This window comes from Ostrea edulis, chromosome 1, assembly GCF_947568905.1.
Source record: "Ostrea edulis chromosome 1, xbOstEdul1.1, whole genome shotgun sequence".
Classification (NCBI taxonomy): Eukaryota; Metazoa; Mollusca; class Bivalvia; order Ostreida; family Ostreidae; genus Ostrea; species Ostrea edulis.
The window spans coordinates 41,986,304-42,057,050 of NC_079164.1; the positions used below are offsets into that span (position 1 = coordinate 41,986,304).

The window sequence follows — 70,747 nt, forward strand, 5'->3', positions numbered from 1 at the left end:
AAATCTGCTTCAACCCAGTCTGAAAATATTCAGGAAAACAGGTAGGGGTAACCCTAGAAGCCCATAGGGTTCCTCAGAAAATTAGAGTAAACTTGGTGCAGAAAACGTGTAAATAAGTTTTTAGCTGACACTGGTTCTCAGGCTTGTTTGATTGACAATGTTTGTATGCATTTAGAAAATAGACCCCCTATTAGACCTTGCTCTTTGTTTTTGTCCACTGCGGATGTTAGTGAAATGCGTGTTTTAGGGAATATTGCCTTAGAATTTCGGATAGGAGATATTATGTTTTTGTTATGAATTCATTGTTACTGAGTTGGGAAAATTGAGTTGGTATCGATTTCTCCGAGAGCAATGATGTGGCATTTCATATATCCAGAGGTCTCTTAGTGCTTGGAGGTCAGTCTGTTCTGTTAGGAAGAGAGACAGCTCTTGTCTGGCTAGAGTTAAAGTTGCCAAGAACATAGTTGTTTCCCCTGACTGCGAATTGGTATATTGTAATAGTTCCTACCTATTCATTTGACAGTGTTGACAAATCTGTACAAAGTTTGATTGAGCCCTATCAGCTTTTTAATCAAAAGGTTCTGCTAGTTTCTACATGTAGGACTTTAGGCAATCCAGAGAAGATTTTATCTTTAATTGTAAATATTTCCAACAGTCCTGTTAGGTTCAAGAAACACACAATTGTAGCTTCTGTACACGAGGTTTACATTTTGAATTCAGAGCCTGGGAGTGATCTTATTTCTCCAGAGCTCCCTCAACATTTACTGTCTACGTATGAGAGGCCTAGTTGCAATTTATCTGGAAAAGAAAATTCTCAGTTGGTAGAACCCTGATACAATTTTCCGGTTATTTCTGGCATGTGCAATGCTCCCAGTTGTTATGAGAGGTTAATTGAATTAGTTCTCAGAAGTCTGAGATGGGGAAAATGCCTTTGCCATTTAGATGACAGCATTGCCTTTGGAAAATGTTTTGATCAAGTTTTAGAAAATCATAAGATCGTGTTTACTAGACTTGGGCCATCGAATTTGACTTGGGGAAACCTTGCAAATGTGATCTGTTTCAAAATGTAGTACCATTTCTATGTCACATAGCGTCAGACAAAGCAATTCAGTATGATTCTAGTAAATGTTACAAAGTTAAAGAATGACCTGTGTCTAATAACATGTCTGATGTTAGAAGTTCTTTTAGGTCTAGCTGATTACGATAGGAGGTTTATTCCTGAGTTTTCAACCATTGCCGCTCCCTTAAATTATTTAACTAGAAAAGGGAAGAAATTTTGTTGGACTTCTAAATGTCAGACCTCCTTTGAGTCTTAAGGAACCTCTTTGTTGAGTTCCTATTCTAGCTTATCCAGATAGTACATCAGAATTTATTTTGGATACAGATGCTAGCATGTTAGGTATAGGTGCTGTTTTGTCTTAGATTCAGAATGGTGAAGAGAAGGTTATAGCTTATGCCAGTAGAACATTGAAAAGTCAGAAGTCAGTTATTGTACCATTTACAATGAAGTAGTTGGCAGTGGTTACATTTATCAGGCAGTATCAACATGTCTTGTGGGGGTAGACATTCCACGATCAAAACATATCATGCATCGTTTATCTGGCTTAAGAATTTCAGGAATCCAGAAGGAAGTTTGGCTGGATGGCGTTCAGTATTAGAGACGTATGATTTTTGCCATTCAGAATAGGCCAGGGAGGTTGCATTTTAATGCCGATGGTTTGTCCAGGCCTTTCAGTTACTGCAAACGCAAGGATTGTCCTGATTGTCATTTGGGGGAGTATGTAGATTCTGGTAGTCAAACAGATTAGTGCCCATGCAATTGGACAGAAATTCATTGTCCTCTCCCACTGGGATTGTTTCTGTGAGAACCGTAGATAGATTCAATTCGGCGGAGTCAGGGTCTCGCAATTCTGCTGATGACAATGGTGTAAGTTGTGATTATGAAATGGTGTCTAACTGGTTAGATACTTGGTCAGTTGATCAATTAAGAACTTGGTAGCATCAAGAGCCTGGAATTAGACAGTTTATCAATTTGAAAGAAAGCATCATAGTTAAGCCTCCTAGATGCGTCTCCTGACTTAAAAACTTATTATGTTTTATGAGAGTCTTTGAAAACAATATGTGGTATTACAAGTGGATTTTACCAAATGATAGGGAGTCTTTGTTGTTAGTTGCTTAAAGGCAAACCAGATCTCAGATATTTCATGATTTATATGATAACAGAAATGCTGGTCACTTGAGTATAGAGCGTACCACAAAATCTGTCAATCGTAGGGTGTATTGGCCTGTTATGTCTTCTGGCATTAAGCGTTAGTGTAAAGAGTGGGATGTTTGTGTGAAAGCTGGTCCAGGTTTAAGAAAATCTCCTCTTCACCAGTCAATCACAGGCGCTCCATTAGATAGGGTACACTGTAGGCATAGATAATCTAGCAATGACAATGAGTACATCATAATTTTCTGTGATTATTTTTACAAGTCGTCTGAAGCTTGGACAGTTTCTGTTCATACTGCATTGGCAGTTTTGAGACAAAGTAGTAGCTGAAAGTTTCTGTAGATTTGGTTTTCCTAAGTAGATTCACTCAGATCAAGGTCGTGAGTTTGAGTTAGAACTTTTGAACAGTGTCTTGTGTGAGAAATTAGACATCGATAAGACATGCACTAGTCCATATAGGCCACAGTCAGATGATTTAGTTGAGGATGAATGTGACTTTGTTACAAATGTTCAAACGAGAATAGGGATAATTGGGATGATAATATTCCTTATGTCCTTACCGTATGTAGATCTACTTTTCAAGAAAATACAAGTTGCTCTCCAAATCATATTTTGAACCCAGTAGATCATATAGGAAATCCTCCTTCTACTCCTAATTGCCCTGTAGAATATATAGAGTGGTTAAAGGCAGTTTTGGCTGGCACTTACAATTTTGTGTCTGAAACCCTTAGACAGGCAGCAGTCAAGCAAAACAATATTACGATAGGGGATTAAAGCCAAGAGAATAGTCTGAAAATGACTTTGTCTGGAGGTGGTATCTACCAGCTGCCGGTTTAAAGCTAAGTTTGGGCTGTACAGGGCCTATAAAGTGATAAAAAAGATTAATTACTGATGTCGTTTATCGAATTCAGTAAGATTCTAAAAGCCCTTTTCAAGTTGTTCATGTTGACCAACTTTAACCTTGTGAAGGTATCATTCCACTTGAAATTGGACATTTGTGGATAATCCTCTTGTTGAGTCAATAGAACTCCCTACATGTTTGAATCCAGAATTAACCGATGCAGTAACCGATACTGCGTCACCAATTTTTAATGTGCCAAGTCCTGAAACCATGAGACAATCAAGGTGGGGTAGAAAATTAAAACCTCCTGCTGTCTACTAGTTTTGAATAAGTTATTTAGGCATATTTTATTTTTAATGCCTGTGTACCAGTTCAATTTTCATTCTATTTTATATTAATAGGGTTGATTTTTGTTTTTGATGGTATATATCATCAGTATTACAGATTTCTTTCTTTGATATTAAAGTTGGGTTATTTTTGTTTCTTTGTGGTTTAGCTCTTGTTTTTGTTTTTAATTTAACCTTCAGGTTATGCTGTATCTGAACTTTAATAGATACAAGGTCAATGATCGATGTTTCAATTATTATTGAGACACAGTAGTTGACAATGCATTAAAGTTATCTAGAAGTCAGAGCAGTAGACTTAAGTTATTTCGATTTATCCAGTAACGATAACTATAGATACGAATCATGGAGAGTTTAACATTCTAAGATTAATGATTGTTGTTTATCTCCCTTGTATTGTTTTGGAATCAACCCTAATTTTTTCATATAGTTTATCTCTAGATGAAGATGCATTGAGTAATCTTTTTTTCAGATGTTTTCATATAGAGAAAACATATTATCAGATAGCTATTTGAATTAATCTATTACTATTATTACAGTTCATATTTTATTAAAATCTTACAATTTAAAATTTTGATTACAGATAATTGATTTCAAGGCCGAACATTAGCTATTGGGGAATACTTATGATTCAATCATTAATCCCCGCCATCCAATCTTGTCATAATTATAGATGGATGTCTGCAAGAGGTAGAAGGACTTCTGGAGGAATCTTCTACCAATTCCCCCAGTGTGCTTTGCGAGTGGCCCGCTCAAGGACAAAGCTTGTCTTATACTAGAATGGTCTTCGGAGAAACACAAACGATACATTTACTCAGATTTGATCCTACCGGGCTCATTATCTGAAGATTCACAAGGCATGTGCCAATTTACGATTGTGTTGCTGTTAACTACACGTTCAGGTCGTATAAGCAAAATCCTTTGTGTAAGCATCTCCTTCGTTATCATTCTGGACTTCAGGGATGTGTTTATCGGGAACATCGAGCCCATCCCAAATTCCGCTACCTGGGATTTCATGGGGTGCCTGTACCACTAGTCAATCGGGAGCAACGAGATGTAGCGGCTAGAGCAAGAAGACAGACATCGCGTCCGCTACTCCTTTATTCGAGCTTCTCACGGAATTCAATACCAGGGATCAGCAGCCCTTTTGTGATACACAAATGGGATAGATTAACGTTGGTGTAAACAAAATTGTAATTTTGTTTCTTTTTAAGGGGGAGGAATGTGACGGATCTGATTTTTGTTACACAGAGTTGCTTTTATTTCAGCCTTGATTGTTAAATCAGCTTCTTATTACATTTGAAGTTCATTTACTTACTGCCAGTCTTTTATTTCTGAGTATTTTGTTTGGATATGGTCAATACATTCCACATGTTTTTGTATTAAACAGGAAGTGCCATACCTTTTGTCAAGTTTTCCTAAGTGAATAACCTATCGGCTGTTTCCCGATTGGATACATCAGCATAGTTTCTTTGGTTTTGATTGGCTTAAGCTAGTGAATAAAATTCAGGGTATATAAGGCCATGATTGATCAGTTTTACTCACTTTGGTTAGGAACTGGCCTCAAGGTTAGACGTGTCTTCTCTTATTCTGAGCAAATAAATCTCGAGGTTTTAAAGCTCTGAATAGTTCTAGCATGAAATAAGCATGGTTTTTGTAGGGATTGGGACTGCTAAAAACGTCAATGTTAACAGCAGATATGTAGTATATTTTGATAGGATATTAGTAGATTTTATGATGCACTTTTGTAGTTTATTAGGTTTTCCTTACCAAGTCCTGTTTCAAGGTGTTGTAGACAGTAGTAATAGGTTATATACTTATAGTATATATGTTTTCAGGGTATTTTAGTATAGTTTCTCTTAAGGAATACTCTTGACAGGTTAAGGTGCAGCTGATTCCCTTTTTATGTGTAGAAGTTTTCAGTATTATGGAGGCACAGTAGGGACATATTTAAATATTTTTCACATTTGATTCCATCACAGTTCCTTACCTTTTCTTACAGAATTTTCTCACACTATTGAGTTTTTGGTTTGGTTAAATTACTCAGATAATGTATTCTCGAAACCCGGGATGTTCCATTATTGTTGATATATTTGATACTTCTTTACACTTTGCTATTTTTCTTTGTAAATTGTTATTTGTTATCAATTACAAGATAAATGAACCCTATATCATTAATAGATTTTAAACTCCTTACCGGTGTTTTCATTCCGATTTGATGACCATAGTTCAGGAATCACCTTACCTGGGTTGAACATTTTACTAGAGCCAATATACATATTTTATTTGGGTATTTGATCACCTATGTTACCGCCCCTGTTATACTAGTTCCGGTTATATATTTTGGTGTCGTGACCAGGTCAGCCGAGTTCGGTCGCCGGTGGCCGGATGGCGCAGTTGGTAGAGCACCTGACCAAAGATTCAGGGGTCCCAGGTTTCGAATCCCGGTCTGGTCCGTTGTATTTTCTCTCTTCCTGTTACATCTGGTGCCGTTGACCACTCCTGGACTTGCAGGTGAAAGTCCTGCCAGAATCTGGCTCGTGTGTCTTCAAGTGCGAAGACATTTAAGGAGGAAGGGGTGTAGCGGTCAGCTGTGTTCGATCGCCGGTGGCCAAATATTTCAGTTGGTAGAATACCTGACTACAGGGGGCCGGGTTCGGATCCCGGTCTTATCCGTTGCATTTTCTCCCTTTATATTACATAAACAAGGCACGTGTCATGTTTTTTGTATACATATAGATTGCATTATGATTAAAACAAAGTGAGATGTGAAAAGCATTAGAAACTGTTTACTTATATTCAGAATGAACTGGTAAATTGAAAGATCAAATACAATGATATTTAACGTACTTATATGTAAACAAAGTATGACACGGGCCTTAATATGTAGGGAAACATCTTTAAAGATCTTCTTTTCAAGACCAGCAGAGCCATGATTCCTCATATTATTATGTAAACATCCCCAGATAGTGCAGATTTAACTTTGTTCAAGCCAACTTCCCTTGGGGGAAGGTTGGGGCCACAATAGGATATCAAAGTTTTATATGGGAATATACATGAAATTGATTAAATCAAATTCTTATCAAGATTAGCAGGACCACATTAAATCATATCAAAATGCAAATATTCTTAAGTTATGTGTATTCATTTTATGCCTCTCCGTGACTAAAGTGGGGGGGGGGGGGGGGTAATGTTTTGCCCTGTCTGTCAGTCTGAATCACAACGTTTGAGTGATGAGTGAAAGGTTTTCATATTTTTGTGACACAAAATTTTTAACCTCGACCTTGGATTTTGATCTTCTTATAACTTATATACAATATCTCCTGAACTATATAAGGTAGGGCTTTCATATTTTGTATACTGATTCCTTGTGGCAAGAAATTTTATTAGATGCCATGAGGTTTGATTTTGTAACCTTCACCTTGGAGTTTGACTCAAATTTTCAATCTTTAACGAAACTTTTTGTTACCAAAGATTTGACCTTGTAATTTTAACCTTAGATTTTTTTTAATCTTTTATTTAATTCAATATCAACAAATATATCAATTATTCATCAACATTATTTCAATGTTCTACATATTCAAATATATGTTATACATTAATGAATTTGTAGTGCAATATATAATACAATTTTATGCAATGAAGTTTACAATAGTTAGATTGAATTGTCTAGTCATACCTATTCACAAATACACAAAAACAAAACTATTGTTTACCACATGAAAGGCTATCTTCGTTTACCTGTAAGGCACACTACCACATACACCAAGAGTCCAATTGCCTCCAGGTAAAGAAAATGTGAAGGAGCCGTCTCCCTCCACACCGGGCCTCTCATATACAAAATTCAAATCAAGCGGTATCAAAAGTTGTACAAACTTTCTTAAGGTAGGTAAATACTATTAGAAATTTCTGTCAATCAAATTTTTTTTTCATTTAAATAACTTTAATATTTCATAAACTAACTAAAAACCCATATTAAACATACCTTTGCGGGTTTATTTTTATACTATGTGCTACAGAGCACATATACCCCCAAATGCAAAAGCCAAATTTTAACACAAGAATGCATGATCTCATGTTTTATTAAAAATATGCACCAAAGCACATTATATTCAGCTATAATATATAAAGACCAATAGCTATTCATTTACCGAGAGAAATTTTAAAGATATTCAATTGCAAACATACACAATTGCTGTTTAATCTGCGCACATCCTTCAGAAAAAAATCACAGAATATCGCAATTTTGAAAAATTCTCAAAATCTAAATTGTTTACATGCCAGTTTTTCTTTAAAAATATTTAGATTTATATCTAAGGTTAACAATAAAACAAATTTTACCATAGTTGACCAGAGATATTTTGCAAAATGGTCTCTTGAATACGTAAACCCCCATTTTTAAATTTAAGTTTTACAATTATTCTTTGCACACTTTGAAAATAGTAAATTGTTACAGCAAATACAGTCTTAAAATCAAGATTAACAGAATATGACAATATATATATATGCAAAACATACTGAAAATGTTGTCCTACCAGACAATTAGAACACAAGGAGTGGGGGGGGGGGGGGGGGGGGGGGGGGGGGGGGGGGGGGGGGGGGGGGGGGGGAGGCACCCCTTCCTTTTTCTCACAATTTTTTTTGGTGTGTGCATTATTCATTTTTTGTTTGGCTATCAATCATATCATACATAACAATACCTACATGCTATCTCATACTTATATAAAAAATAAATATAGTGTAACATATGTGTAGATTCTAGCAACTACAGCTCATGTACAAATAATTTTGTTTCTTGAAAATACTTGTGAAGAAGAGTTCAAATATTCAACAACTTTACTGATAATGTTCTGAGGATTTATAATTTTGGTTTCTTTGAACCAAACACAAACTCACTAAAAACAGTTTGAATTCCACTGTGAGGGTCACGCCTATGTATGATTTTTAACTTGTTCAGGCTTAGATTGCAAGCTATGAGCCTTTTAAAGATCAGTGTAGATATTACATTGCTTTGTACCATTGGAGCTAGTGAGGACTTGACACTATAATAAATCATGGTAAATATATCTAAGATTAACATTTGAATGCTAAATTTGACTCGTACAGTTCTCGTAAACTACAAACATCAGACAAAGAAGTTATAACTGGAACTTTCTAGTCGGTGTTTAAAATTTAAAACCGGATACGTAAAAGCACGGACTTATCATATGAGATCTAAGATATTTAAATCTCTAAATACACCATTGTTATCATATAAGATCTAAGATATTTAAATCTCTAAATACACCATTGTTATCATATAAGATCTAAGATATTTAAATCTCTAAATACACCATTGTTATCATGTAAGATCTAAGGTTAAGAAATCTAATCTAATCTTAACCTTAGATTTTTACCTGATCAAGATATTGGGCTCACGGAGGGTGTGACCGGTCGACAGGGGATGATTACTCCTCCTAGGCACCTGATCCCACCACTAGTGTGTCCAGGGGTCCGTCTTTGCCCAACTATCTATTTTGTACTGCTTATAGGAGTTTTGAGATTGATCACTTCGTTATCTTCACCTTTCATTTTGATCTATTTTAAAGAAGAATTAATGTAGGTAATGTCTCCTGAACTGTTTAAAGTAAGGCTTTCATATTTTGTATATACAGTGTAGATTCCTTATGACAAGACCTTAAATTTCGTACCATGCATGATTTATGACCTTGTATTATGGTTATATCGAGACCCTTTAGGGCTAGGTTGGGGACACAATATGGGGTAAAAAATTAACATAAGGATAAATATTGCGAAAAAAAGGTTTTAAAATATTCAATCACAATAGCTATCAACAGCAGGCCAAGATGGCTCAAGTAAGTGATGTGGCCTATGGGCCTCTAGATTATCTTTAATTATGGTTTTAAAACACTAGATAGGCAAACTGTGCCTACCAAATCTAGCCTAACTAAACCGCTATTTTGCATTGAGAAAAAATATTTAGATACAACATCTTTTGTACGCTGAAATCACCAACACCATACGTTAAATTAAATTTACATGATCTCACACAATTTGCTCTCTCACTTGTTCTAAATTTTGACTGATAGTAATAACTCATCATGGTTTGGTTTGATTGATATGGTCAGACATTTACTTCCACAAATATAGTCCAATTTCTTCTTTCAGAGTACAGTGCGAACAGCTAGCTTCTTCCTTCGTTTTTTTATATGGAAAATTGGTTAAGAGAAAACATGAAATATCATTTAATGGAAAGTTGAGCACGTATCATACTATTAAACATACATGTAAGTTCTTTCATTGGTCTGGAATTAATTATCAATTTTAAAAAATTTGAACATAGGAATAATTTGACAAAGTTTAGAAATTCCTCTCATAAACTGATGAATGAATACATTATGAAATTTCAGGTGAAGAAAGACTGTCCACATTGCCATTTGACAGAGATAGAAGAAACAAAATTTCATTTTTAAATTTAGAAAAGGTCTCTTGTCTTCTTTCAACATGACTATGTCAGATAATTTTTAAAGGTTGATGGACTGTGAAGATGTTATTTAGCAACCTTAGTGAATTTGTACTTGGAGAATAGTAACTGCCTAATGTCATTGAATATAAATGTGGAATGTACCTTTTTGACAAAGGACCTCCCCACTTTAGCTGTAGCTTAGGGTCCCTCTTTAACATTCCTCTTTTCAAAGAAAACTTGATTTATCTTTTATACTTCTTGGTAAACATCAAAACACTGATTTATCTCCAGTAAGTGTACAGTCCTTTTCCCATGGGATATTGGAATATGATAGCAGAAAACTAAGTTTTTAATGGTCACCCTCAATCTGCAAACTACAGAATTACTACCAGAGGTCAAAACAGGTAAATGAGGTAGAAAGAAAATGTATGATTTCTCTAGATTTCTATTGTATTCATTCTTATGAATTTTCATCCCCAGCACAAGATCGTCAGTCTTGCTTTTTGGATATTATTTTCTTTATTAGGAAAACAACTTGTAATAGAAAAGAGAAATCTGGACAACCTTGTGCTCGATATAAACCAAGGCTTTAAAAACCGGTCATTCGATGAATATCAATAAAAATTTAACAAAAACAAACGCGATTTCAAAATGCCGAACCTCTAAGTTTAGATATTAATGAACATCTTGGGGCATTGTAAATTGTAGAATTCAAACTTTGATGTTTTACTAAATTATTGGGGGCCGTACAATGTATGTCACAGCTAAAGTGGGGAGGTCCTTTATATATGCAAATGAGTGTATTATATCATGTACTGTATGTGTGATATTGTATATCCTGCTCTAGACACAAGTGGATAATCCATAGTCCTCTGGTATATCCAGGGGCCCGAGTTTGCCAAACTCTCTATTTTGTATTGCTTATAGGAGTTATGAGATTTATTACTGTTCGTTATCAACAGTCTCGTTTAAAGTCAGCATTTCACAACTAATTCTGTGGTCGTTATAACAATCTAATTTGCCAATAAAACCTATCATCGGGTCAGATTTTGTCTGAATTGCTTCATATCTATTGGTAGCTAGACCGTTTTTGACTATGGATAACTCCGTTTACCTGATCAAGATATAGGGTTCACAGTGGGGTGTGACCGGTCGACAATGGATGTTTACTCCTCCTAGGCACTTGATCTCACCTCTGGTATATCCAGGGGTTCGTGTTTGCCAAATTCTCTATTTTGTATTAAATTGCTTATAGGAGTTATGAGATTGATCACTGTTCGTTATCTTCGCCTTTCATGCTCTTTATATTTATTGTAATTTTTATCTGAGTACTGTACTTGTCTAGTTTGAATTAATAATATACATGGTCACACGTGTTGTTAGGATCAATCCTTGTTTATGAAAATTATTATTGTTTTGTTTTATAACAGTATATCATATGAAGTTGAAGAAAGATACAAGATTAAATCTCCAGGTTCGTTAATACGAATTGTTTGTTATTCCAGACAGTGGACAGTGCGTCGCTGTGTTTTGTTTTACTATTACCGATGTTACACGAAATGTCATTGGTTAGAATAACATTGATAAAATATCGAACCAATCATTGTGCATATGGATAACAAAATGCAAACTCCGTACAGGTCACTTCTCCAGGAATATTTCCCCTATGAATAATGATATTGGAGTTGTAGCGTAACGGAATATACTGAACTGACCGGAGCTTGAACAAAATGGGAAGTTATAAAAGGTAAACAAAACCCTATTGAAATCCGGAAAATACAAACCAAACGGAATGTATTTCTATAGCGGTTAACCGGCTTTTCGGTTAACTATGACAATACTACTAGCGAAGATGGTTTACTAGCTGCTTTTTCGTAACCACTGCGTGCTTCCATATGCTGAATTTTCTTTAGATAACATGCTTTAAAATATGTTTGAATGAGGCATCGTACGGGGCTTACATAACCACGTTATTTGACATTGAACAGAAATATCAACAAATATTTCATTTGATGGTCACGGGGATATACACGAATTGGTAAAATAAAAACAACAAAAAACTAAATGTGTTTGTGAAACACTTATGCCCCAATATGGCCAAATTCAAAGGCCAAGGTCATGAAATAAATTAATAGGAATGAAAGGTCTTGCCACAAGGAATACACATTTGCAATATGAAAGCTTGACACTAACTGTTCAAAGTAGGTCATATTCAAAGATCAAGCTCTGGGGGTTAAAACTTTTCATACGAATGATAGGTATTGTCAAAATGAATACACATGTGAAATATAATATATGAATAATGCATTTCCGGAACATTGTACAACGATCGTAGGATGTGTATTTTCCCTTCGTTTTGAACGTGCTCACAATCAAACTACGTACTCTTCGGTGATTTTGGGTATATTCATCAAGGTTAGGTACCATGTGCCAGTTGTATAATACAATATTTGTAATAGTACGTTTAAAGATATGCAACCATGGAAATCTGAAACATGCTATTCAAACCACTGATGATTGAGCGTCAACCCAATGCTGGCGGCATGTTTTCACGGTTCATGTCGGCTCATCTTCTTGCAACAGGTGCCCTTTGTCTGAAAAAAAGTATCGACTTCTGAAAACTTGTTTATTGTTAACTTGTATCATTTGCAAGAATTTTCCCCTGCAAAGATATTTCTGAAAATAATTTTTAACCAAAACATATTTTGTACATTCCTTATATAACGTGATATATGATTTGGCAAATCGTCGTTCAACAGCAATTCGTAAGCAAAATTTAAAGTCTCGAGTGATATACTCGACAGGACTTCATTATGAATAACTATATCATGTTCTGTTCAGATTTCACAAAAGCGGTTTCTCGCGAATTAATATGAAAGTCAATCAGGACAATGTACAATAAAGATCTAAAGTACATGAGTAAATCCAAATCAAAATATTCTCGTTTAATTTTCTTCCTTATCACCATGCTCGTGTGGATATTATTCTACAACAAGCATGCTAACTTAACAACTATTAATAGTGCGTAGATTGGGCAGGGACTGTATAAAGCGTTTGCTATGTCTTTTGATATTGACAACCCAAAGTACATTTGTATTTGATACATTTTCATTGTGTAGAATTACAGTTTATGCATCTTTTATGTTAATTTTCTATCGGGACGATATATGTCAAAGCAAACCGGTATATGGTTGATTTGTGTACGTGATATTTCATTTATGTAGAACTGTATTTCTCCAAGGAAGAGGGTAGACGCGAGAAGTACACATCAACACCTTATGAAACATATAAAACTCTTACGGCAAAGCCTTTTCCCGCACTATTTAGATTTGACGGCACAGTCCTAATATTTTGATATGAAAGAATTTTATATCAAATATTTACTATTCAAAAGCACAACTCCAACTGAAAACTCAGAGGTTTTAGTTCATTAAGGTTCGCTTGTTTACTGGGGAGGACGTAGTACGGTAATTCGAAGGTTTTTATGCTCTTTTCCCCAGAGAGCTACAATGTTCTAAAATTAACTAGTATAACCAAAGACATTTTAAAATACATAAATTGTGAATGAATGCGGCCTTGGGGGTTAGCCTGAATTAAGTTCACTATGCTACTGTAGTGTCATTACGCCATGTCAATCCGGGATTTTCATATCTGATTATGTAGGGTTTTGTTTTCTATATATGTAGTTTCATTTCCGGTGTCATTTGCACGAGAGTGTTAACAGAATTTTATTGTCATAGACAGCAGCAATCATGTAAGTTTTATTCTTGAAAATTGTCAGAATGATATATTGTAACTTGGCATAAGGACAATTGCTTTCAACAACCTCTGGTGGACTACCAAATGAAGGTATACGTTTTCGGTAATAGTTCCTCCCCTGCGGTGGCGACTTATGGACCACGTCGTACAGCTGACGTCGCAGAGGCACAGTATGGTTCAGGTATGAAAAACTTCGTGCATCGTAATTTCTATGTAGATGGTCTTTCTTCTCATTCATCGGCAAAGGAAGCAATAGGTCTACTTCAACGTACTAAGAAGGTTTTGATAGAACATGACTGTTTGTGGATACACAAGATAGCATCCAACTCTAGTGAAGTTTTATCTGCCTTCGATTCTCAGGAACTGGCTAAACACAGAACTGTGGGTAGATGATCTACCAACACAGAGGAGCTTAGGCATCTGTTGGAACCTTCAATATGACAATTTCATATTCAAAGTAAACATGGAGGAGAAACCATTTACTATACGCGGCGTCCTCTCTTCTATCAACACTGTGTTTGATCCACTCGGATTTGTTGCACCTGTAACAATTGCAGGAAAGAGTTTTCTACGTGAAGCTATGACAAATGAATTAGACTGGAATGAACCTTTTAACTAGCTGACTTCCTTCAAAAGTGGACCACATGGAAATCATCCTTGAAAGACTTAGAAAGTTTGCAGATCCCTCGTAGATTTGGTGAGATGTCTGTCAGTAGGACAAGTTTCAAAGAATTACTGATATTCTCAGATGCTTCAACCATAGCCATTGCAGCAGTTGCATTTCTCAGACTTGGTTCAGACACAGAGAAGGAACAACTTGGTTTCGTTATGGGGAAAGCTAAACTGGCACCTAAACATGGACATACTGTGCCAAGATTGGAATTGTGTGCGGCCGTATTGGCAACAGAACTGTATGAACTTATTCACTCAGAGATTGACAATTTTTTACAGACAGTAAAGTAGCCTTGGGCTACATTAGAAATGAAACTAAGCGCTTTTTCACTTATGTGGCCAACCGGGTAGAAAGAATTTGCAAATTTAGTGGCAGTGAAGGAAATGCCAACCAGTCTCTGGTTGAACGGTCCACATCAAATACTAGATAGCAGCAAAAATGAACAGTATGACCTTGACATTGATTGTGATCCGGAGGTCAGTTCTTGTAGAATGGATGTACAGAGCATTTCCCTACTAGGGTGTCATCGCTTTGAAAGATTTTCAGATTGGCAGCGACTGACCCGTGTTACATATGTATATGTTTCACTCAAAAGATGATACGAAAGAGAAAAAAATGATAAAGAGTGATGACGACAGAAATCAAAACCCACTTACATTACAGGAAGCTAAACTCAGGAAGAGGCCTTTTCGAAGGAAATTGCAGCACTCAAGACAGGCAGAACTGTAAACAGTAGTAGTCCAGTTTTCAACTTGGACTCCTATGTGGATGGATCTGGATTCCTCAGTGTAGGAGACAGACTTCGTCATTCTAATTTAATATCTCAGGAGAAGAATCCACTGATGATTCCAAAAAGAGCAATATTGCCAGTTTGCTTGTGGATCACTTTCAACGATAAGTGAAACATCAAGGACGTTTATTTACAGAAGGGACAATTCGAAGTGCAGGATACTGAATAGTAGGATGTCGTCGTCGTATGAACTCTCATACACAAAAGTGTGTAACTTGTAGAAAGTTGGGAGGCGGCAAGCAACAACAACCAAATAGGGCCGACAATTTTTAAGCACATCTTCATCCTGCACCCCCTTTACACATATTGAAGTGGACGTATTTAGACCTTGGTCCATTGTTACCCGAAAGACACGAAGCGATCAGGCTCAAACTAAGAGATGGGCAGTGATTTTTACTTGTTTGGTGATTCGTGCAGTCCACATTGAAGTAATAGAGGAATTGAGCACCTCTAGCTTCATCAGTGCATTACGTCGTCTTCCAGCCCTTAGAGGTGAAGTACGAACCATTTGCTCAGACCGTGGCACTAACTTTATTTGAGCCACTTCGGAAATGAATATCAACAAGATTGACATTGACAATGCACAGATGAAATACTTCATGACTAGAAAAGAAATTCAGTGGAAGTTAAATCCCCACACGCATCACACATGGGTGGGGCCTGGAAGCGTTTGACAGGTGTCTCGAGGAGGATATTGGATTCTTTGCTAACCGATCCTAAAGTGACAAGACTTACTCATGAAGTTCTGGTGACCTCCATGGCAGAGGTATGCTCCGTTATCAATGCGCACCCTTTGCACGGTATTTCATACGATCCAGATTCACCCATTCCTCTGTCCCCCACAACGGTAATCACCTTGAAAACAAAGCATGTTGTAAACTCTTTCACCTTAGAAGAGTTTTCAGCAAAGGATTTCATGAAGGACCAGTGGCGATGTGTACAACAGCTTTCGAATTGATTTTGGAAAAGGCGGAAAATGGAATACCTTTCTTCACTCCAACATCGGATGAAATGGCAACAGGATGAAAGAAGTCTTCAAGTTGGTGATGTCGTCCTTCTTCGTGATAAGACCCTTCATCCCAATGATTGGCCAATGGAAATTATTAAGAATACATAACCTAGTGATGACTCTCGTGTCCGCAAGGTAGAAATTCGTGTCGGATCACACAACTTTTTTTCCAAACCTCCAGCAACGGAAGTTGTGCTTCGTATACCAAACAAACAGTAATGTGATTGTGTCGCGATAGACTGTTGAACTGATTAGCACAGAAATCATTTTATGAGCATGCATTCTTGTCATTTTGAATATACTGTTACAAGGGTATTTTGTTTTGAAGTAAGTAGTGATAATATGTTGTACGGTGTGACCGTTGAGACGAGCGAAACCCATTAACATCTTGCAACACGACTTTTATCCGCCCTGTAAACAGTTACAAATTGTGACGTCGTATTAACTGCAATGTTTTTTCTTCTCTCAAACCAAGCAAAATCAAAACGTTTGAAGCTATGAGAAACCTTGTCTGGAATTTAAAAACGTTAATTGTACTTTCTAAACAATCTAATTATTTTAATTACGGGATTGTCAATGAAGTATACCGCAGTGACGGCGACATTTTTCCGGAGGCATTATGGGTAGTCCCCATCATTTTTCAGCTGATGAAGAGCAAACCAGGTGATTCAATTGCGTAATCATTGGAGCGAGCTTCGCTCGCTATTATCATATCAGACGGGGAGTGTAGTGTCATTACGCCATGTCAATCCGGAATTTTCATATCTGATTATGTAGGGTTTTGTTTTCTATGTATGCATTTTCATTTCCGGTATCATTTGCACAAGATTGTTAACAGATTTCTATTGTCATAGACAGTGGCAATCATGTAAGTTTTATTCTTGAAAATTGTCAGAATGATATATTGTAATGTTTATTTCACTATGTAAAGGTTGAATTGTGGAAACTATCAGTAATTTTGTAAATGATGTTCATGTCATTTTCGAGTCAATGCTATTTTTAGTTTTGAAATGTTATGAACTATTATGAAGTATTTATTATCTACTGTCCAGTTATTGATACTATTTATGACATACAATGTTAGGAATTATATTTTTGAATGTGTTGACTGATTTGACACAATGTTTACATGTAAATCTGTATTAGTTTATTGAAAAGTTACATGAATTACACATTTCTTTGTATTTTTTTAGTAGCTTTCACAGAATGTCTCACAATGATGTCTGTCCCAGAACCTTGGCTGATTATACACAATAAATGAATCATATTTTGAACTTTGATTTTGAGGCATTTTGTCAACTGGACAAAACAGCTACTAAATGTGCAGATACCAGAAAGTACGGATGGCCATAACAGGCAGCGACATTATACATGTAGTTAAGTAATGCAATAAACTAAAGCTACGACTGAACTATATAGAAATCGACATAGAAAATTATGATGTAAAACACAACAGAGAAAAACAGACGGTTTCGCTAATTCTACACCAAATCTAATTTGATCTAAAAATAAAATCCTGGGTCTGAATACTTACCTGTCGTTGGAATATTTGCTGTAAGATGTCACAGATGATACGAGCTTCCAGAACTACCATATCCGAGTCTTCATCACCATCTTCTACGGTGTCAGTATTAGGTGGGAGATTAATTGTGGATAGGTTGGAGGGCTGACCTGCGTTACCGAGAATCACGCGCAACGTCTTTTCTTTCAAAAATACGATGGCATTTTGTTGCGCTATTTTTAGATGTTCGTCATGACATTCCGATGGTTTGTCATGAAGAAAAAGAAGAATGAATTTTGCCGTCTCCAATGTGTCCTCATAATATTTTTCTTCACGCTTTCCGGGTAGGCAGTCAACCGCATTCAATGTAACATTCCACTTTATGAATTTGCTGCGAGCCAGTATCTCTAGCAGCTTCTCTGCACGTGGACACCTTTCCCCACACTCATGAATTATGTGAAAATCTACATCAATGTCATTTTCATAATATTTCTCCCACGCTGGAATGTATCTGAGGGTTTGCATGAGTCTGATCTTTACATCTTCGAAGTTTCTGTTTGTTAAGGAATATTTCGCTCCCTCCATGTATGTTTGAAACAAGAATTCTCCAGAAGGACAAAATGGGTTTTTGTTTACTATCAGTTGATCTAATAGGCCGATAGCCTTTCTGAAATTTCTATCAGCAAGATAATTCTCAACCATTTTCATGTATTTTTCTTCTGATTCTGGACATTTCGAGTAAGACTTTAGTGCTTTTTCGCGATCCTTCAACTTTTCGTGAAATTTGGCTTCCTTCTCTGGATGGGCCGTATCTCTTTCTACGATGTTTCGAAGTTCTTCAATGGTGCTACATACATTTTTCAGCTCAGGATATATATCAATATAAATAGATATAATACTCAAAGCGTTCCATAAAGCGTCTTCAGCATTTTCTGATTCTTTTTCATCCCCATTCTTTCTATCAATGTCAAATCTACAGAATGCTTGTTGCTCGTAAGCAATGAGTAAGGGAAAGTGATCCCTTGATGGTGTTTTAGCGTGTGTTATATCTCGAAAATTCTTAAGTGCCGTCTCACTTTTTCCAAGCATTCTCTGGACCAGACCTAAATCATGTCTTGCAGTATGGAAGGTTACGTCTAGTTTTATAGCTTTTTGCAGATGTTGTTCGGCTTCCCACAGCAGGTGATGTTCGGGATATTGTGGAACCCATCTGGGTGATTTCAATTTTCTCTTTAGCATACTCTCTCTGTGTCTTTTCCGATTGCATTCTGTATCATCAGTAGTGTTTTTGGCGCTACTTACCTTTGTTGGCTCACTATTTCTACGTAACTTGGCCTTTTTCTTTTCATAATGTTCTTGCAGGACCATTTTCTGAAGAGTGAGAGCAAGGTGGTGATAAGCAGTTGATGTTTCACGAATTTCCAATGATTTTTCCAACATTTCCTTTGATTCCCGAAACATGAATTTATACCTCAAGTGTTTACCATACTGTTGAAGGACATGGTACGATTGAGGATAGATTTTCAAAGCATTCTTAAAGCATGTAATGTAATTCAAATCCCTATAGGTGTTAAGGTGCGGGTCAGTCCTTGCAAGATCTGGTGTCCCGTGCAATAGTATTCCGATTTGGCACCATGACCTTGATTTAAGTTTTACTAAGGAATTGTTGGAAATAATTTTTAAAAATTTTTCGAACGCTTCCTTGGTGTTCCCTATCAATGCTGCGTCGTCTATATTTTGAATGGTATATAGATGAGATTTTCTTCTAAGAGTTATGGCAAAGTAAAATTGCCAGCAATTCAATGTATTACTCATTTTGTCAACAGAATCACGAAACATCTTAATAGCTTTTCGTGAGTAAAAAGAACCAAGTTTTGATAAACAAATGGCTAGTTCCGCCTTGGCAATATATTTGAGTTCTTGAAAATCTTCTCTTTTCGACAAAGTTTTAAATTGTTTAACGAAAGCCTTAACCAGCACTATATCACCACTTTCTTTATAAAAGTTACAAAGATTTCCTATTGTCACCAAATTTTCTGTCCCTCCTAGCGATGTGTATGGGCATGTTTTTCCCAGTTGAAGAGCTTTTTTGGCAAATTCAAATGCTTCTTCTTTCTCGTCGCTGCTCCAATAAAGATAGGAAACAAAATTGTGAATGCAAACATTTTCCTCAGTGGTGTCAAATCCAACATCAATGTCTTTTATCAATTTTTCTAGTCGCTCTTTCAGGCGTTTGTTACTGATCCGTCTAATGTCTTCATCAAGATAGAACGAAGACCAATTCTTCATTTCTTTCAAGTCAGATTCATTGTCGTTGCTGCTTAGCGACATGGTCATCTAAGATGAAAAGGGGAAGATAACGAACAATGATAAATTTAAGATACAATTCAATCTTATCACTAATTGAACTTATTGGAATATACTTCACATAATTATTAACGAAAATACTGAAAATATCGAATGTGAATTCTAACATTTATGTGTCCCTGTTTGTATGAAATCTCATCGGAAGATAGCAGACAGATAGCCTTGTTTTCAACTTTAGCTTACAAGTGATTGGTTATACAGAAACACGAAAATAGAAATCCAAATAGTACAAAACAAAAACGCTACAACTCTGCTTAATGATTTAATAAAAAGTGCATCATTTATAATTGTCCTAGTCTTGTCCTATCATCCCTTTAAAACAGCATGTAGAGATAAAAGGGGAACTTAAGCAAAACCAACCCCAACAAAACTATCATGTATATATCAATAAGTTTAAGCATCAGCTGATTACAAAATATTTAGATGATAGGTCCAATCGCATACTTGCTGCAGTGATAGCTAACGACATATAAATGAATAACGTGGAATTGATTTAATTAATCAAATCATAGTTAACTTCGAAAGTTGAGAGGATTTCAAACCTATGAATATCTTTTGTCTTCACATTCAGCTCTCGTATTCATATATTTCGAGTGGTAGAATTATTCATATCCATATCATTTTGGAGACGGTAACATGAATTAGATAAGATCCATTTAAGAACACTGTAGACCACAGTTGGTGCTGGATGCCTTTTTAAGAGTACAGTTAATGCAAAGTCCTTTTGTGATCCGTGTATCCTTTACGAGTGCAGTGTTTCGTGTTAAAATGAAAAATGTGAAGACAACAAATAGGGATCAATCTCCCAATCCTATAAAAATACGAAATTAAGAACATGCCAAGTATGGACCACTGGATACATAAGAGGGGATCAGGTGCCTAAAAGGAGTGTACATCCCTTATTAACTGGTCACACGCTGTGAACCCTACTAATCAGGTAAACGAAGTGATCCGTAGTCTAAGTCAGTAGCTAATCAATTGATATGAAACAAGCTAGACAGCATCCCACCTAACTACAGGTTGTAATGGCAAATAAAACCAGATAATGTCATAAGAAAGCAAAACGTTTGCCTTTAAGTTAAACCTGTACATGTATCATGTATTTTCATGCTGCATATGTTGAGATGCATTGAGTATTTTGTTAGGTAAGTGCCTTGAGGTTATCTCAAGTCCTATTTCATAATTGTTGAAATATATTTTAAAATTTAGGTCCTGGTCCCTAAACCATATATATTCCTTTTGAATACATCAACATGCATTTAGTATTCTGATGGGCAAGTGCTCCGGGGTAATCTTAACCCCCATCATTTTTTATTGTTCATGTAAAATATCTTTCAAATGGTTCAGCACATATATTATTGCTGCACACGACACAATGTACTGAGCTCCATATTTATGTTCTTCGTTTTTCCACTCCATCTGCCCCTCAAGGTGAAAAAGACAATTTCGAAAATTTATTGCACATTTTAAGGAAACCACTAATCATCTCTCAAAAGATGATTTGCCTACTGCATCAATTGCAAGAGGAGTTCAGGGTCTTTCTTTTCTTTTTTTTTTTTTTCTTTTTTTAGGAAAAAAAAACACGTCGTTTTTCGATCCCTATTTGGGCCCCGTATGAAAATGAAAATTCTTAAAGCGTATTGCACAACTACAGGATATCACCAATCATCATCCAAAAGATTATTTAGATACTGCGTAAAATTTAAGAGGAGTTCTGGAAGGCAGATTGTTGTAGAAAAAACCCTAAACACAAACAAACACGTTGTTTTCTGACACCCATTTTGCCCATGGGGCGTGAAAGTGTGGCAGATGGATGGATCAGCGTAACAACAATATACCCGAACTTTCTTTAGAAAGTGCGGGTCTAATCATTATAAATGACAATAGAATTTACGAAATAATGACTTTAAATCAGACTGTTTAAACCTCTATATCATCAAATTTTGTTGCCGTAGCCTTCGGCGTAAGAATAAGTAGAACACGATCTCGTGTGCTGAATCAGTGAGGACATAAACACCATATGCAGTTGATAATGGAATATATTGCAACATAGATATGGAAAGTTTTGTTTGTATCTTTTATTTCGGGGATCCGGGTTAGAATAGGTCCTCGGTGCCCCTTGCTTGTCGTAAGAGGCGACTAAATGATGAGACCGCAAAAACCAAGTTCCCATGCCACAGCAGGTATGCCACGACAAAGATCCCTCCCTGCTCAATGGCCATAAGCGCCGAGCATAGGCCTAAATTTTGCAGCCCTTCACTGGCAATGATGACGTCTGCATATGAGTTAAAAATTCTCAAGAGGGACGTTAAACAATATACAATCAATCAATCAAATTCACTGGGAGATAGATATCGAATTAAAAAACATGAAAATCAATATTGTATAATAAAAAAGTCGATGAAACTTAATGTAGAGTTGAGGGCTACAGCAAAAGATTTATTTTCTTATAGACGTTTTTGAATAAATTCTGCCTCATAAGAATACAAAAAATTCCAATAAAAGGAGCAAATTTTGTGCCAATGGGAATTCCAACACACTATTGCAAAACCTTATTTCTAATTTGATAGACTACATCAATAATGAGCAACTATATGATTTTTTAAGATATCAAATTAAGAGTACGTGTTCGTAGATTTTTTTATTCATTGTTTTTTATTTGACTTTCACATTATGTACATACATGTTTAACTCTACACAATGATATCATCACTATTCATATGCAATAGACATCTTCGTAAATAGAAAAAGAGAGAAAGAAAGAGCACATAAAGCAGAACAGGTCATATTACAAAATCTTAGGTTAAAAAAAACCTTTTTAATACACTAATACAGTACATGTTTTGCCAGTATCTCTCAAACTCCCCATACCCGCAGTTTTTTTTAACAACAAAAGTTTCTCATCTGTAATTCTATTGTGCGTAGATTTAAGAAAGTAATTTTTTGATTGGCTGATCACAAGCTGTAATACTTTGAATTTACAATTCTATTAAAAAGCAGCTGTCCCTATGACGTCAAAAGCCTTGTCTTTCATTGATCGTGAGGTTTGTTGGTATAATGTGTTGTTAAAAAGTACGTTTTGACATTTCTAAGTTGGGGAAACATTTTGTGATTTCAGATTTAATTTCAGTTCTTTGGACGTTTTGAGAATTGGTGTTTGATTTACATCACTTTTCGCATACGTTATTAAATAGTACATCTTAAGTTTGTCCTTTACAGCCGTATATAAATGTATGTTCATGAGTTGTAAAAATAGAGGCTTGGTAAAAAAGCAATATTGGATTCTGCAATGTATCTTTCTTTGGAATGCGGCATAATTAAGTGCGGTAACTCAAATGCATTTGTCGCAATGAATGAGATATCAAATGCATTTAACACTGAAACGCGATTTTGAAGAATTTCGTCCTTTGAGAGGGAAATTAAAATAATTGTATAAAACACAAATCAATCAAAATATTCTTGCATTAGTGTGAAATTGCATTATCTTCTTGATATTTTGAGGTTGAAGACAGAAATCAAAGTTGATATTCTAAGATGCAAAGCAATGATTTGTTCACATTTTCCACTTGTATAATTTATAACATATTCTAATGTTTTAAGGAATCAAACCATACTCATTTTAGATTACATGTAAATGTAATATTTTAGATCATCTCAAATCATCTTTATTCTTCAATTCATTTTACGGACAAGCCTCCAATTTTCCTTATGAACCTTTCATACACTGAACAGAAATACTTTTTGAACAGGGAACCAATCTGCCCTTTACAGTTAAAGTATCAAGAGCCTGTGTGCCAATCTTGTTTTGTCAATATAAATTTCACAATGCATTGATAAGTGTTGAAAAATGCTTGATGTTCTTATACTTTTGAAATCTGTTTGAAAATTATATATAAAGCATACAATGGCAGATCACTCTCTATATATAAACCATACAACGGCAGATCACTCTATATATATAAAGCACACAACGGAGGATCACTCTATATATATATATAAACCATGCAGGTTGCATCACTCTATTTATGTGGAGGTTCACGTCGAATCATGGCCGAAAGAAAATAATTCCAGAAACTTTGCATGTTTTATGGGACTTTCCTTATGAGGTAGGCTCTCCAATTTTTTGTGAGATGTAAATTCAAGTATTGTGTTTGAAATGTTGTGAGTAAAAACCATGAAAGAAGGATTTAAATATTATTTTGAATTTTTGTTGTAGAGGTGGGTGATTTTGGCTTTTGACCAGCTGATTTTGCACGTGTTTGACTTCGATGTAAACAAACTCTCACGCCTTGCTGGATGGGTATGTATTTTTTGGTATGAAAATGCTCATTAAGAACTGTACTACATGATGTGAAAGTACAACTTCTGAAAAGTTTACTTTAAGGAAGCAGGGTCAGGTCAAAGGTGAGTAATTTTGGTAAGAACATATAGGCAAAATTAATAGAGTGGTGCAACCTGCATCGAGGCAATCCGGGAGATAAATGTTTACATATACACGTGTTTGGTGTACGTTTTAAAATCGAGATGGGGAGTCTGGGTAATTACATAGACATATTTGAAAGAAACAATGGATGCCACGTGGCGAGAAGAGAAATTAGCAGTTTTATTAGAAAAGGTAGATAGGGGTAGGGTCAATGGGTTGGGGTGTAATTTTTATGATGATAACTTGGCTACAAACAGACGGGGTAGGGGGAATATCTATGGCAGAGTTAAAATAACATTTCCAGAGGGTACACGTAAAGTTTTATTGGCACACAGGCTCATGTACATGTTTCATACAAATGCATTACACATTCCGCATAATAAACATGTATCACACATATGTCACAACAGTCTTTGCATTAATCCACTTCATTTAAGTTTAGAAGCACCACACATAAATAACGAAAGGCAAACATGTACACATTTAGTACCTAAAGTCTGTCTGAAGCACCCGGGATATCCAGATTGTCGTTTTGAAAGTTAAATCGAGGCAAGTCAAATTTCACTCGACACTATTTTTTCCCCTGCTTACTGTAGGAGTGTTCATTACTTGTTCTTGGGCTACACTGTGGTATGGGGGATCACTCATGTCCTTCAGATACCCTGTTTGAGTCTCGGTCCCTCACTGGAAATATAGATCGAATTTTTCTCTCACAAGGACTTGTCTCCTGGTACGATAAGTCTTAGATCTTTTCCTCTGTTTGCTGTGTTCGTACAACTCTTGCTTTCTTTTCAGTTGCCACGTAAGACGAGTGCCTTCAGGAATTGATGAACCGAGTGCAGCACATTTGAGGGCAGTCGATTTTCCGGGTCCATGGTTCATCCGGTGTATAGAGGAGAAGATATGAGGCTCAAAGTTCCGAGAACAGGTAACATTCTTTGGGTTGGATTTTGAATACCCGCGATGTAGTCCCTCAGACTTCTGAGTGTTGGTCCCATATCTGGTGGCTATGAGTGTTGTCCGGCTGAATCGGAAGTTTATGAGCTGGCGTATGGTTTCCTCATCGTCATCAGTCGGGTTAAGTGTTCTGGCATGGGTTGGGAGGTAGTCTTTGGCCCAGTGTCTTTCGGGTGTGTCGCCGCAGACGAGAAAGTTTTCGGCACAGGTCTTGCCACATCTTCCCGAGTAGCAGTGTATTATGTCATCCGTGGCATAACTCAGGGTGATGACCAGCTTTCCTGCGTCACCTCGGAACTTCTTGACTGCTACGTCGTATTCTGCGGTGCATCTCTTCATGAAGTCCACCGAGAATTTTCTTTTGACGGCCAGTTTTTGGGCAGCTGTACGTCCAGGAAACATCCCCTCGCTGAACTTGGCATTGTCAACTTCTTTTTTCTGGGACTGGCCTAGGTGACGGGTGTCCCTCAAGGATTCTACCGCTTGACCAGACTCGGCCATGGCCCTCTCGACGCCCCGGAAAGCAGCACTATCCCCGTCTGTGGTGAAGTGGCTGATTAGTGTAGGCTCTTGATCGTTGAGAAATTCCCGGCAGAATTCCTCTCTTGCCTTGTCCTCCCTCCCTATGGGATCCTGTAGTTGTAGGTTGGCTGTGCGTTTTCCAGGGTGTTCCGGGCATGGGATTTCCTGTGATCTTCTCTTGCAGAGCTTGTTTTTGGTGATGCAGCCAATAATTTTTTTCTCTTCCGTTACACTTTCAGACATGGTATATGTTGCCTGGGTTGCTGGCTGAAAAGGATTTCTGTCTCGAGACCAGTACAGAGGATTATCGTACCGCCCATCACCTCCACAAGTATTGGTGTCTCCCATGGAAACCCACAGTTCTCGATGAGGTCTTTGAGGTGAGCCCTTTCTCTTCGTAAGTCCTCCTGAACCATTTCCACAATCATGGGCCCAACCTTGTTTGCATTTTGTTGTAAACAATTGGCTGAGGGTGTTGGACAATTGAGGGCATGGAAAATTTCTGCAGTCCAGTTCCCATGATGGGATTGTCCAGGAGGGCTACCCACACAGATAGGTTTGGCTTTGCTGGCTTGGGTCCACGTTTTCCGGTGTCGACTTCCTCGTAGAGTTTGGTACTCTGGCTGTGGTAAGTACAGTACTTGCTTTTTAGGCGCTCTACCCAGCAGACTCCCTTTTGTTGTTCAGCTGGGTAGTCAAATTGAAGGTTGGTTGAACAGTTTGGGCTCTCTAGTTTGTGCTGGTGGTAAGCTAAGTTGAACATTTCACACAGTTTTCCCATGTGAAAAAGTCTATGTGCTCTTCTCGTTGTCGGGGATGCAGGGAGTTTTGGTCTCATCACAGGTGCCCCTTGGCCGCAGTTGCATGATGGTGCTTAAAGGCTGCCTACTGTCTGCATGGTCTTGTAATATGCATGCTCCCGTTTTACTGACTTCCTCCAGAGTCTGTTTCCTGGTGTATTTAATCTCTTTCCCCTTCTCTCCCATCCTCCATGGGCCGACCCCCTGCGGCGGCCATCTTTTACTCTGAAATATCCACTTTTTGCCTTACTTTTTCCCTTCATTTTTACCAATTTTTGACTGTAATGCTAGTTTTGTCTTTCTCTTTCTGTTATCTGAAGTCTAATGATTGAGTTTGATGTTTGGATGCTTAACATCTCCCAAATTGACAATATGTATTATCTTGTTTCTACAGGACCCCCCTTGACATCTCAACTTGACCATGTCCAGAAAATCAGAATGCCTTGCTGGATGCAGTGAGTAATGTTCTCCATCTTCTCATTACAATTCAAAATAAGATAATTCTACATGATACCAACTATATTTCAAAGGAATTGAACAACACACTAATTAAATTAGATAAGTTTAATCAAGAACATCATCACATTTCAATTGCAATTTTACACATCAAATCTCAGTAAAATATAAGTATACCACACAAAATCACCAACAATTTTCCTATATACAAGGTAAGGCCTTCCACAACAATATAAAAAAATCACTGTCATCCATTACAAACAAATAGGTGAAAAATCAAAATTTCACACACACACACATTTTCTATCAGAATTGCTCAAAATGGACTCAATTTCATCCAAACACACCTCATTTACCCAAGGCCTGTTTCACTTCATAAAGATCAGAAATCCAAAAAATGAATGTACAGTCACAAACACATATCATTCAACTTCATTTTTATGAAGTTTATTGAAATTTAAAGAAACCATATTTTTATTGCAGGTTGCATCACTTTATTTATGTGGAGGTTCACGTCGAATCATGACCGAAAGAAAATAATACCTGGAACTTTGCATGTTTTATGGGACTTTCCTTATGAGGTAGGCTCTCCAGTTTTTTGTGAGATGTAAATTCAAGTATTGTGTTTGAAATGTTGTGAGTAAAAACCATGAAAGAAGGATTTAAATATTTTTTTGAATTTTTGTTGTAGAGGTGGGTGATTTTGGCTTTTGACCAGCTGATTTTGCACGTGTTTGACTTCGATGTAAACAAACTCTCACGCCTTGCTGGATGGGTATGTATTTTTTGGTATGAAAATGCTCACTAAGAACTGTACTACATGATGTGAACGTACAACTTCTGAAAAGTTTACTTTAAGGAACAGGGTCAGGTCAAAGGTGAGTAATTTTGGTAAGAACATATAGGCAAAATTAATAGAGTGGTGCAACCTACAACGGCAGATCACTCTATATATATAAAACACACAACGGCAGATCACTCTATATATAGGAAAGAGAGATGATGTTCGTATTGGAAACATTATTTCTATTTTCTTGAAAAAAAAGAAGATATTTAACTTAAAGTCAAATTGAAAGAGTTGAGTCTCATTTGATGTCACATTCCAAATAAAATGAATTAAAATGAAACTTAAATTTCTTTAAAACTTTAAATGCTTGCGATTGACATGATTATTAATGTATATATATATATATATATATATTCTTTAGCAATGGCGGATCCAGCGCAGGGTGTATTCCCTCACAATATTTGAAATAGAAACATATCCAAAAACAGTAAAATAATTGTCCCATTTTTGCAGAATTCAGTATTTTAGGGAATATTGTTCCTTAGGCCCCACAATTGAAGGTCTCACGACAGCCCCTAAACACCCAGCTTTTTACTGCTTCCTCCCTCGTTCAGAAATTTCTTAATTAGCCACTCTTTAGATAGTTATAGGGAATAAAAGTATATGTATCGACCATTGTACACTTAGCGTGTCACTTCCCTTATAAAATCAAAAAATACATAAGATCCATTGAATAGGGATTAAATTTAAATACTTTTTAATAAAATATACACTACGGGAAAATGAGAAAAAGCAAAATGTATAATATAGTGAACGGGGCTGATATCCTATTTACAAGTTGCTATCGGTAACTCGTCGAAACAATTTTAGTTACTGACTGGCAGCATCCGAAACCTCATAGCGCATCCACAACCTACACACAATCGTTATATTGATAAAAAAAAATCTGAAGGAAGAAATCTAATGACAAATATTTCCATGAATTCGATCCCTTTAGCCCAATGTAACCCTCTGACTCTCTTCCTAAATTACTGACGTAGAAATGTAAAGCTGTTAAACAACATGTATTTATACAATGTAGAGCTCCTCGATATTTCTATTTCATTTTCCAATACATGTTTATGCTGCACGCTTCATGATAACTTTCTGCTAAAGAATATATAGAGTGCATGTATGTGCCCAGTGTACGAAATTTATATGCTTCTTTTCGGTCCCTATTCCAATCTTCCTGGCTTAAACAGAATTTTCAAAACTATCTACAACCTATAATCTACAGCCTATATCCAATGATATGCAAAAATCGTTTTGTTACCTGATTTGAGGTTCGACTGATGCACAAACGATAGCAACAGTGGTGGAGTCAGCGCTAGCACGCAGGGCCCGCACTCCCTCTATGCCGTCATAATCAGACCATTTTAACCTAGCAGAAAAAATAAAATAGATCGTAAAAACGATTCTAAAAAGTCATTTGTACGATTCAGTAATTCGTAGAGACAGTTTGACATATAAAAAAAATTAAAATGTCATTTCTACAATTTAAAGAACTGTTTATACAATCTAGTAAATCGTCGAAACTATTCAAAAAGTCGTCTCTACGATTTAGTAAATCGTATGAACAACTTTTTAAAATCACTAATGCACTTTACAAAATCGTAGAAACGACTTTTTAGGTCACCAGGTCTGCATTCGTCGTGCGCTACCAATTCTTCTTGATATCTACTCTTTCAATTATTTTCAAATTTGATACGAAGCATCTTTGGGACAAGGGCGGCCTGCAATGTTAATCTCAGGATTTCTTCAACAGTGAGGCCTTAGGTGCAGGGCAAAAACTGTCAAAAAAATTACTAATATTCAAAATTCCTCTCTACAACTTTGCATCTGTAAGAAAAACTAAACACATAGTGATGTAGAGCAGAAAGGCCTCTACGAAATTTGTACATTTCATGATCTCCGGGGTAGAGGTTTTTACTCCAGGGCGTGTTCAAACTGGGAATATAGTGTTGATGTGTAAAACATGTAAAGAATATCTTATCTAATGCTATTGATACTAAATTGAACCTAGATAAACATTTAGAAGGAGTAGACAGGTTGTTTTTTTTTACCTTCATTGCAATTTTCAATATCCCAGGGGTGAGGTTTTGGTTCCAGTGTGGGACAAGATTACCAAAGAGGTTATCGTCTTTATCATTTGAAGACTTCTTTAAGTTTACTGATACGGTATAAAAACTGAATGCATATTTAGGAAAAGCGGAAAAGGATGGATAAATATTGTGAATTTCACAACCCCAAGTTTTTTAATCTAGAACAGGGCCAAATTATATCTTATATATTGTGCAAAGTCTTTCATCATATAGGGACTTTCGGGAACATATGTGTTTTAAGAGCACATCTTCCTTTTTACTGCTGCTGAATATAAGAATTTAGCCTAGATAAAATCATTATAGATTCCATAGTCCTTGGGGCTAGAGATACTTTTAACTATTACTCAGGTGACCGATAAGGCCTGTTCGTCTCTTGTTATAATGATTTAATAATATACACTTTAATAAATCGAAAAATCGACGTTTTAAATCGTTTATATACGATTTACGTAATCATATAAACCATTTTTATCAATCGTACAATCTACATTTTAAATCATAGAAATGACTATTAATCGCTTCTACTCTTTAATAAATCGTAAAAACGATTTTATAAAATCGTGGAGTTGATTTCAGTTTTGAAAAGATTTAAAAAGTTGTTTCTACGATTTATCAAATTAACGAAACCAATTTTTATAAATTGTAGAAACTATTTTATTTTTTACTACTAAATTAGGATGATACGATTTCCCTGGCAAACCCCTCACAAAACTGATCTGTTTTTAAGTAATATGTCCAAATCACTAAATCATATACATCTTATTTTGTCAGAACTCCACCAGGACACCCCCAGCCTTTTCCGGTCCTGGACTGAAAGCCTCAAGACACCCCGGGAACGCAGTCTTTTACTTACTGCCTCCCAACCCCAATCATTCAGAAATTTCGGGAATTATCACTCAACAATGATATACTCGAATTTTCTTTGTAATTTACATGTCTAGGAATCGCTAGATCTATTCTAGAGATATACAGCAATAGGTTATTTCCAAAGGTGACCAATGTCGGTTGTATACTAGTATTTTAAGAAATAAAGTATTCGCTTTCGTTGATGTTGCAAGATAACCTTCTCGATCTCGAAATGTTGTTTTCAAATACTAGTATAAAAGCCGAGGCGTTAACCGAGACTTTCATATTTCAATCAACATTCGAGACCGAGGAGGGGAGGGAAGTCAAACCCATGACCTCATGGCTACGAAGTGAACGCTACCCTTACCAAAATGTAAAGTTTGCTGCAAATTTGCCGCAAGTTTGCTGCAAGTTTGCGGCAAACAAATCAGTGTGCCAGAGCTGTTTGCCAGAAGTGTGCAGCTAATGCCGCTAGCGGCATACAGTGTGCCACTAGCAGCACACAGTGTGCCACTAGTGGCACAGTGTGCCAGAAGTGCGCCACAACTTTTCCTAAATGAAACAGTGTGCCAGAAGTGCACCATAACTTTTTCTTTGGTATTCATAATCAAAACTGTGTGCCAGAAGTGCACCACAACTTTTTCTTTAGTATTCAGAATCAAAACTGTTTGCCAGAAGTGCACCACAATTTTTTCTTTGGTATTCAGAATCGTGTGCCGGAAGTTCACAACTTTTTCCTTAAAATTTTAGAACTGAAACAGCAAGGGCACCAAAGTTCACGACTTTTCTTGAATATTTAGAATAAAAGAGCCATTTCAATATATCCATCACAACATTTTCTATAATAGAACATATATGCAACATTTCTTGCATACCCCTTCCATCTTCTTGTCTTATTAATGGGAATTAGCGGTCATTTTGTCACCAAATATTGAATTCAATGAAAGTTGCCCTATAATAGTTATTATATATTAAAGTAATAATTACACTTGTATTTAATTATTTCAAACACCTTTTAACCTCTAAATGAATATGTGATTTTGGTGATTGAATATTATTGTCTTGCAAGACAGTATAATTATTCTTTAGTTACCTTTGCATGCTGTCAGCAAAATGTAAATGCTGTTTTTGTTTTTATTTGAGAAATGATTTGATTTGGGTGCAGTGAATACATCTTCCGTATATATTTCTTTACATTAAAAGCGGTTATCTAACGTAGTTTTATTAGGATCAATTCTCTTGTTTTTGTACATAATAAAAAATAAATGTTCTTATTAGTCATCAATATGTATTTCAATATCATCTCGAGATTTTGAAAAAAAGAAAATGGTTGTCATCACTTTCACAGCTAATGCCCCTTTAAAATAAGATGTAAGTGCACAGTTATCTGAATTTTAATCTAATTAGAGAAAAAAAAGTGAAGAAAAAATATCTATATCTAAATCAATGGAGAGAGAGAGAGAGGGGGGGGGGAGAGAGAGATTTCTTTTCTTTTCTTGATTTACATGTATATCTGAACATTGATTACAATTCAGATACTGGATTTGTGAGTTGAAATTAATCAAATGAGAGTGGTAAAAATTCACCTTTATATCGTATAATTTATCCAGGTACGTTATTCTGGTGTGTGGAATGCTAATTGATACTAAGTTAGAATAATCTAAGCTGTATACCAAAGTAGGTCTTCATGGAGCTTTACGGTTCTATGCATCGCAAATAGAGATCGGGTTCAATGCGTCGGGTGTGGGATTCACTCAATATTATATGCTGAGCGCGAAAGTTGATATCAACAGACGCCATGATGTTATACCGGTAAACATCTTGAACATGAATCGAGAACAGGAGTTGATGCAGATATTCTGAGGAGAATCTTCCAATCATTGAGTAAGTGATTTACTGTGTATCTTATAGTTATAAACTCTGTAATATATTGTTCAAAACGAAACTGACTGTAATGATTTCATGTTTTTCAATGTTGCAAGAGGCCTACAGAAACGGTGATCTAGAAACTTAACTATGGCTGATACACAATTAGCTAGCAGTGGGTGATCTAGAAACTGTTGCTGATCATGTGACCCACAGAGGGTATATATACAGCTGCAGCCAGTCAGTAAGGTTCTTTTTAAGCCAAGCGGAGGAAGGAGAAGCATTATAACGGTTAGTTTGGTCAGGTGGATTGCCTAATATTGGAGGCTTGCCACAGGTGGATTGCCTTATATAAATATTGGAGGCTTGCCACACTTCTTTGTTATATAGGACCATTTGTTTGGAGTCTGACCACAGTAGTGGCTAGCATTTTAGAGGTTGACCTCCTGGAGGTTCGCCTATTTATTTGTCATTCTTCCTCGGTTAGGGAAGGTGTAGTGCTTCAGAGGTTAGCAGTTCACTGTCCGTCCTGCATAAGGCATTAACACAGTAACTGCTGCTTCTGGAGTTGGACCACCTTTATTCGGCTAGGGCTTACCTCTTAGATAGTTGTTACTGCCTGAATAAGGCATATCTCTATCTAGAGGTGTATAAACTCATAAAGTAGTAATATAGGCCGACCAAGCGTGATTTCCCCCTAAGTAAGGGAAGGGTCTTATTTGTATATATTTGCAGACCAGTAGTTATATATTTAAATCACTGTAGAGAGGAAAGCTGTATCATTTTGTTCAATCATTTTTACAGAGGAAAATTATTTACTTGTTGAATTAATTCAAAACCCCAGATCCTGGAATCAACCGGGTACGAACCCCCTTGACACGTTACACTGACCATCGCTCATTGTATGTTGTAGCGTCAAATCTTAAGTCAGTGTTTACGTTTATAAATTTACATTCTTCATTCAATTCTTTGAAATTATATGGAATTTATTTATTTTTTTTTTCCTTTGTATGAAAATAGATTATACTCCTTCTAGTTGCATTATCGTAGCCATCGCGGATTTTTTTCTTCTTATACATTTGGACAGGACCATATAGGCACTTTAAAAAAAATGGAGAGAGAGGGGAAAAGGCCGAAAAACAAACAAATAATTAGGCCTATTTCCGTAATAATTATGCAATTTTTTGTTTACTTTCTACTCGGGTTATATTTGCAAAACTGAATAGTTTATTCAGTAAATGGTGTTTTTTAATGAATGGTTGATTATTTTTTTTATTCAAATGCTTATGATTTGAACCCAGATGTCCAGTTAGAAAAGTTAAACTGCATTATGATCAGGGATGTGACCTCCAGAATCTCAATTTTGTCACTCCATCAATGCATATACGTTATTAAAATGGATTGAAGATCTTGTCTTGGCAATAAAGTTAATTTGTACGTAAAGTCTGGTCAGCATGATATTAACAGTTGTACATCAAATATTGCATTTATTAGCCCAATGGGCTATAAAGCAACATTGATTATTTCTCGGCTTTGAAAATCGGTGGCCCCAGGTGTCGGGCGACGGTAATTACATGTACACACCCCTGAATGATTCCTCCTATGTTAGACGCCTTGCAAACCTGTATATAGGACGGCCAATGGTATCTCGTAATTATTTACAATTTTATATCTTTTTCAGAATATATTTCATGATAGTCGTGAAGATACAGAAGTTGTGATGGTGTGTTGATAGGCTGTCTTCAACTTGCCATATCTGAGAGTTCCAACATGCAGGCCTGGATTAATGTGTATAAATCACTAATGAAGTTAATTAGTGTTATTTAGTTTTAAAAAAAGAATGACATTTCAATTTATACACACTTGCCAAGTGAATCTGATGACACTGCTACATGTATTTGTGAGTAAAGGCACTCTGTCTTAACCGAAAAACTACTTACAGTTTATCACAACAAATGGATGGGACAGTAGAGTTGTTGCGGACAATATGTGATTGTGATGACCAAGTACTGAACAAGTGGAAGATTAGAAGGTCCAGAATTCAATCATGTTTTTGATTCTAAGGCGCAGACAGCATGGAGATAGTCCTATTATTCTCCCATTCATCTATGATGGAGAAACTTGTGTAAATGTTTACAGTGTTCTCCCTAATAAGGGCCCACAAGTCTATTAATTTATCAGAATATAAAGTCCTTCACAGTACTCAGAAGTACTGACTTTAAAATTCATGTAGATTGTCTCCAGATTTTTCTGAGGAAAAGTGCATAGTTCACATGTGTGAATTTTGAATATATTTCATTCTTGTCTGCAAATGTTGCTGAAACCTGTTATTGATACACATAGTCATGTTATGCAAATGATAGACCTCCTTTTTAATTACATGTCCTTAAGATCATGTCAACTCCTTTGTCTTAATTGTATATACAATTCTAGCATTTATAGCATCATTTGTATAGCACTTGCTAGTTTAATAAGGATTTTATTTTTTAAAAACTTTCATTTGACATGATTGATCTAAAACGGCCAAAATTCACAAATCTATTTAAATCACAACCTGACCTTAGGCCAGAAAAGTGCCACAGTGGGTTGATATTTTTCTCTTCGATCTTGAAAGAAATTCTTTATGCAGCAGTTTCCAAATAAAATGTACTCTCATGGCCAGGGTGGGACTTCACCGAGAACCTTTTAACATTGCACAATGCAATATTTGTGGATTAGAAGCTGTTGCAGTTTCTTTAAGTTTTCTCTCACATCTTGTTATAATTATATTTTTGGTCGGGTTGCACAATGTGCAAACAGTTTATAAAATGCTGAATGACTGTTGGGCAAGCGACAATAGCGTCCCTGTAATAGTACCTACTTTGTGTAATCAACTCCTTTCACACCTCTCACTTGATGTTCCTCAAACTTTGTACAGTTGTTAGGGATACATCGAAGATGTGCGTGTACCTTTTTGAAAGTGATCAGACATTTTTTGAAAAATTTACATGTAGTTAAACTTCCTCATTTTTTAAGCATTTCTTTAATCGACAGTATCTATTTTGTGTAATCAACTCCTCGTATACCTCTAATTTGACATTCCTCAAACTGTGTACAGTTGTTATGAATACATTGAAGATGTGCATATGTGTTTTTGAAAGTGATCAGACATTTTAAAAAAAAAATGTACATCTAGTTGAACTTAGTCATTTTAAAGCATTTCTTGAATAGATGGTAACTATTTTGTGTAATCAAATCCTCATGCACCTCTAACTTGACATTCCTTAAAATTTGTACAGTTGTTATGAACACATTGAAGATGTGCATGTGTCTTTTTGAAAATGATTAGACTTTTTTTTTTTTTTAATTACGTGTAGTTGAACTTGTTATTTTTTTATGCATTTCTTGAATAGATGGTACCTATTTTGTGTGATCAACTCGTGCACATCTAAATTGATATTCCTCAAACTTTGTACAGTAGTTATGGACACATTGAAGATGTGCATGTGTCTTTTTGAAAGTGATCAGACTTTTTTCAAAAAAATTACATTTAGTTGAACTTTGTCATTTTTATAAAGCATTTCCTGAATAGTTGGTACCTATTTTTTGTAATCAACTCCTCTTACAGCATTTATTTGACATTCTTCAGACCTTGAACAGCTGTTATGGAAGCATTGTAAATGTGCATGTGTCTTTTCGGAAGTGATCAGGCATTCTTTGAAAAATTTACATGTGCATAGTGAAGTTGAACTTAGTCATTTTTTAAGCATGGTACTTTATGTAACCAACTCATCTTTTACTTAACATTTTCCAAACCCTGTACATTATAGATGTTATAAAAACATTGAAGATTTACATCTAACATTTTAAAAATGTTTCTCTCTTTTTTTTTCTTTTTTTGTTGTTGTCATTTTTCCAGTATGTTTCTACTGTTGTTCCTATGATAGATAACATATTTACAAGAACCTGGTCATTTCTGTTTTTGAATCTCTCTTTTTTTTAATTAGTATTTTTGAATATGTTAATTACTTGATATGTCATTGTTCTTGAAATTATATTAATTGAATTATTATTGTGTTTTTGTTTTGTAATATGACAGTTTATATAGGATCCCTTAATTTCAAGCAGATAGTGCCAAAAGTGTGCCGCAAGTTTGCCGCAAACTGTGTGCCAGAAGTGTGCAGCAAGAGCGTGCCGCAAGTTTGCCGCAAACTGTGTGCCAGAGGAAAAATTTGCATACGAAAAGTATACTTGCGGCAAATATGCCGCACACTGTGTGCCAGAAGTGTGCAGCAAGTGTGTGCCGCAAGTTTGCTGCAAACTGTGTGCCAGAGGAAAAATTTGCATACGAAAAGTATACTTGCGGCAAATATGCCGCACACTGTGCCAGAAGTGTGCAGCAAGTGTGTGCTGCAACTGTGCCACAAACTGTGTGCCAGAGGAAAAATTTGCATACGAAAAGTATACTTGCGGCAAATGTGCCGCAACTAGTTGCGGCAAACTTGCCGCAAATGCGCTGCAAATTTGCAGCAACTGTGTGCCAGAGGGCTTATATTTTGGTAAGGGTATACTACTGGGCATCCACAACCGGCGATACCAATGTTATATATAGCTTCTTCCCTCTAACTGTTGCGTAAATAACAGCTAGGTATCTGAATTTTAATCATTAAATAAATAGAAAAATATAGATGTTATATAAGACAGCAATACCCACACGCAAGAGTTTGTCTTTAAATATTATCTCCTTCGTGCTTGTGTAACTAGTCATAATAGTCATTTCATAATTTGATTGACTTAGCATAAAATGCTCAGGTAAGGATATGACCTCTGGGAGGAATACATTACTGCTACATGTACATCGCCGAAATATATATTCTTAATGCACATATAAAGAGGTATTGATCATTCCAATCAGCAAGTGCGTCTGGGTCATCCCCAACCCCTCATTCTACAATACGAAACTTTTGGAATGTGACGGAACGACCGATTATATTTGACGTTTATATACCACGGTCACGTGATAATAACTAATTGTAGGGCAAAGTTGACATCGATACAAATGGAGTTTACGGACCGTAAAGAGCTACATGTATGTTCAGTCCTACGATGAAGATCCAAGTCACTATTGGTGCTTAGTACCTGGGTGTAAATTAGATGGAAGGGAAAAGGCGCATTTAGACGCGTATCATTGGATGCAAGGCGTGAAGTTTTACCGATATCCTCAAGATGTTCTCTAGATTTATTTCCCTCGCCAACTCACACAATTTGATCAAATGCATTTTCCTATAAAATGGTTGTAGTGATTCCTTTTTTTAAAAGATAGCATTTAAATGCAGGGATTTGATAGCAATTGAAATATAACATGTTTGTTTACTTAATTGTTATTGTAATCCGAAAGTGACATGCCCTACAAATTACGTTCAACGCGCAATAAAAGTCAGAGTGGATCCGTATCCTGAGAGTATCACTCAAATATCTTCAAAACAGACGAGATCCTCACCGGTACCATATACATTCTAACTGCATATGACAATTAAGATGCATTGAGTATTCTGTTTGGCAAGTACCCTGGGGTAATCCAAAACCCCATTTCATAATTGTTGAAATATATTTAAAACAAATTGAGGTCCTGACCCCAAAACCATTGATAGTCTTGCTGCACATGAGCAGTGTGATGAGTAAGTGCCCTATGATCATCCCAAGCCAAACCCAATTTGAGTTTAGAATTGTTAAAATGGTTCAGCACGTATTTACACTTGGCACCAAGTTTTTCTTCTTCGTTTTCCCACCCCATTTGCCCCTCAGTGTGAAAAAGAAAATTCCGAAAACCTATTGCACATCTAAAGGACACCACCATTCATCTACAAAAAGATGATTTCGCTACTGCATAAAATGTAAGAGGAATTCTGGGAATCAGGTTTTTCTATAGAATAACGTCATTTTCAACCTGGCCCTAATATGATGGGTTTTTTGGATGATCCTGGAGTACCTGCAATTACTCATCAGAACAATCAATGCATCTTGATATGTGCAGTCAATTTCTAGAGAATGAACAGAAAGGGCCGGAGAAAATGAGTGTGTTGTAGTAACTCAGCATCCAAGCTATTATCCAGACCGGGCTTAAATTTATTAGGACCCTACACTCTTATTGAAACCCTAGATCAATTAATTATTGTAGATTAAGAGTGTTTCGTCGGCGTTTTGGATATCAATGTTCATTCACACAGGCCTGCCTCATCATTGCCAATGAAATTAAATGGTAAATTGTCCTGTACATGCTTCAGCTTTCAGTCATAACAAGATCACGATGTTCTTGTGTTTACCATCAGCTTAAATAGGGCCCGAATAAATTTGATGACATGTCTGGATGATAGGGTGCTAAGCTATTACAACACAACAGTTTTGAAAATGTGCAAGATTCCTATTTGTCAATATAAAACAAGGGGCGTGCCAATTATGTTCAAAATGTGAGGATATCAGAAGTGAGAGATACGTTACTTTCACCCGACTCTACGATTGAACGATTTGTTATGTTCAGGTTCATGGTAGATACGTTAAATAATCTTTCATTTCAATGGTCTTATGAACTCTTGTGCCCTTTACTTTGAAAATTAGATTGGAGATATCGTCGAAATAAGTGTATTACCTTTCAGAATCAAAAGACACCATATTGATGTCAGGTGATATTGAGGCAAATGAGCAGAAAGACAAAACAAAAGCTTTGCACTTAAATTTACATCAGAAGTAATGCATTACTTTTAATTTAACGGACACACGATCCCATTCCTTGTGTTACAGTATATGCCTTTGAAATAGAAACGTTAAATTTCATACATTTCCGTATAATGGGCAATTGATCATGAGTAGCAAGCGACCTAAAATCTTCTCATTTAAATGATAATACTGTCAGAGTACAATCTCCGACATGATTTTAGGTCTCTGGGGGTCACTTAGTTTGAACTATAGTAATTGACATATGATAAAATTTTAAAGAAAAACATATAGCATTTTAATTTTCTCTCTGTATTTGAGATTTGTATGGTATTTAAGTATTGATGTACACATGTACAAGCAAATCTTTATTTCCGCACGTAATCGAAAAATCGAATACTTTTCTCTTGGCCTTAATATATTGCATATGCCAGGACAGATTTAAAGCCTATCCGGTTTATCACGTATCTTGTCTGGACTTAGTTATCTGACGCAACGTATCCCATCAAAGAAAGCAACAGAATTATAAAAGAGCGCCGCTAACAACTCTTTATATTTCGGTATTTTCAAAATCAAATTTGTCACGTAGGGCTCACAGTAGATGTGCTTTTTCCTCCTGGGCATTAGAGCCCACATCTCTGGTATATCCAGGGGTCCGTGTTTGCCCTTCTCTTCATTTTGTAAATTTTGATCACTCTACACTTTTACATATATTTCATCTTGCATTCTTTATAGGATTTATAAAATTGATTACTCATCGTTCCTTTTCTTTTCTAAATCATGTATATATATAAATCATTTCGTTTTTTGTCAATCACTTGCTTTAAATTAAAGACTTACGTACTAAACTCCTCATAGAACTTATCTCCCAAACATGTTGTTTACTTTCGTTATTTCAGAGTTGAAAAACAGTAACAGCCTAGCACTAACAAAACCGCTCAGTACAGTCTAGGCAACTCTCGGAAGTATTGATTTCTACCCCTGCGCGCATGACCCAAATGACGCATTTGTTTACAAACACAATAACGAAAACACAGTATGCAATCAGCTGACCGCCTGAGCCGGGTTGAAAATAGTTAATGCAATGTTACTGTTGATTGATTGCTTTGGCGCTTTGGTAAATAAAATAGGTTAAATAAAACTTTTGTTTATTTTGGAACTTTGTCAAATAGATATAAATGGGTATAGAATGATTTGTAAAACTTCAGTCACAGTGCTGAGCTGAGCTGTACATTGCATTGCAAAACTCTGCACTGGAATTTTAAGATTTTACCTTTTAAATCTATAAATGAAAAGAAAGTTAAAGCAACAAGAAAACGGTCAGATATTGACATAATATGCGGGGATTATTTTCCACCTGAAGGACACTGTGCCATTTTGATTTGTGGAGAGCAATTAGATGATGAGTTGATCAAGTCATATTTATATTTTGGGGGATCAAGACATACAGGAGTCTACATGGTGTCTGGGATCAAGCCCATTTATTATTTCATATGTTATCTCTGAAAATGATGTTATTAGTGATATTAAAAGATGCGACACATTTGTCTGTAATTGTTGGATCCAATGATGCAATACATGTAGGGGAGGAATGGATACATCATCTATGAGAGTTTTGCATGACTTATATCTTCTCAAACGGAAAGGTGCAAAGTTTGAGGTTATCCTTGCACAAGACAGTAAAGATGAGAGGAATGTAACTAAAATCAAACAAACTGCGGATGTTCCACTCGGCAGATTCGGGCATTCTCTTACAAAATTACATGATCAGTCAGCAATATTACATGGGGGAATTACACTGCCCTTTCGTGAAGCAGCAGGACTTGCATCCCCATTTCAAGAAACATGTGATGATGGAAAATTCTATTTACTTAATTTAGACTCATTGAGCTGGTCCATAATTAATGTTCCAGATGTCCATAGCAGAGCATTTTATACTGCTACATATGATCAAAAAATGAAATGTATATACATAATTGGAGGAGTGACATATCAGGAATGTACCCCAAGGTCACGCCTGCCAGTTCATGATGTACTGGTTTTGAGAATCCCTGATAAAAACAACATCACTTTGGACAGGATCATATTTCAGTCACCACCCAATATTGAAAACCTTGGGCTGTCATATCACAGTGACATATCAGGAATGTACCCCAATGTCACGCCTGCCAGTTCATGATGTACTGGTTTTGAGAATCCCTGATAAAAATAACATCACTTCTAGAAGATGGTAAAGTGATAATTGTGGGAGGTTTTACACAAATAGGACAGTTTCAAGCAGATGAACAACCTTCAAATCATTTGAAATAACAATCCTGAAAAGTTCCAAGACTTCAACCTCGTATGGTTTCAACGGATATGATTTTTTATTACACTTTAATCCACAAACCCTGCAAATGTGCACCAAATTTACCAAATGTGCATCCATATTTATTACAACTAGGCGCAGGCTAAACAAAGAAATACACAATATTCACAATGCACAATTCTGAACACAGCATGCAGCAATACGAGCGTGAGCTGAGTGATTTACAAATGGCTGACAAAATGTCCGACAAGACCTTGTTCAACCGCTTGGGTTAAGTAAACATGACCCTAAATTCTGAATAAAGACTCTCGACATGTCAACAATGAAACGAAAGTAGAGTATTCATTTTATTCATACCAAAATATCTCTTTCTTGTACATAAATCAGCTTTTTATTTATGAATTTTCAAAGTTAGCATGTCATCTTAAGTCCAAGAAGCAATCCTAAACACACTACTACTTCAAAAACTAATATTTACCGAATGTTCACCATTTCTTCTTCACGAACTAGCTACGTGACGGGAAATTCAATTCCAACCACTGCGCATGTTCACCAGGTATTCCCATGTTCTATATTTAAGTTGAAAGGGAACAGATATAGCGATCCAATCATAATACGGGATTTAGTGCAGTGAAATCCCGTTCCGACTTTGGATTTTACGCAATATGCTTACCTCATTATGCAAGCGCAAAAGTTGCATAGTGTTTTGTTAGTGCAGCTCCAACGAAATAGCTACGGTTTGTATGGAAGCTCGGAAGCGAAATTATGGTAAAAGATTTAAACTAGGAGTCAACAGAAGAAAGAAGAATGATAAAACGTTTCCTTTCAAAATTATCAACAAAATGGTTAAGACTTTCCTTATCAATATCCATCATGCTCAATTGACCAAAATCAAGTGATACTGATCGCCAAAAAATTGGAATGTGCTTCCCACTAGTTATAATTACAACAGTGAGTCTTGAATCTTTAAAGAGTCATCTTGCCTCCTACGTGAGCAGTATCACATTGCTTTCGTGAAAAGTGAAGATAAGGAACAGTGATCCATCTCATAACTCCTATAAGTAATACAAAGTAGATAGTTGGGCAAACACGGACCCCTGGACACACCAGAGGTGGGATCTCTCACCATCTTGGAAAACAGCGCTTGGTTTTATGCACATACTCTTAACGTGGCAGAGTAATCAGCTGATCGATGACGACCACTATGCAAAAGGAGACGAAGATAAGAAACTTAACATACTTCGCATCCATTTTTGAGGTTTTGAACTGTTACATATTAAATGGATATAAGCTTTGTTTTCTGGTACATGTTTGTTCAAATGAATGACCATATGAAAGGTGAAGATAACGAACAGTGATCAATCTCATAACTCCCATAAGGAATACAAAATAAAGAGTTGAGCAAACAAGGACCCCTGCACATATCAGAGGTGGGATCAAGTGCCTAGGAAGAGTAAACATTCCCTGTCGACCGGTCAGACCCACCGTGAGCCCTGTATCTTGATCAGGTAAACGGAGTTATCCGTAGTCAAAATCAGTGTGCTAAGAACGGTGTAACAATCGATATGAAACAGGTCAGACAACATTTGACCTAATGATAGGTCGCATTGGCAAACTAATAATTATAACGAGAATAATATTTTGAGAAAATAGATAAAATGTGAAAATTGGAAAGGTCATATGAATATATTTGAAATTATAAATGATTTTGGAAAATCATGAATACCTTATATTCTGCACTTGAGTTCACCATCTCTCTCTCTCTCTCTCTCTCTCTCTCTCTCTCTCTCTCTCTCTCTGTGTGTGTGTGTGTGTGTGTGTGTGTGTGTGTGTGTGTGTGGATATAATTCAAATGAAAAGAGTTTGCAAATACTGTCTTTTTACACATTATCATTCAGTAACGAACCTATTGCTGACCACGTGACTGTTTTATTAGCATACCATGTGCAATTTATCCAATCTTTTGATATGTGCATACCTAAGTATGCTTTGGTGTTTTACACATGATTAGACACAATGGATTTAGTCTGATACGTCCTTATTCCTCCATGTACAATCGATGAACTCTATGTCTAAACTTACCAACGTCTCTGTGTTCTTTTTAACCAAGTGTGGAGAATTCTTTAATCTGAGATGAAATAATTTACATTGCACACGTTATCATATAATACCGATATAGATACATTGACCATGCAAGTTTGGAAACAAAAAAGTACTGATTACTAGTACATATTTTTTGTATTTTGAAGGGCAGACTTTTATGATCATCGTACTTTGTTTTTTGAATGACCGCTTTTCTGCTGGACATTCAATTAACGCCCGAAGGGCGTTATAGTAGATTTGATCACGTACCAACTTCATGTCATATCCCAATAACATTCAAAAATGATATTTTGTTTCTTATATTTATATTTTCTATTTTGATTTGTGTTCTTACCGAGCTTCCATGATTATGTAGCAGATGACCAAAATAACGATCGTAGAACACAAAATATAGTTCGTAAGAGTTTTAGCGAATTAAAAATTAGGAACAATATCAAAGAGAATATAAGGTATAGATATTTAATTGAAAATGCTAAAAAAGACGAAACATGTGTAAAAATAAAGGTAATCTAGAGCGTAAAGTTAACTGAAATGACAAGAAGAGCGGAGTAAACTCCATACGTGGTGTGATTTGGTCGCGATCAGCGATGGAGAAACTGGCGTCGGTCTAGCTTACTAAGTTGAAAACGCAATTGTTGATCACAGATTTCAATAGAAATTCAAAGGATCTTAGAGAATTGATGGTGGATATGATGGGTCAAGTTAACGTTAAGCTCTTAGTCAGGTTTTTGGAAAGAAACAACGGTATGTTCATCGTTAGGACTCGCGGTTGTAGCCATGCAGGAGACGATTCAAGACACTAGGACAGATTTAGACCAAGTGCAGGTAGGTTGCGTCTTTTATTTACCTTCAGTGTGTGTAAAATAAAATAAAAACGAACTGACGGAGTTTTTGTTCAATTGAGAGATTTTCGTTGTAGGATTTTAATGAAGACTTGCACCGGTACCCTGACATGAACATATAAATTTTTCGAGCCTCGAAACCAGCCTCGCTTATAATCATGCCGAGTCATAGCCGTGATGGAAGTTGCCAGGAAACAACAGGTTAACTTATCATCATGAAGTAAATACATGTAGGCTTATAACTCTGCCTACATGTTTTCGCTTCCAATATCATAGAACTTTATTTTATAAATTCGCCATGCAGAAGTTGCAGACGATATTTAAAACTGTATAAAATGAAACAATAGAACGATATATGTTTAATGTTTCTATTTTATGAATTGATGAAATTCTTGTTTACTTACAAAATAAACTGTATAAATATCCTGCTGCGTTTATTTCTGTTATGATGTCATTGCAGTGGCGGATCTAGGGTTTACCTAAGGGTGTGTGTGAAAGTCAAGTATTAGCCAAAATGCTTAGCCATTTTGGGTGCCAATCTGGGATTTTACTCACAATATTTCTATTATTTAAATTTGTGGCGAGAGGGGGGGGGGGTCTCAATCCCCCACTGCATTGCATAAGCAAGAAGCCAGGTGAAAATAAAGGAACTGACTTTTGAAGCGGTGATTGTATTCATACGCAAGAACAAACTGATCACATGACGAAATTCATGTCACACGAAATTGAACATCAATTTCATTAGTACTGTTATATAAGGAAGTGCATTGGCAAATGTAAATATTTATAAAACAATGGTTACATGTAGTATGATTGGTTTCATTTCAAGCACCTTTGTACATGAATGACCTCTGATAACATGTCTACCTGCACGTGTCATATATGATATATTATTGGTAATTCAAATTGTTGAATCTAAATGTCTGATTACTTCATCTATGTTAATCCCCAGTGTTTTTGAAATTAATCAAATAATATATGTGATACTTGGTTTCCATATTTAAACATTTTTTTCGATCATGTATAGACAGGGAAAACCATGATCTATTTTTACGACGTGGCGTAAGTCTACCACGGTGAGTCATCGTCAGGTGTTTTGCTGTATAGTACGAATCGTTCTATTAACATTTTGGTCAAACTTTTTAATTGCTTGTCTTTACTTCAGTTTAATTTTATCTAGGTGAAGATATAATATCGATTGTAAACGATAGTTGGTAAAATGGGTAGTAAAAACCGGGCCGGGTCACCTTCGAAATCCGAATTTTTTTTAGTTTTCTTCGTTACTTTATTTTCGTTTGATGTGAAACTTCTTAATCTTAATCTGGATGATACATTGGGTCTTCGCTACAAAAAATTACGCCATAAGTTTGCTTCACTGTGAAAATATCAACGATTGTTTATTTCAGGTTGGTAAAATGGGTAGCGAGAAAAAATACACTTTTCTGTGATTACAACTGATATATGTTACACAACAATGAAACTTAAATATTAGGACAATTTATCACCAAAATGCTATAGTACCTGTTATGTGAGTCTTATATATTTGATATTTACGATTTATTACATGTAAAACCCGGGTCAAAAGGAAACCGGACACGGCTAACCCATGGCCGAATATTAAAATTCCGAATAAACTGAAGGTGTTAGCTGTAACTTTTATCTTCGACGCATCCTGAACGTAATTCAGCTTCCCATCAATTACTGATTATGAATGGATATCACTTTGATCTCAAAATTACAGTTAATTAATTAAAAACAGTAGCAACTAAATCGGAATAAATAGCGCCGGCCCGGGTCAACTGCATCCGGTTTCCTCTTGGCCTGGGTTTGGAAAAATTGCCGATAAGTAAAATAAAAGGCATTGAAATGGTCAAATAATGCATTGAGTATCAAATTCAACTCTCTATGAATTAAAAAAAATGCAAGGTTTTCGGCAGTAGGTGCATAGTTTACAGAAAATATGCAATAATGTGTGTTCTGGTCTCGCTTCCCAATTTACCAACCAGATTTTATACAATCATTGCATTCTTTATCTGTAGGTAATATTATGTGCTAAATTTTGTACCGAAGACTAAATGTATCATTAAGAATAAATTCTGTAAGTTTAAAAACAAGCAAAGATATATCAACGAAGAAAACTAAAGAAATCGGTTTACGAAGGTTTTTACTACCCATTTTACCAACTATCATTGTAAACATTATTCTATGAAAAATGCTGAAGGCAATTCAAGATTAAAGGGACTGGTTCACGATTTGTGAACAAAATATTTTTTTTATTTTTGATGTTAAACATTAAAAGTATAACTCATTTAATGTTTACAACCAAAATTTTGACCTTCTGGATGCAAGAATAAAAGCTATAGTTTAGCCTTAAATCTTTGTTATGTAAACCAAGACTCGAGTTCTTTTATGTATACAAACAAACAAGTCAAATATTGATTTTGTAATATAAAGCATCTTAATTTTGCATGGTAACGGGTGGTTTCGTACCGATTACTTATTCGCACCTAGTGGATTCGCACCAAGTGGTTTCCTCGCAATTTCAGTGCAGGTAACATAAGGTAGAAGATTGGCTTATAGTCGAGTGGTTTCGCCCCGATTTACCTGCGCAGAATCTAGTTATAGGTACAACACCGTGTAGGTACGCGGGGGAATTGGTGTAGTTACCGATGTCTGACATCGGTGAAGTGTAAAAAATATTCCTGTTTACTTTATCTTTTGCAAAAAATCTAAACTGTGGTCTGTCATTTCATTCAATTTTACCGGCAGTAAATGCCTCTTGAAAGTACGTTTGTTATGAAATGTATATCAATGATATTTTTTTATGAGTGCTAATTTTTCAAAAAATTAAATTCTTCATTTTGTGATTTATATAACTATATCTAAGATTAATAAAATCACATAATAGACACACTAATTTTATCTACATAATGCCAATTCTGTTTCATATCATAATTTTTACTTACTGATTTTCCACAATGAATGCAACTTGCAATGACAAAAATTGTTGGTATAATGATAAAAATGGACATAGTTTGGACGTCGGTAAATTAATATACTGTATAGTATTCATTATTTCAATTAAATTGCTCATCGTTAAAAGAGAGTATGCTCTGATGAATCGTCCCGACCACTGTTACCGTATATAAACATCCAAAAATTGTTGGTATAATGATAAAAATGAACATACTTAGGGCGTCGGTAAATTAATATATAGCAGTCATTAATTTCAATTCAATTGCTCATCGTTAAAGGAGAGTATGCACTGATCAATTATGTTCCGACCACTGTTGCTATATACTCAATGGGGGCGAAACCACTCAGGACAAATCCACTTAGGGCGTACAGGTAAAGGTGCGAATCCACTAGGTGCGAATAAGTAATCGGGACACATTAGGTGATACATTTTACCCGAAGAATCTAGAATGAGCTTCTGTGATAATGTATAACCTTAATTTTTATGGGAAATCTTTTAAACTTATTAGATAGTAGATTTTGATCAATAAAAGTGAAATACAAAATTTTGGTGAAAATCATGAATAAGTCCCTTTAAAATAAAATTTTTTTTGAGAAACAAGTTTAGAAAACTATGTATGTGAGCTTAAATGCTTAGCATATACCTGCATAAGTGTTGCTAATTACCTTATTGTCAAAACAATTATTGCAAGACATTGTGTACTTCTATGCTTATGATTTTTACCTAACTAGCTCAAACTGTCGTGATTGTTTAACCATATCTTATTATGTATAAGATAATATGGGTAACACCTATATAAGCCTTCTCCCAGGATACAATGTAGAAGGTCACTACATGTACATTATACATATTATAAATACAATTAGTTGCAATAATCAAAGTAATAGAGATATTAAGAAGGTATATAGTTATTGCTTGTTTACATATGTAACATCAGTAGTAATAATAAAGTATAATTGCATATTGATTTAGAGAAATTAGAGGGAAACAAAAAATAATGAAATATAAAGAATTTAAAAAAGAAGAAAAAGAGGAAAAAAGGTTCCGGTTTGTAAATAGTTTAAGTATTTTACATTCAAACTGACTTTAATATTCTTGGTTTTTTATCTACGTATGCACACATTGAAACAGCTTAGTATTGATATTATAACTTTTTATAGAGATCCCAAACAAAAGTAAATTCAATGAGACTGGAGCATTAAGTTGAAATAGACACAAGTAGAATATCACGTTGTTCAGTACAATATGGACATTCATGATAAGAATGAGTTACATTTTCAGTATGAAAACCACATTTTTGGCAGCATGTGTTTTCAATAAGAGCAAGATTAAACAGTTCAGCATTTAAGTCAATTGCATTATTTCTCCATTCACAATGAATGGTATTCTCTCTTTTACCAAAATTAAATAACTTCTTTGATTCGTTTTAAAACATGGATTTAATAGGCATTCAAAAAATGAGGAGACTTTTGGAAGACTCCGAACTTTCAATGGTAGGTCATTGCATATTATAATAGTAGAAGGGAAAAAACTACTCATATAGGAACTTGTTCTAACCACAAAAATTGAAAATGTTAGGTTATCATGATTTCGCAAAGAATATTAAAATTGAGGAGGAATGTATAAATCTGAAATATTCTGAAGATAATCAGGTGCCATAGACAATTTTATATAACAAAATTATTTTATGAACTTTCCTTCTTTCTGATAACTTAATCCACCCCAATAACTTAGACACATGTAGTGCACTTCTCGAAGAATTCACCCTCATCATTCCAGTAATTATTCTTGCAGCAGAAATTTGAATATCCTCTAGTAGTTCAAACGCACGTTCAGTACAATTATCCCAAAATATGTATCCATATTCCAAAAATTGGTCGAACGGATGAGAAATAGATTCTGATCAGTGTCACCACTTACATTAAGGTTTAACTTACGTAAGGTATTTAAACGATTACAAGCTATTGAAAATATATTCTTAATGTGAGTTTTCCAAAGTGCATCATACTGAAAATTAGGCGTGTATGCGTATCAATAGGTTTAATTGTGGAATCAACACTTACATATGAATGATCAATAATCCTTCTTGTGAAATTGAGATTAAAATTAATTGCCCATTTCTTTGACCATTGTTCAATTTTATCCAGATCACAAATGAATGAGTTTGCGGCAGTGATTATAACAATAACAAACCGATGTGTCATGTGCAAACAGTCTTACATTATCAACACATCAATAGATATATCATTTATATATAATAAAATAAAAAGGTTCCCAACTCAGAACTGTGTGGAACTTTATAATTAGTAATACTGCTTACAGAACTGTGTGGAACTCTATAATTAGTAATACTACTTACAGAACTGTGTGGAACTCTATAATTAGTAATACTACTTACAGAACTGTGTGGAACTCTATAATTAGTAATACTACTTACAGAACTGTGTGGAACTCTATAATTAGTAATACTACTTACAGAACTATGTGGAACTCTATAATTAGTAATACTACTTACAGAATTGCGTGGGACTCTATAATTAGTAATACTACTTACAGAACTATGTGGAACTCTATAATTAGTAATACTACTTACAGAATTGAAACCATCAAGGACTACTTCCTGCATTCTTCAAGACAAGTAAAATCATTTGTTCAGAAATGCCATAAGGTTTTAATTTATACAGTTATCCATTAAAACATGCCCTATCAAATGCTATAGATACGTCATAGAAAACAAATTTAACATATTTACCTTTGTCTTAATTTGAAATGGTTGCATTCTATTTGTTAATTGATTTGTAGTTGAGTCACCTGCCTGGAAACCTGATTGATATTTAACTAGTTTTTATTATCTATTATGAAATTATGCAGATAGATGCTTTACTATAATTTGTTCAAGTCATTTAAATACTACAGACGTTATATATCCCACCTCTGGTGTGTCCAGGGGTCCGTGTTTGCCCAACTATCTATTTTGTATTGCTTGTAGGAGTTATGAGATTGATCACTGTTCGTTATCTTCACCTTGCATATTTTTAATTAATTATTGATATGCTATTGCTCTTATATACAGTTGTAATTTTAGCTAATTTCCATATATTTGGAAGATTCCAGATTGTAATGAAATATTAAATTCTTTAGCTACTGGTTTGTATATTACATGAGCTATATTTCTAAGTGCTTTTGGTGCAAACACGTCTGGTGCAAAGGGTTTATAATTTGAAGTTGATATAACACTTGTGGTCAGTGATTTGGAAATTCTTTCATCGTATCATGTACCGTATATACTCGCCTATAAGTCGGATTTTTGGGAGTCAATTTTTGGTCCAAAAGTGTATGTCCGACTTATAGGCTCGTCCTAAGAAGATTGGTATTTTTCCAGGCTGTGTAATGTAGTGTTTTTTTAAACAACTCCGACGATTATCATGGACTACCATTCAAACGATTATTGTTTACAAATATCTAGACATATTGTATTGTTTATGTATTTTAAAATTATGTATAAAGTACAAGTATTTACATATTTTTATCTAGTTAAAAATTATTTACATACCGGTAACTAATACTTTCAATTCAACTAATCTATCGTGTATCGGTAAAATTGAATTACGAACCCGATTTAATATTGATATATTCATATGTATACCGGATGAAATATATTTCATAAAAGATTGAATATTGTTAACAGATAATTTAGATCATCATTCTTGACTCTTAAAAACTCTATTGTTGATACATTGAATTATACTGAAACCCCACAATAACCGCGAGGCGCGTGCCGCTAAGTTAACACGGTGTCAGGTACCGGTAATTAGAAGACCATAATTGCGTAGGTAAAGAAAGGATCATTATCCATAATAGATCAAGGGTTGCGTTTAAACCCCAAACAGATATGGCTTGGATATTGAGCACCTCATAATTTTTAATTTCTCAAAATATTTTTTGAAACATAGGTAAAAACACTAGAGCATTGACTTGAAATTGTCAACCGATTCTGACAAAAATTTGTACCGACTTATAAGCGGGTCAATGGCAAATTCCTACAAAATAACCTTTAAAAAATACAACCGACTTATAGGCGGACCGACTTGAGGGGCAAATCTAGTTAGTTTTGTTGTCTTGACTCTTTTGCAAAGAATTGTTTAATGCATTGGCGTTGTCAATTGGTTGAAAAAGAATTTACCGTGCTAATTTGAGAGGGGGCAGTGGCTTATGTTTATTATTCATTTTGGCTATTGATTTTACATTCACCCAACATTTACCTGGATATACGTGTATCGTTTATACATCTGTTCTGATATTCTTTTATTGAAATCATCTTTTTATATCCTTATTTTATCTATAACCTTATTTCAGAGTTATTTTCCTAATGTGCCGGCTTTTGTGTTCTTACAGCTTTATAATCAACACAATTGAAGCCTCTAATAGTATTGTACATAAATGCCTTATCAATGTATTTATCGAGTGCATTTATGAATTTTGTATACATCTCATTTATGTTAGGGGTATTGAACATTTCTTCATCTCAATTTACTTGTTTTAGGTCATTATTAAGATTACTTCTTCAACCAAAAAATGGAAAACGTAAATATTCCTATCTAGTGATCAGTCATCGAAAACATTACTTTGTTAAATGCCACTCTGATTCAACACACAAGTACTCTGAAGCTGAAATAAAACAAATATGTTGGATTTCCACAATGACAATATCTTCATGTTCGTTGGTGATCAGGTCTTCAAACAGTCTGTTTGGAATCCATATGGGCACGAATTGTGCTCCTTTGTTAGTTTATCTGTTTTTATATTCCTATGAAGCAGAATTTATTCAAAAACTTCTACGTGGGAAGAAAAATATCTTGCTTTAGGCTTCAATTCAACATTTAGATATATCGACGACGTACTATCTATTAAAAATAATAATTTTCATTCATATGGCGATTCGATATATCCCATTGAACTCAAAGGACACCGCAGAGTCGTTCACTTCTGCTTCATACTTAGATATTTTATTGAAAGTAGATATCAACAGCAAAGTAACAACTCAACTTTATCCCGATTTCAGCTTCTCCATCGTCAACTTTCCAAATTTATGTAGCAATATTCCATTATCACCAGTATGAAAGGTGAAGATAACGAACAGTGATCAATCTCATAACTCCTATAACTCCTCATGTGGTGTGTATATATCTGGACTGATACGATACGAAAGAGCTTGTTCTGTGTATGATCAGTTTTTGAATCGAAGCAGGTTACTGACAAACAAGTTGATGGTGCAGGGGTTCCAACAGTCTGGTTTAAAGTCAGCATTTCGCAAATTCTATGGTCGTTATAACGATCTAGTTTGCCAATGCAACCTAGCATTGGGTCAAATGCTGTCTGAGGTGTTTCATATCGATTGTTAGACCGCTCTTTGCACACTGATTTTGAGTACGGATAATTCCGCTTACCTGATCAAGATTAGGGCTCACGGCGGATGTGATCGGTCGACAGGTGCTTACTCATCGTAGGCACTGATCCCACCTCTGGTATATCCAGGGCTTCGTGTTTGTCCAACTATCTATTTTGTATTGCTTATACACCGTGGACCATCGTGACCATGGTGAAAAGATTCAGTAACGCAGGGGTTCTACATTTTTGAAGCGATCGGTCTATCTATTTTTCTCAAAAACAACATAAATGAGAGTTTTCTTTGTCTAACACATATCGCACGGAACGCACAGACGTATTAAGAAACAGAATATGCCCCATACGTTGAATGAAAGTAGTTACTTTTCTCAAACACTCGTGTTTAATATCGAGTACCTACGAAAATTCGCACGGATGTGTTGAATTCAAGGTTTGAAACAATTTGAGAAAAAACCATGATAATCTGTCACAAGAATATGAAAAGACATTCATTTTCTTACTAAATTGGGGTTCATAATAGTCTTTATTTTGACGAAATGCTTGAAAATGAAAATAACGCAGGGTGAAAAGATGGAAGATGTAGCGTTACCAAGGTGAAAAGATATCAAAGATTCCCATATTCGTTAATATCATTCAGTAAATTCACAATTTTAAGTTTTTCTGTCGCATATTATATTCTGAATTAAGGAATGAATCTATATTTTTTTTTCGTAGCGCATAATACATATTAAGTTTTCCTTCCATTTCTTTGCGATATACCTAAATTGTGTATGAACATCTCGTCAATGACACGATTAACAAACACGCAGTCAATCAGAATCGTTGGTACAACTGAAATGAAATGATATGGACATCATATAGTTATACTTGTAGTTACAGGTAAATCTGCCTGTACCTCGGTATCTTTTCTTAATTAGGACCCATTCGTTTAATGCTAGCGATCTTACAGTGAGGAAGTTTGTTCTCTTGTTCTCTACTCCTATTGTGTTATTTGAAACCTCTAAGCTCACGATATGTAGGAGGTTCGAGCACAGTGGTAATCCGGATAGCTACATTATCTACACTGTATGTTGCCGTCAAAAATCAGCTTCGTGTGCTCATTGGCCTCAATTGCTTGATGTGTTGTCTTAAATCATATTCAACTTACCTCTGAATGATGTTGTCTATTGAGTGTTTCCCTTATCTCCGATTCCACCCAGAGATCTGTGATCCCACTCTCTCGAGAAATATCAAATTATTTTCATGTGCGAAATCGGATTTGACACCGCTTTTCTCCAGAATTTGCAAATAATATACTGTCTAAATGGAAGACATATTTAGATGATTGTTTTATCTTGTGGGATGATGATGTCGATAAGTTATCGGAGTTTTGCGATCTACTAAACCAAATGAACTCGGATATCAAATTCACAATGGAAACAGATGATACGCAAATGCCATTTCTTGACGTTCTTATATTAAAAGAAAATACCAGCTTAAATACAGATATTTATTATAAGCCCACAGATACACACCAATACCTGCGTTTCGGATCGTGCCATCCCCACCATACTAAAACAGCTATACCATATAATATCGAGCTCGCAAGAAGGATTTGTCCAATTGTCAGCAATATCGATACGAGGGATATCCGCTTGGAGGAATTAAAATTGTATTTATGAAGCCAAAAATACCCAGAACAACTTGTAGACGATGAAATAATGAAGGATAAGGAGTGCGATAGGATACAACAACTTTCAAACACACGATGTGCTAATGACGGACAAATAATACCAGTTGTACATACTTATAATCCGAGAAATCAAAACATCAATTCAATTGTTTATGAATTAAACAGGTTACTTAGAGAAGATGAACAAACAAAAGGCACATACAAGAACTGTCGTTTTATTAACAGTCTATAAAACATGCAGAGCTTTGATCCATAGACCCAGTCTATAATCGGACGTGCGGAATGTGACCATCCGAGTCGATTCTTCGTAAATGCTCGCGTTCAGCTTTTTGAACAGATGTTTTTGCTTTACCTGTTCGATTATTGAACTTTGTTGGTAAACATGAGTTGGCATATTCCTCCAGGAAGTAGTCTGTAAGATTAAAATCTAATTTCTTGAGGCATACATTTCTCAATGTAATCGCCATGATGTTTGACGGGAAAGGTAGGAAATTCAAGCGGTATTGCATTACCTATTCTAAATAATGTGCAACAAGACGTATATATCAATTAGAGCTTAAATGTCGAAATTGAAGATCAATCAAATTCCGACACAATACATGGGTTACGATATCGACAGTAAAATATCACTTTATCACATTTTCTCCTTGCAGAAATGTGCTTCTTACTTCGGAATATCGAGCCCGATCCTATATGCATGTATATCAACACGATACTGGCGATATGTTTTCATGGTTCGTGTCTGCTCGTACTCGTCTTCTTATTGCAACAGGTGCCCTTTGTCTGAAAAAAGAATTGACTTGTGTTATCCTCACAAGCCACAAAAAGACCTTGTACCTTATTAACTTGTATTATTTGCAAATATTTTCCTTTGCAAAGATATTTCTGATATGGGGACTTTTATGATTAATAATCTTGACAAAAATGCATATTGCACATTACTTATATTACGTGAATACTTAATTTAGCGAAACGCAACTCAACAGCAATTTGCGAGAAGGAAGTAATTTTTTCCTTGTGATATACAAGGTAGGGCTTCATCGATGAATAAGTAAAATGTACTGTTTAAATTTCACAAGAACGGTTTCTCGCAAATCAACGCGAATATTGATAACTCGCATATTCGGATTTCCAATATTTCGGCTTGATCATCACTGAAGGGACATTATTTGTCGGAATGCGCATCTGGTGCATCAAAATTGGTACCGTATAAGTTTTACAATACAATAAAGTTCTTCAGTATACGAGTAATCCTAAATATAAATATGATCCTTGTTTTTCTTCCTTTCGACCATACTAGTGTTTACATCATTCCACATCACACGTGCTAGCTTAATAAAACAGTTATGGATAGGGACTAAATTAGGTATGGACTATATAAAGATTTAAAACTTTGCATTGTGTAACATTACTTATGTATGATTTACATTTATATAGGGACTTTAGATTTGAAAGCAATGTAATATACCATTTGTGTACGTGATATTTCATTAAAGCAGAAATGTATTTCTCCAGGGGAGGAGGGTAAAACAGAGAAGTACAGATACACACCTGATAAACTTGAAATTTATGGCAAAACTTTTTTTTAGCACAATTTAGGTGTGACCTCGCCGCCCTAAGATTTTAAATCAAAGAATTTGATATTAAATATTTACTAAAGCGCAACTCCAACTGAAAACTCGTAGCTTCTAATTAATTAATGTTCGCCCATTTACTGTGGAGGATGTTGAGTGGTTAGATTTGTAGTTCTGTGCTCTGTTTCCCCAAAGAGCTACAGTTCTGAAGCTAAAATTAACATAAATAGATCAAAGACATTGTAAAATATACCAAATTACGAAAGCTCGCGTCCTTGGGGGTACGACTGAATCTAGTTCACTATGAAACTAAATGAACATATACCAGAAAGCACAGATGAACATAAAAACGGCTTTATAATTAGATAATGCAATATGCAAAAGTTACGACTGAAATATAGATATTGACATCGGAAATTATAATACAAAACGAAGTAGAGAAAAACAGACGATCTTTCCTGCTACTGCATAAAAACGCTCATCGAAAAATAAAACTCGGGTCTGAATACTCACCTGTAGTTGGAATATTTGCTGTAAGATGTCACATATGATACGGGCTTCCAGAACTACCGTCTCCGAAGCTTCATCGTCATCCTCTACGGTGTCAATATTAGGCGGAAGTTCCATCATAGGTAGGTAGGATGGCTGATCTGCATCACCAAGAATCACGCACAACGTCTTTTCTTTCCTATCTATGATGACATCTTTCTTTGCTATTTTTAGATGCTCATCATGACATGTCGATGATTTGTCATGGAGAAAAAGAAGAATGATTTTTGCCATCTTCAGTGTGTCATCATAATAGTGTAGAACATCTACTCCTGGTAGGCAGTCCTCTGCATTTAATGTAACATTCCACTTAATGAAAGTGCCACGTGTCAGTATTTCTAATAGCTTCTCTGCACGTGGACACTTTTCCTCACATTCATGAATTATGTGAAAATCTACACCAATGTCATTTTCATTTTCGAAATATTTCTCCCACGCTGGAAAGTATCTGAGGGTTTGCATAAGTCTAATCTTTACATCTTCGAAGTTTCTTTTTGTTAAAGAATCATTCGCCCCGTCTATGTATGTTTGAAACAAGAATTCTGCAGAAGGACAAAATTGATTTTTGTTTATTATCAGTTGATCTAATAGGCCGATAGCCTTTCTGAAATTTCCATCAGCACGATAATTCTCAATCATTTTCATGTATTTTTCTTCTGAGTCTGTATACTTCGAGTAAGACTTGAATACATTTTCGTGATCCTTCAACTTTTCGTGGAATTTGGCTTCCTTCTCTGGATGGGCCGTATCTCTTTCTACAATCTCTCGAAGTTCTTTAATGGTGCTACATGCATCTTTCAGGTCAGGGTATATATCAATATAAATAGATATAATACTCAAAGCATTCCATAAAGCGTCTTCAGCATTTTCTGATTCTTTTTCATCCCCATTCTTTCTCTCTATGTCAAATCTACAGAATGCTTGTTGCTCGTAAGCAACGAGTAAGACAAAGTGATCACTTGATGATGTTTTAGCATGTGTTATGTTTCGAAAATTTGTAAGGGCTGTCTTACGTTCTCCAAGCATTCTCTGGACCAGACCTAAATCACGTCTTGCAGAATGGAAGGTTACGTCCAGTTTTATGGCTTTTTGCAGATGTTGTTCGGCTTCCAGCAGCAGATGATGTTCGGGATATTCTGGAACCCATCTAGGTGATTTCAGTTGCTTCTCTAGCTGTTTTATTCTTTGTCGTTTCCGCTTAGATTCTGTATCATCAGTAGTGTTTTCGGTGCTACTTGATGTGTTCGTCTGCAAAATAGCACTATTTCTACGTAACTTGGCCTTTTTCTTTTCATTATGTTCTTGCAGGACCATTTTCTGAAGAGTGAGAGCAAGGTGGTGATGAGCCGTTGATGTTTCACGAATTTCCAATGATTTTTCCAACATTTCCTTTGATTTCGAATACATGAATTTATATCTCAAGTGTTTACCATACTGCTGAAGGACATGATACGATTGAGGAGATATTTCCAAAGCATTCTCAAAGCATGTTATGCAATTTAATTCCTCATACATACCATGGCATGGTTCGGTGCTTGCAAGATCTGGTTTCTCCCGCAATATTACTGCGATTTCGCACCATGACCTTGATTTAAGTTTTACTGAGGCATTGTTGGAAATAATTTTCAAAAATTTGTCGAACGCTTCCTTGATGTTCCCTATCAATGCGGCGTCGTCTATATTTTGAATGGCAAATAGATGGGATTTTCTTCTGAGAGTTATGGCAAAGTAAAATTGCCAGCAATCCAATGTATCACTCATTTTGTCAACAGAGTCACGAAACATTTCAATAGCTTTTTGTGAGTAAAAAGGACCAAGTTTTGATAAACAAATGGCCAGTTCTGCCTTGGCAATATATTTGAGTTCTTGAAAATCTTCTCTTTTCGACAAAGTTTTAAGTTGTTTATCTAACTGATTTGCCTGCACTATATTACCACTTTCTCTATGAAAGTTAAAAAGATTCCCTATGGTCACCAAATTTCCTGTCCCTCCTAGCGATGTGTATGTGCATGTACTTCCCAATTGAAGAGCTTTTTTGGCAAATTCAAATGCTTCTTCTTTCTCGTCGCTGCTCCAATAAAGATAGGAAACAAGATTGTGAATACAAATATTTTCCTCAGTGGTGTCAAATCCAACATCAATGTCTTTTATCAATTTATCTAGTCGTTCTTTCAGGCGTTTGGTACTGATCCGTCTAATGTCTTCATCAAGATAAAACGAAGACCAATTCTTCATTTCTTTCAAGTCAGATTCATTGTCGTTGTCGTTGCTGACCGACATGGTCATCTAAGATGAAAAGGGGAAGATAACGAACAATGATAAATTTAAGATACAATTCAATCTTATCACTAATTGAACTTATTGGAATATAGTTCACATAATTATTAACGAAAGTACTGAAAATATCGAATATGAATTCTAACATTTATGTGTCCCTGTTTGTATGAAATCTCATCGGAAGATAGCAGACAGATAGCCTTGTTTTCAACTTTAGCTTACAAGTGATTGGTTATACAGAAACACGAAAATAGAAATCCAAATAGTACAAAACAAAAACGCTACAACTATGCTTCATGATTTAATAAAAAGTGCATCATTTATAATTGTCCTAGTCTTGACCTATCATCCCTTTAAAAACAGCATGTAGAGGAAAAAGGGGAACTTAAGCAACAACAAAAAACCCACAAACTCCACAATAAATTACCATGTATATATCAATGGGTTTAAGCATCAGCTGGTTACACAATATTTAGATGATGGGTCCAATCACATACTTGCTGCACTAATAGCTAACGAGATAAATGAATATCGTGGGATTGATTTAATCAATCAAATCATAGTTAATTTCGAAAGTTGAGAGGATTTTAAATCAATGAATACCTTTTGTCTTCACATTCAGCTCTCGTATTCATATATTTCGAGTGGTAGAATTATTCATATCCTTATCATTTTGGAGACGGTAACATGAATTAGATAAGATCTATTTATGCACAATTCCGACCACAGTTGGTGCTGGGTGCCTTTTTAAGAGTACAATTAAAGCAAAGTCCAATTGTGATCTGTGTATCCTGTACGAGTGCAGTGTTTCGTGTTCACATGGAAAATGTGAAGACAACAAATAGGGATGAATATTACAATCTTTAAAAGAATACAAAATTAAGAACATGCCAAGTATAGACCACTGGATACATCAGAGGGGATCAGGTGCCTAAAAGGAGTGTGCATCCCTTAATAACTGGTCACATGCTGTGAACCCTACTAATCAGATAAGCGAAGTGATCCGTAGTCTAAGTCAATAGCTTAACAATTGATATGAAACACGCTAGACAGCATCCCACCTAATTACAGATTGTATTGACAAATAAAACTAAATGATGTCGTCATAAGACAGCAATACGTTTGCCTGTACCATGTATTTTCATGCTGCATATGTTAAGATGCAGTGAGTATTTTGTTAGGAAAGTGTCTTGAGGTCATCTCAAGCCCTATTTTATAATTGTTGAAATATATTTAAAACAATAAAGGTCCTGACCCCTAAACCATATATATTCCTGCTGCATACATCAACATGCATTTAGTATTCCGATGGGCAAGTGTTCCGGGGTAATCTTCGCCCCGTCATTTTTTATTGTTTATGCAAATATCTTTCAAATGGTTGAGAATCTAACCCTTAGAGCAAATATATTATTGTAGCACACGACATAATGTACTGAGTGCCATATGTTTGTTCTTCGTTTCTCCACCCCATGTGCCCCTCAAGGTGAAAAAGACAATTACGAAAACTTATTGCACATTTAAAGGAAACCACAAATCATCTCTCAAAAAATGATTTGCCTACTGTGTAAATTGCAAGAGGAGTTCTGGGAACCAGTGTCTTTCTTTTCTTTTTTTTATAGAAAAACCCGTCGTTTTTTTACCTCCATTTGGGCCCCGGGTGACAATTAAAATTCTCAAAGCGTATTGCACATCTACAGGGCATCACCAATCATCTCCCAAAAGATTATTTAGATACTGCGTAAAATGTAAGAGGAGTTCTGGAAGCCAGGTTGTTGTATAACAACGTTGTTTTCTACCCCCATTTGGTTCCCATGCTGAAAATGAAAACTTTGACACCTTATTGCCCATCAACAGGACACTACCAACCATCTTCAAAAAGATTATTTGATGAATAGTATATATACTATATGATGAATAAAAAGGAGTTCCTGGTTGGGAACACCCGAACGTTCTTTAGAAAGTGCGGGTCAACTCATTTTAAATGACAATAGAATTTACGAAATATTGACTTTAAATCAGACTGTTTAAACCTCTGTACCATCAACTTTTGTTGTCATAGCCTGCTTCGGTTTAAGAATTGATTGTACGTAGAAAATGATCTCGTGTGTTAAATACGTTTGGACATAAACACCATATGCAGGTAATAAATACGCAAAGTTCTTTTGTATCTTTTATTTCGGGGATCTGGATAAGAATAGGTCCTCAGTACCCCTTGCTTGTCGTAAGAGACGACTAAATGTGGCGGTCCTTCGGACGAGACCGCAAAACCGAGGTCCCATGTCACAGCAGGTGCGGTACAACAAAGATCCCTCCCTGCTCAATGGCCATAAGCACCCAGCATAGGTCTAAATTTTGCAGCCCTTCTCCGGGAATGGTGATGTCTACATTTGAGTGAAAACTTCTCGAGAGGAACGTTAAACAATATACAATCAGTCAATCGAATTCACTTAGAGATATCGAATTGAAAAACATATGAAAATTAATATTGTTAATTAAAAAGGAGTCGATGTAACTTAATGTAGAGTTGAGGGCCACAGCAAAACATTTTTTCTCTCTTATAGACGTTTTTGAATAAATTCTGCCGCATAAGAATACAACAAACTCCAATAAAGGAGAAGAATTTGTGCCATTGGGAATTCCAACACACTATTGGAAAACCTTATTTCTAATTTGAAAGACTACATCAATGTCGTGAATGAGTAACTATATGACTTTTTAAGATATCAACTTTAGAGTACTTGTGCGTAGATTTAAGAAAGTAATTTTTTGATTGGCTGACCTCAAGCTGTAATACTTTGGATTTACAATTCTATTAAAAAGCAGCTGTCCCTATGACGTCAAAAGCCTTGTCTTTTATTGATCGTGAGGTTTGTTGGTATAATGGGTTGTTAAAAAGTACGTTTTGACATTTCTAAGTTGGGGAAACATTTTGTGATTTCAGATTTAATTCCAGTTCTTTGGACGTTTTGAGAATTGATGTTTGAGTTACATCAATTTTCGCATACGTTATTACATAGTACATCTGAAGTTTGTCCTTTACATCCGTGAATATGTTCATGAGTAGTAAAGATAGAGGCTTGGTAAAAAAAAAAAAGCAATAATGGATTCTGCAATGTATCATTCTTTGGAATGTAGCATAATTAAGTGCGGTAACTCAAATGCATTTGTCCCATCGAATGAGAAATCAAATGCATTTAACACTGAAACGCGATTTTGAAGAATTTCGTCCTTTGAGAGGGAAATTAAAGTAATTGTATAAAACACAAATCAATCAAAATGTTCTTGCATATTAGGGTGAAATTACAATATCTTCTTGATATTTTGAGATTGAAGACAGAAAGTTGATATTCTAAGATGCAAAGCAAGTATTTCGTCACATTTTCCACTTGTATAATTTATGTTTAAAGAAATCAAACATACTCATTTTAGATTACATGTAAATGTAGCATTTTAGATCATCTCAAATCAAATTTATTCTTCAATTCATTTTACGGGCAAGCCTCTAATTATCCTTATGAACCTTTTATACACTGAACAGAAATACTTTTCGAACAGGGAACCAATCTGCCCTTTAAAGTTTTAAAGTATCAAGAGCCTGTATGCCAATCTTGTTTTGTCAATATAAATTTCACAAAGCATTGATAAGTGTTGAAAGTGCTTGATGTTCTAAATACTTTAGAAATCTGTTTGAAAATTATATATAAAACCATACAATGGCAGATCACTCTATATATAGAAACCATACAATGGCAGATCACTCTATATATAGAAACCATACAATGGCAGATCACTCTATATATAGAAACCATACAATGACAGATCACTCTATATATAGAAAAGAGAGATGATGTTCGTATTGGAAACATTATTTCTATTTTCTTGGAAAAAAAAAGATATTTAACTTAAAGTCAAATTGAAAGAGTTGAGTTTCTTTTGATGTTACATTCCAAATGAAATGAATTAGAATGAAACTTAAATTTCTTTAAAACTTTAAATGCTTGCGATTGACATGATTATTAATACATATGTATATATTCTTTAGCAATGGAGGATCCAGCGCCGGATGTATTCCCTCACAATATTTAAAATAGAAATATCTCCAAGAACAGTAAAATAATTGTCCCATTTTTGCAGAATCCAGTATTGATGGGAACATTGTTCCTTAGGCCCCACAATAGGCCTCACGACAACCCCTAAACACCCAGCTTTTTACTGCTCCCTCCCTCGTTTAGAAATATCTTAATTCACCACGATTTAGATAGTTATAGGGAATAAAAATATATGTATGGACCATTGTGCACTTAGCGTGCCGCTTCGTTTATAAAATCGAAAAATACATAAGATCCATTGAATAGGGATTAAATTTAAATACTTTTTAATAAAATATACACTACGGAAAAAATTAGAAAAAGCAAAATGTATAATATAGTGAAAGGGGGTGATGTCTTATTTACAAGTTGCTATCGGTAACTCGTCCAAACAATTTTAGTCACTGAATGGCAGCATCCGAAACCTCATAGCGCATCCACAACGTACACAAAATCGTTATATTGATAAAAAAAAATCTGAAGGAAGAAATCTAATGACAAATATTTCTATGAATTCGATCCCTTTGGCCCAATGTAACCCTCTGACTCTCTTCCTAAATTATTGACGTAGAAATGTAAAGCTGTTAAACAACATGTGTTTATACAATGTAGAGCTCCTTGATATTTCTATTTCATTTTCCAATACATTTTTATGCTGCACGCTTCATGATAACTTTCTGCTAAAGAATATATAGAGTGCATGTATGTGCCCAGTGTATAAAATTTATATGCTTCTTTTTGGTCCCTATTCCAATCTTCCTGGCTTAAACAGAATTTTCAAACCTACCTACAACCTATACCCCATGATATGCACAAATCATTTTGTTACCTGATTTGAGGTTTGACAGATGCACAAACGATAGCAACAGTGGTGGAGTCAGCGCTAGCACGCCGGGCCCGCACTCCCTCTACGCCGCCATAATCAGGCCTAGCATAAAAAATAAAATAGATCGTAAAAACGATTCTAAAAAGTCATTTGTACGATTCAGTAATTCGTAGAGACAGTTTATCATATAAAAAAAAATTAAAATGTCATTTCTACAATTTAAAGAACTGTTTATACAATCTAGTAAATCGTCGAAACTATTCAAAAAGTCGTCTCTACGATTTTGTAAATCGTATAAACAACTTTTTAAAATCACTAATGCAATTTACAAAATCGTAGAAACGACTTTTTAGGTCACCAGGTCTGCATTCGTCGTGCGCTACCATTTCTTCTTGATATCTACTCTTTCAATTATTTTCAAATTTGATACGAAGCATCTTTGGGACAAGGGCGGCCTGCAATGTTAATCTCAGGATTTCTGCAACAGTGAGGCCTTAGGTGCAGGGCAAAAACTGTCAAAAAATTACCAATATTCAAAATTCCTCTCTACAACATTGCATCTGTAAGAAAAACTAAACACATAGTGATGTAGAGCAGAAAGGCCTCTACGAAATTTGTACATTTCATGATCTCCGGGGTAGAGGTTTTTACTCCAGGGCGTGTTCAAACTGGGAATATAGTGTTGATGTGTAAAACATGTAAAGAATATCTTATCTAATGCTACTGATATTAAATTGAACCTAGATAAACATTTAGAAGGAGTAGACAGGTTTTTTTTTACCTTCATTGCAATTTTCAATATCCCAGGGGTGAGGTTTTGGTTCCAGTGTGGGACAAGATTACCAAAGAGGTTATCGTCTTTATCATTTGATGACTTCTTTAAGTTTACTGATACGGTATAAAAACTGAATGCATATTTAGGGAAAGCGGAAAAGGATGTATAAATATTGTGAATTTCACAATCCCAAGTTTTTTAATCTAGAACAGGGCCAAATTATATCGTATATATTGTGCAAAGTCTTTCATCATATAGGGACTTTCGGGAACATATGTGTTTTAAGAGCACATCTTGCTTTTTACTGCTGCTGAATATAAGAATTTAGCCTAGATAAAATCTTTATAGATTTCATAGTCCTTGGGGCTAGAGATACTTTTAACTATTACTCAGGTGACCGATAAGGCCTGCTCGTCTCTTGTTATAATCATTTAATAATATACACTTTAATAAATCGAAAAATCGACGTTTTAAATCGTTTATATACGATTTACGTAATCATATAAACCATTTTTATCAATCGTACAATCTACATTTTAAATCATAGAAATGACTATTAATCGCTTCTACTCTTTAATAAATCGTAAAAACGATTTTATAAAATCGTGGAGTTAATTTCAGTTTTGAAAAGATTTAAAAAGTTGTTTCTACGATTTATTAAATTAACGAAACCAATTTTTATAAATTGTAGAAACTATTTTATTTTTTACTACTAAATTAGGATGATACGATTTCGTTGGCAAACCCCTCACAAAACTGATCTGTTTTTAAGTAATATGTCCAAATCACTCAATCATATACATCTTATTTTGTCAGAACTCCACCAGGACACTCCCAGCCTTTTCCGGCCCTGGACTGAAAGCCTCAAGACACCCCGGGAACGCAGTCTTTTACTTACTGCCTCCCAACCCCAATCATTCAGAAATTTCGGGAATTATCACTCAACAATGATATGCTCGAATTTTCTTTGTAATTTACATATCTAGGAATCGCTAGATCTATTCTAGAGATATACAGCAATAGGTTATTTCCAAAGGTGACCAATGTCGGTCGTATACTAGTATTTTAAGAAATAAAGTATGCGCTTTCGTTGATGTTGCAAGATAACCTTCTCGATCTCGAAATGTTGTTTTCAAATACTAGTATAAAAGCCGAGGCGTTAACCGAGACTTTTATATTTCAATCAACATTCGAGACCGAGGAGGGGAGGGAGCTCGAACCCATGACCTCACGGCTACGAAGTGAACGCTATACTACTGGGCAAACGCAACCGGCGATACCAATGTTATATATAGCTCCTTCCCTCTAACTGTTGCGTAAATAACAGCTAGGTATCTGAATTTTAATCATTAAATAAATAGAAAAATATAGATGTTATATAAGACAGCAATACCCACACGCAAGAGTTTGTCTTTAAATATTATCTCCTTCGTGCTTGTGTAACTAGCAAAGAAGTCACAATAGTCATTTCATAATTTGATTGACTTAGCATAAAATGCTCAGGTAAGGATATGACCTCTGGGAGGAATACATTACTGCTACATGTACATCGCCAGAAATATATATTCTTAATGCACATATAAAGAGGTATTGATCATTCTAATCAGCAAGTGCGTCTGGGTAATCCCCAACCCCTCATTCTACAATACGAAACTTTTGAAATGTGCCGGAACGACCGATTATATTTGACGTTTATATACCACGGTCACGTGATAATAACTAATTGTAGGGCAAAGTTGACATCGATACAAATGGAGTTTACGGACTGTAAAGAGCTACATGTATGTTCAGTCCTACGATGAAGATCCAAGTCACTATTGGTGCTTAGTACCTGGGTGTAAATTAGATGGAAGGGAAAAGGCGCATTTAGACGCGTATCATTGGATGCAAGGCGTGAAGTTTTACCGATATCCTCAAGATGTTCTCTAGATTTATTTCTCTCGCCAACTCACACAATTTGATCAAATGCATTTTCCTATAAAATGGTTGTAGTGATTCCTTTTTTTAAAAGATAACATTTAAATGCAGGGATTTGATAGCAATTGAAATATAACATGTTTGTTTACTTAATTGTTATTGTAATCCGAAAGTGACATGTCCTGCAGGTTGCATCACTCTATTTATGTGGAGGTTCACGTCGAATCATGGCCGAAAGAAAATAATTCCTGGAACTTTGCATGTTTTATGGGACTTTCCTTATGAGGTAGGCTCTCCAATTTTTTGTGAGATGTAAATTCAAGTATTGTGTTTGAAATTTTGTGAGTAAAAAGCATGAAAGAAGGATTTAAATATTTTTTTGAATTTTTGTTGTAGAGGTGGGTGATTTGGCTTTTGACCAGCTGATTTTGCACGTGCTTGACTTCGATGTAAACAAACTCTCACGCCTTGCTGGATGGGTATGTATTTTTTGGTATGAAAATGCACATTAAGAACTGTACTACATGATGTGAAAGTAAAACTTCTGAAAAGTTTACTTTAAGGAAGCAGGGTCAGGCCAAAGGTGAGTAATTTTGGTAAGAACATATAGGTAAAATTAATAGAGTGGTGCAACCTGCAGCGAGGAAATCCGGGAGGTAAATGTTTACATATACACGTGTTTGGTGTACATTTTTGAATCGAGATTGGGAGTCTGGGTAATTACATAGACATATTTAAAAAAAAACAATGGATGCCACGTGGCGAGAAGAGAAATTAGCAGTTTTATTAGAGAAGGTAGATAGGGGTAGGGTCAATGGGTTGGGGTGTACTTTTTATGATGTTAACTTAGCAACAAACAGACGGGGTAGGGGGAATATATATGGCAGAGTTAAAATAATATTTCCAGAGGGTACACGTAAAGTTTTATTGGCACACAGGCTCATGTACATGTTACATACAAATGCATTACACATTCCACATAATAAACATGTATCATACATATGTCACAACAGTCTTTGCATTAATCCACTTCATTTAAGTTTAGAAGCACCACACATAGATAACGAAAGGCAAAAATGTACACATTTAGTACCTAAAGTCTGTCTGAAGCACCCGGGATATCCAGATTGTCTTTTTGAAAGTTAGATCGAGGTAAGCGAAATTTCTCTCGACACTATTTTTTCCCCTGCTTACTGTAGGAGTGTTCATTACTTGTCCTTAGGCTACACTGTGGTAAGGGGAGATCACTCATGCCCTTCAGATACCCTGTTTGAGTCTCGGTCCCTCTCGTATTCTGTCGGGGATGCAGGGAGTTTTGATCTCGTCACAGGTGCCCCTTGGCCGCAGTTGCATGATGGTGCTTAAAGGCTGCCTACTGTCTGCATGGTCTTGTAATATGCATGCTCCTGTTTTACTGACTTCCTCCAGAGTCTGTTTCCTGGTGTATTTAATCTCTTTTCCCCTTTTCTCCCATCCTCCATGGCCTGACCCCCTGCGGCGGCCATCTTTTACTCTGAAATATCCACTTTTTGCCTGACTTTTTCCCTTCATTTTTACCAATTTTTGACTGTAATGCTAGTTTTGTCTTTCTCTTTCTGTTATCTGAAGTCTAATGATTGAGTTTGATGTTTGGATGCTTAACATCTCCCAAAGTGACAATATGTATTATCTTGTTTCTACAGGACCCCCCTTGACAGCTCAACTTGACCATGTCCAGGAAAATCAGAATGCCTTGCTGGGTGCAGTGAGTAATGTTCTCCATCTTCCCATTACAATTAAAGATAAGATAATTCTACATGATACCAACTATATTTCAAAGGAATTGAACAACACATTAATTAAATTTGATAAGTTTAATCAAGAACATCATCACATTTCAATTGCAATTTTACACATCAAATCTCAATAAAATATAAGTATACCACACAAAATCACCAACAATTTTCCTATATACAAGGTAAGGCCTTCCACAACAATATAAAAAAAAAATCACTGTCATCCATTACAAACAAATAGGTGAAAAATCCAAATTTCACACACACATTTTCTATCAGAATTGCTCAAAATGGACTCAATTTCATCCAAACACACCTCATTTACCCAAGGCCTGTTTCACTTCATAAAGATCAGAAATCCAAAAAATGAATGTACAGTCACACACACATAACATTCAACTTCTTTTTTATGAAGTTTATTGCAATTTAAAGAAACCCTATTTTTATTGCAGGTTGCATCACTCTATTTATGTGGAGGTTCACGTCGAATCATGGCCGAAAGAAAATAATTCCTGGAGCTTTTTTTGCATGTTTTATGGGACTTTCCTTATGAGGTAGGCTCTCCAATTTTTTGTGAGATGTAAATTCAAGTATTGTGTTTGAAATTTTGTGAGTAAAAAGCATGAAAGAAGGATTTAAATATTTTTTTTGAATTTTTGTTGTAGAGGTGGGTGATTTGGCTTTTGACCAGCTGATTTTGCACGTGCTTGACTTCGATGTAAACAAACTCTCACGCCTTGCTGGATGGGTATGTATTTTTTGGTATGAAAATGCACATTAAGAACTGTACTACATGATGTGAAAGTAAAACTTCTGAAAAGTTTACTTTAAGGAAGCAGGGTCAGGTCAAAGGTGAGTAATTTTGGTAAGAACATATAGGCAAAATTAATAGAGTGGTGCAACCTGCAAATTACGTTCAACGCGCGATAAAAGTCAGAGTGGATCCGTATCCTGAGAGTATCACTCAAATATCTTCAAAACACACGGGATCCTCACCGGTACCATATACATTCTAACTGCATATGACAATTAAGATGCATTGAGTATTCTGTTTGGCAAGTACCCTGGGCTCATCCAAAACCCCATTTCATAATTGTTGAAATATATTTAAAACAAATTGAGGTCCTGACCCCAAAACCATTAATAGTCTTGCTGCACACGAGCAGTGTGATGAGTAAGAGCCCTATGATCATCCCAAGCCAAGCCCAATTTGATTGTTTAGTATCTTTAAAATGGTTGAGAACGTATTCTTCTTACACTTGGCACCAGGTTTTTCTTCTTCGTTTTCCCATCCCATTTGCCCCTCAGTGTGAAAAAGAAAATTCCGAAAACCTATTGCACATCTAAAGGACACCAGCAATCATCTACAAAAAGATGATTTCGCTACTGCATAAAATGTAAGAGGAATTCTGGGAATCGGGTTTTTCTATAGAATAACGTCATTTTTCAACCTGGCCCTAATATGATGGGTTTTTTTTTTATGATCCTGGAGTACCTGCAATTACTCATCAGAACAATCAATGCATCTTGATATGTGCAGTCAATTTCTAGAGAATGAACAGAAAGGGCCGGAGAAAATGAGTGTGTTGTAGTAACTCAGCATCCTAGCTATTATCCAGACCGGGTTTAAATTTATTAGGACCCTACACTTTTATTGAAACCCTAGATCAATTAATTATTGTAGATTAAGAGTGTTTCGTCGGCGTTTTGGATATCAATGTTCATTCACACAGGCCTGCCTCATCATTGCCAATGAAATTAAATGGTAAATTGTCCTGTACATGCTTCAGCTTTCAGTCATAACAAGATCACGATGTTCTTGTGTTTACCATCAGCTTAAATAGGGCCCGAATAAATTTGATGACATGTCTGGATGATAGGGTGATAAGCTATTACAACACAACAGTTTTGAAAATGTGCAAGATTCCTATTTGTCAATATAAAACAAGGGGCGTGCCAATTATGTTCAAAATTTGAGGATATCAGAAGTGAGAGATACGTTACTTTCACCCGACTCTACGATTGAACGATTTGTTATGTTCAGGTTCATGGTAGATACGTTAAATAATCTTTCATTTAAATGGTCTTATGAACTCTTGTGTCCTTTACTTTGAAAATTAGATAGGAGATATCGTCGAAATAAGTGTATTACCTTTCAGAATCAAAATACACTATATTGATGTCGGATGATATTGAGGCAAATGAGCA

At 35.6% G+C, this 70,747-nt stretch overlaps 3 protein-coding genes and 2 long non-coding RNA genes across 9 annotated transcripts in view; 2 read left to right on the plus strand and 3 right to left on the minus strand.

Annotated features, from left to right (window-relative positions):
* Positions 1–3,222, minus strand: part of LOC125655756 (uncharacterized) — a 17,763-nt gene extending 14,541 nt beyond the window's left edge. The window contains exons 1-3 of the mRNA XM_056149384.1: positions 2,773–3,222; positions 2,254–2,426; positions 1–2,009 (exon numbers count right to left, since the gene is read on the minus strand). The exon at positions 1–2,009 is cut by the window's left edge and continues 1,341 nt beyond it. The gene's annotated coding sequence lies outside the window, so the exon portion shown is untranslated. The remainder of the gene's footprint in view (positions 2,010–2,253; positions 2,427–2,772) is intronic.
* Positions 3,223–9,918: 6,696 nt separating this feature from the next.
* On the minus strand, positions 9,919–42,555 carry LOC125655750 (uncharacterized). Of its 3 annotated transcripts, none has more exons than XM_056149368.1 (4): positions 40,291–42,555; positions 29,220–29,327; positions 17,629–19,932; positions 9,919–12,457 (listed from the first exon to the last, which is right to left on the minus strand). In XM_056149368.1, the coding sequence occupies exons 3-4, from the start codon at positions 19,930–19,932 to the stop codon at positions 12,413–12,415; spliced, it is 2,349 nt and encodes a 782-aa protein (XP_056005343.1). In that variant the 5' UTR covers positions 29,220–29,327; positions 40,291–42,555; the 3' UTR covers positions 9,919–12,412. The 3 variants fall into 3 exon arrangements, with proteins under 3 accessions (XP_056005343.1, XP_056005350.1, XP_048742174.2); XM_056149375.1 differs by having other exon boundaries at positions 42,237–42,487; XM_048886217.2 differs by lacking the exon at positions 40,291–42,555 and adding an exon at positions 34,701–34,866.
* On the plus strand, positions 34,402–42,286 carry LOC130050184 (uncharacterized). Its single transcript, XR_008798602.1, has 2 exons — positions 34,402–34,550; positions 34,703–42,286. It is a non-coding gene; the product is annotated as an uncharacterized LOC130050184 (long non-coding RNA).
* Positions 42,556–54,894: 12,339 nt separating the features above from the next.
* The window catches only part of LOC125667821 (uncharacterized), a 16,976-nt gene continuing 1,123 nt past the window's right edge, over positions 54,895–70,747 (minus strand). For both annotated transcript variants that reach the window (XM_056149353.1, XM_056149349.1), the window contains exons 2-4: positions 64,076–64,174; positions 56,846–59,167; positions 54,895–55,541 (exon numbers count right to left, since the gene is read on the minus strand). In XM_056149353.1, the coding sequence (XP_056005328.1) occupies positions 55,488–55,541; positions 56,846–59,167 (2,376 nt within the window). In that variant the 5' untranslated portion in view covers positions 64,076–64,174 and the 3' untranslated portion in view covers positions 54,895–55,487. The remainder of the gene's footprint in view (positions 55,542–56,845; positions 59,168–64,075; positions 64,175–70,747) is intronic.
* LOC125667823 (uncharacterized) overlaps positions 65,644–70,747 on the plus strand; it is an 8,808-nt gene continuing 3,704 nt past the window's right edge. Inside the window, exons 1-3 of one of the 2 annotated variants that reach the window (XR_008798599.1) lie at positions 65,695–67,243; positions 68,447–68,508; positions 68,992–69,093. This is a non-coding gene — a long non-coding RNA (uncharacterized LOC125667823). Of the gene's footprint in view, positions 67,244–68,446 lie in introns of both variants that reach the window. The other variant, XR_008798598.1, reaches the window with a different exon arrangement.

What these genes read in the sequence shown, in the direction of transcription:
- LOC125655750 (XM_056149368.1), bottom strand. Translation starts at nt 19,932, where the DNA reads ATGACCATGTCGCTAAGCAGCAACGACAATGAATCTGACTTGAAAGAA. An exon ending in AGCAAATATTCCAACGACAG is followed by an intron (nt 12,458 to 17,628) that starts GTAAGTATTCAG and finishes ACTTTTTTTCAG; the next exon opens with ACAAAGGGCACCTGTTGCAA.